Source organism: Triticum aestivum, chromosome 7D (assembly GCF_018294505.1).
Source record: "Triticum aestivum cultivar Chinese Spring chromosome 7D, IWGSC CS RefSeq v2.1, whole genome shotgun sequence".
Taxonomy (NCBI): Eukaryota; Viridiplantae; Streptophyta; class Magnoliopsida; order Poales; family Poaceae; genus Triticum; species Triticum aestivum.
In genome coordinates, this window is record NC_057814.1 from 578,745,893 (window position 1) to 578,817,981 (window position 72,089).

The 72,089-nt window shown below is 45.1% G+C and overlaps 2 protein-coding genes and 2 pseudogenes across 2 annotated transcripts; 1 reads left to right on the top strand and 3 right to left on the bottom strand.

The window, feature by feature from the left end:
* Positions 1–27,444: 27,444 nt before the first annotated feature.
* On the bottom strand, positions 27,445–28,704 carry LOC123170077 (BTB/POZ and MATH domain-containing protein 2-like; annotated as a pseudogene).
* Positions 28,705–40,254: 11,550 nt separating this feature from the next.
* Positions 40,255–42,374, bottom strand: LOC123164522 (BTB/POZ and MATH domain-containing protein 1-like; annotated as a pseudogene).
* Positions 42,375–45,010: 2,636 nt separating this feature from the next.
* On the top strand, positions 45,011–49,364 carry LOC123164523 (BTB/POZ and MATH domain-containing protein 3). Its single transcript, XM_044582032.1, has 3 exons — positions 45,011–45,496; positions 45,665–48,035; positions 48,124–49,364. The coding sequence occupies exon 3, from the start codon at positions 48,167–48,169 to the stop codon at positions 49,217–49,219; it is 1,053 nt and encodes a 350-aa protein (XP_044437967.1). The 5' UTR covers positions 45,011–45,496; positions 45,665–48,035; positions 48,124–48,166; the 3' UTR covers positions 49,220–49,364.
* A 6,951-nt stretch (positions 49,365–56,315) lies between these two features.
* Positions 56,316–58,547, bottom strand: LOC123164525 (BTB/POZ and MATH domain-containing protein 1). The gene is made up of 3 exons (XM_044582033.1): positions 58,462–58,547; positions 58,209–58,357; positions 56,316–57,921 (listed from the first exon to the last, which is right to left on the bottom strand). Exons 2-3 carry the CDS (start codon positions 58,216–58,218, stop codon positions 57,293–57,295), a joined length of 639 nt encoding a protein of 212 aa, XP_044437968.1. The 5' UTR covers positions 58,219–58,357; positions 58,462–58,547; the 3' UTR covers positions 56,316–57,292.
* Positions 58,548–72,089: the final 13,542 nt, after the last annotated feature.

A 72,089-nucleotide genomic window follows, 5' to 3' on the forward strand; every position in this document is an offset into this window, starting at 1 on the left:
ATATAGTATCCGCCCGATACCTTAAACCATAGATCCTTACTCTCATTTCAATTATATGTGTTGGCAAAAATTCTAAAATGAACACACACACACACACTTGTCAATAATTAATTCAGAGAGATTTTTTTACAACACTTTAAATTTAGCACAAGAAAACTTTTCATTGATATGCAATACATCTATACAACAAAACAACATTATAATTAATATTTAACAATATTCTTATGTGGGTAGCTATTATATATAAGTAACAGAAAATGTACTCAGTAGGCCAGTAGTATGAAAAAAATAAGTTTGAAGTATAAGGGTTTAGCATAAAAAGTATATATTTATTTTTATTCGCCCTAGTTCAACAATATTATTGGACTCGTAGACTTCCTCAGATATGGGTTAGCGCTTCTCATGCATAGGGCCAAGGCCGCACATCGGCGGCCCGATCACCACGCGAAGTAGATACAATCGGTTAAGCAGAGATGATCAAAGGGGGGAAGAGGGGTTGCGAAAGGGGTGACGAGAGGGAGATGATGGGATACCTGCGGGTGTGGCGGCAGTGGCGCCATGGTGACGTGCAGGTTGGCGACGATGCGTGAGCTGGCGGTCCATCGCCTCGGGCTCTGGTCTTCGTGATGTTCTCCTCAAGGTCTGTGCTAGGGTTTTGGTGTTGTGCCAAGTCAGGGGACTGGTCGAGTGGGGAGGATTTAGGCATTGGTGGCTGGATGCCTGGTTTCCTAGCTCCTGCCACACTTGACTCCTGTTTGTTTTTTTGCACTGTCCAGTCTTGCAAAATCCAAAGCTAGCAATGGCCTGGACAACCCAGAATGTTTCCATAGGGACTACAACAAGCTACTTGGGCAAGGAATGCAGAGAAGAATGAGATGTACACAGTTAAATCAGCTTACCATTTATTAGCAACACAGACTAGGCTTGCTGAACTTGGCAAAAATAATATTGCCAATGGTTCCTTCTATGATAATAACACCACCAGGCGTAAGTTGTGTAAGCTCAAAATTCCTACCAAAATAAAATCCTTTTGGTGGTGTGTTATTAATGATTATATGCCAGTCCGAGCCAATTTGACAAAACGACACTTAGAAGCCGAATGCACGTGCTCGGATTGTGGAGTTGAAGAGGAAACTACTTATCATGTGTTGGTTAAGTGCACATTTTCCCACTATTTTTGGCAATATTTTAAAGAATTATGTGGTTATAAATTGCCTAGTTTACATCCTGCTACTTGGCCACATGACTTGCTTGATAATGTTTTTGTCCACATGAGCTTTCTAGTGTTATCTTTTGCGGCATGTGGGCGATCTGGACCCTCGTATATAAAAGAAACCATGGAGAGACTATCATGAACATCTCACAAGCATGCATATGAGCCTGGGAGATGGCATCGATATGATGCAAACATCAAATTATGATGCAAAGGAGAAAGATACTAGAATTATTAAATGGAAACGACCCCCTCTAGGTTTTGTAAAGGTGAATATTGATGCATCTTTCAATTTGGATACTCATGAAGGAGCCACAAGGGTGATCATTTGGGATGTCCAGGGTCAGGTTAATGCAACAAGGAATTAAAAAATAGTATAACACAGTTAGCTAAGAGCCTCCTAAGTGATTTGACAGTCGCAACCGTCGGGTCCTCGAACGTACGATGCTGATCAAAGTCAGGCATCCCACGGCCTCGGTATTGGTCCACTGTCGGACACATTATGGCAAGCCGCCGAATCGTGTAATGATTATGATTACTACCTCTATCTGGGTTTATAAATTGAATAGAGATTTTTTTCTCTTTCATTTTATCGGTGAAATATGTATGATATACCATAAAAAATATATTTTTAGTTTCATCGTCAAATAAAATCTCAAAAGATTTATTTTTGCACATATTACACATATTCTGTTACTCAAATTAAAGACTAAATATGCATGGTCAATTTACAAAACCGGGTAGAGGGAGTACTTATCTTTCGATTCCTACTTTCTTCTAGCAAATAACCTACTGGTTACAAAACCGAGTACATGGACGAAATTGGACGGAACATTTGAACAGGCTGAGCTAGTAGTAGTCACAAATGCTAGGTGTCACTCATTGCGAGCGATATCATCATAGCACTCACTAACTGGAAATGCAAATTGGGCCAGCCCATTTACCGGCTGTGAGTGGTAGCTCTGAAAGCTCCAATCAAGTTTTAGAAGGCTTGTGGAACCTTTTACCAAATTTTGGAAGGTTCCAGAAGGTATATTAATTTATATTTCTTATTTTTCATCATTTTTCAGTTTTCTTTCTATTTACCTTGTTCTTTTTCCCTTTTTAATACTACTAGAGCAATGCCCGTGTGTTGCAACGGAATATAAATCTTCTAGTACGTTGGCTTGTCATTTATCTGTCTATATTAATGTGATTGTGTAAATAAATGATCATCAAATTCTGCCCATGAATTACCATATATTTTGATCAAAAGTTTGGTAAGTAAATTAAAGTGAAACTGGTTCAGAAGGTTAGTAAATTAAGGTGATTTATTATTATACAAGGAAGGTTGGACGAAGGGATGGTGGAAAGAAAGGTGAAATGAGAACCTTACATTCTTTTTAAGTAGTATAAGATAAGATGTTTTTTTGAATTCATGAATGTTTTTCAAATTCACAAAAAAAATTGAATCACGAATTTATTTCAAATAATATGAACTTTTTTGAATTGACAAACATTATCGAATCATGAATATTTTTCTCAAATTTGTAAATATTTTTTGAATTCACGATGATCTTTCCAATTGATGAACATTTAAATTTTTGAATGTTTTTTTGGATTCGTGAATTTTCTTTTCAAATTCAATTTTTTGAATTTGAGAATATTTCAAAATCATGAATGATTTTACAAAATAGCACATTTTTTAATTCAAAAATAAACTTATGTAAATAAAATAGACCGAAATAAGAAAACAAAGTGAAAAGAAAATGGAAAAAAAAGGAACGCAAGTGGCCAACGCGCTCTCTGCGCCTAGCATGTAGGCAGATGCGGTCCACGAAAGCCTTTAGCCGATGGGCCAACCACCTTCAGGCGTTAGCCCATTTTGGTTATAGCACATTGTCCACGAAAGGTTTATCCTGAAATTCTTCTAAAAAAAAGGTTTATCCTGAAATGGTTAACATTGATTTTTTTAACTATTTGAAATGAATCTTAAAATTTTAGAGCTCCATTTTCTGGTTTAAGAATATGTCCAACCAATTATCTTCCGGCAAACAAAATTTCTGATGTTGGGACAGTTAGGTTATTTACTTGCTCCAATATATCCTTTTTTTCTATCCCCTTTTGATCATTAATATATTCCCCCAACCACCCTCCAATTATACAAGGGATTAATGGACCTCCCCCAACAATCCGCCTGAATCCCAACCACTGATGTTCCTTCTCACAAGCATGTGTGGGCCTCGCGCATTAAGCTGGTTGTTCACCGCTCGTGTGCGCTCCAACCGTCAGAGCAACGTCGTCGCCCGCTCGCCTACTCCCCGCTATGTCGAGCATCAGCGCGCTGCACGCGCCGTTCCGCACGAGCCGTGTTAGACTGAGCTAGCCACCGCGTGCCCTCCTACCTTCCCCGACCTTGCGCTCCTCGCATCTGCCTACCCCACGCTTTCGACCCAAAGTTCACCGAGCGGCGCCATGCTAACCTTCCCTGAGCTCACAACCATGACATCCTACTTCAAGCTTGTTGCCATACTTGACTGCGCTGATCTCATGGTCGTGTTGAGGAGAGAAAACAAACAAAATAGTTACCCACTAACAATGCCCCCATACATGCCAGGCTCTATTGTAGATCCGCTACATGACCTTCCCCAATAATTCAAAAACATTGTTGGAGTAGCCCTAGTAACACCCTCTTAGGGATGGATTATCAGGGATATGCTCAAGAGGCTCTATGCCCTTAATATTTCAATGGCCACCTATGGAACTTCTAGAAGTTCTTCAAAAGATAATTGGAGGTTTCCACTATTGTGTTCATTTTTATCTGGCAATGGGATCTTGGTAGGGCCATGGTGTGGCCTGTTTCCTAATAGCTTTAGGTGCTTTCTTGTTTAACCACATGAAAATATTATTTTTAACACCTCCTTTATTCAAAGTTTCATCATTATTTGGTGACTATATACAGTATTCACCTGACACCTTAAACCGTAGATCCTTACTCTCATATCAATTGTGTTTGTTGCTAGGAATGCTAAAATGAACGAACACACACACACACACACACACACACACACACACACACACACACACACACACACACACACACACACACTTGTCAAGAATTAATTCAAAGAGATTAAAAAGACACTTCAAATTTAGCATAAGAAAACTTTTCATTGATATACATACATCTATATAACAAAAGTACAATATAATTAATATTTAACAACATTCTTATGTGGTTAGATATCATATATAAGTAATAGAAAATATACTCGCTAGACTAGAGTATGAAAAAATATGTATGAAGTATAAGAGTTAAGCATAAAATTCTAGTAAACCCACTAAAGCACGATTTAACATCTCAAAACCTGGCCACTAGTGAAACCAACAAACAAAAATCGTTAACCAAGAAATAATTCAAATCACATGAATTGACTTTTTGAAAATTGTGGAAAAAAGAGGGGATTGATTCAATATAGAAAAAACAAGGAGTGAAATTCTTCGAAAGGGAGACAACTACGACGCACCCCGTGATTACAAGGCAATGATCTGCACAAGTAAATCTTGGAATTGATTTCTCAAAACGAAGACCTAGGTGTAGGGACAAATACGTTAAGTAATAGTTGAACAACTCCATGAATCCGGAGCATCGCCTCGTAATCACAGGGAGCCATTGTAGGCCCTTCTGTGACAGTGGACAAGCAACTGTAGATCTGGATATTGCTTGGGGTTAAAAGTGCTGGCTAGGGAGGGGTGTATCGCCAAGCATTGAAGGGCTATCCTTAAATAGGCTCAGGGCATGTCTAGCGTTCAATGAACCACGACTAGGTTCTTATTATATAATGTGGATGCATATATGTCCTCAATTAGTGATTGGGGAACTGTCTCGTGGAACAACGGAGATTCATGGTTCAGGGTTCCTAGGTGTCTCGGTGGGGGGTACGTTGACACGAAGGATGGCCACCCTCGGTGCATCAGCTGGGCAGGCATGCCCTGTGGTACGTTCTGTGGAGAAAAAGGCACATAGTGCCTATGTACCCTAGCATCCTCGTGCTTCTCGCTGGGTCAGTTAAGGGCAATTTTCTATGGATTGAATCCGACAGACAAAGTTGTCATCAATTGGTTGGACTAACATATGTTTCTTCTTTTTATTTTGTTGAGGATGGACTAACATATATTTGAAATGTTGTCACTTCGAACAATTTAGCAAAGTGTCGAAGCAAACATGTGACGGTTACATGATGTTAAGTCCTGATGATATGTTGCAACTTGCAAGTTGATAGGTCAATGCAGCCTTTGGATTTCTCTAAACACGTACAAGTAAACATTGGATAGTCGTGTATGTCCTCAACTAAGTGGTTGGCAAATACAATTTCTGATAACTCCGAAGCAACTATCTGGTTCACAAATGCAACTTCTGGTAATAGCAAAGCAACTAAACTTGTTAACAAATATACAACTTCTGAAAACTGCAAAGCAACTAATTGATGTAGCTTGAGGTAGTCGTCCATTAGGCGCTCCCACTCGAGATACTCCTCGGGTTCTTGAGTCCCATGGAAAGAAATCTCGTGGTCGGTGTCGAGGTCGTAGTAGCTCGTGGAAGTCGCGAACTTGAGTTTGGGGAGCTTCTCTTGAGCGTAGTCTTGGGGTGCTTGTTGGCGAAGATGTCGTATGTCCGTAGGCGAAGATGCCTTGAAGTCGCTTGGCGAAGATGCCAAGGGAGATGGTGAAGTCGTTGAGCGGTTGTATTTAACAAGAGACCCTAATCTCACGCTTTCGCAGCTCAGCCTTGTTCCAAAAACAATCCAAAAATCATATAGATGACTAAATTAGATTACAGTCCATTGTCCAAACCCTTAAGATCAAGACTAATTTGAACTGACGACAAGCAGATTTCCATGAGATCTTGTAGACTAAATCATAGTCAACTCAAAGCGGCCATCAGAAGATCTCCAGTAAAGGCGATGCATCACACCCTTTTGTTGGGGAAGGATCTCCAGGCTTGGATGTCGATGGCGTCGATGTGACCAGATTCGACTCCATTCTCATGTAAACGTCGTGTAGTTGCAGGCACGTCAGCGGTTTTGCAGGCAGCCGCATGTTGCACTCGCTGACGGCGCAATGGGATTCCTCGTTGGCTACTACCAATGGGGCAGCGATTCCGACAGTATTGTGGGGATTGCAGTGTGACTCGTGCCGATGTGGAGTGGCAACGACTAGTTTCGTGCAAGACATGGACGTCCACCTAACAGTGGTGGAGGCGTCGTAGGTGGGAAGGCATCCCATCAGTCTGCTAGTGCTTTTGGCCCGGGTGTGGAACAGTGATGGGGGCAACTATTGAACGATCCCTCATCAATATAACGATTTGAACACCGTTTCATGTCCGGGGCAAAAACTCTTATCCTAACCTTGGCCGGGCACAACAGTTGTCTGATTTTGGCAAGCATGATGAAATCCTTGTCCATACCATCTTCGGTCAGACGTGGCGACGATGGCGCAAGGTGCACGATGCATATTCCTTCTTGAATAGGTGCTACTGAAAAAAAAAAAAAAATCGATTTAGTCATAGGTCTCAATTTCATATCTTATAATGGATCGGGCGTAGTTGCTTTTGTTTTGTACTCTATTTAATAAAAAAATGGTCGTATGAATCAGATTGGTGCATATCCCATCTCGCCCTCGTGTCGCCCTCCCGCTAGGCCCTCCACCGCAACTCTCTCTGTCCCCTCCGTCGTCGCCGGAGGAGGCCGCCAGGCTAAGCCCAGACGCCTGATAGTTGTGGCGGAGGAGCTCCTTCGTCTTGCGGCGCAAGTATGTGCGGGGCATCTTGACAAGCGGGAGCATGCCCCGGATCTGGGTCTCCACGGCATGTCGGCCGGGCTTCCTGGCAGCAGGCCATCTGATCTCAGGTCGGCGGCGGCGGCGGCATGGAGGGTCGGGTGGACAGGTCAGTGGCATGTGCGGTCTGGCCTCCGGTCAAATCAGATTTGGCCGGTGCGACCTGCTCACTGCGCAGCGCCAGAGACCCGTGCACACGATGCTAGTTGGCGGTTCCTCGAGCGGATCCGATTGAAAACCTTGTTCTTGGCTAGTTGCAAAGGCCTGCGATGGCGGCGCTCTTCTGTGTTGTCCCCTTCTTGAAGGCATCACCGTGGAGTTGCTCCAGACCTGTGTCCGCTATCTCTAGGGGAAACCCTAGATCATTCGATCGGATGACGGCGACGCTCTTGTGTCGTTCCCTCCTTGAGGGCGTCATTTTTTGAGGTGTGCATTAGCTCGAGGGACCATCGCCGACCTCCTCTTCTCCCTGCTCCGCCCGAGAGCCACGACGACCTTGCCTCGGTTGCTAGCCACCGTAGATGCCGCTCGACCGGCCACCTCCAGACCAACCCCTGGCTGCCTGAAGACCGCCTCGCTGCCACCTCATCCCGCTTGCCTGATCCGATTCTAGCGATCTTTGCTGTCCTAGCCAACACGACCGCCATGACAAGTATCTCGAGCCCTTCGAGCTTCACCGTCCGTTGGAATCGTCGTTCCCTCTCATTGCCGCCACCAAAACCACCTCCGTTTTTGCAACAAGGGTCTTGTTGCTATGGCGACAGACACAACCGCGAGACGGAGATGCTTTTGCAATAAGGCTACGTTGACGGCTGTGAGTCGAAGATGCTTGTGTAACAAGGGTCCTGTTTCAATTGTATCAAGAGTCTTGTTGCAATGAGAGAAACAGAGAAACCCTTGAAATCACACGATGAGCATAATAGATCTGACGGCCCGCGACCCGGCCTATCTTTTCGGAGGATTAGTCAATCTAAGCGTAGCACGCCCCTTACTTATTTGTTAAGTAGTTTCAGGGTGTGTCTAGGGCACATCTAGATGTGCTCTAGTTATTGCACATCTAAGTGAGTGAATCAAGTATAAAGAGAAAAAAAAAATCCACACGAATCTCGATGCAAGATTAATGACATAGGACTTAGATGTGCAACACTTATGGCACATCTAGATGTGCTTTAGCAAAACTTAAGCATCATAGATCAGATGATAGTAGTTTTAGATTGTTAAATGTCTCTTTTTTTAACCTTTGTTAAATGTCCCTTGCTTTCCGTACTTTCACTTGATTTTTTTTACAATATCTGTATTTTTCACTTTGAAGGAGACCGGCTTTAGTGCAACCTTTTCTTTTCGACTCCTTTGATGCTCTCACCTAAGAGCATCTCCAGCTGTTGGCCCCCCGGGGGCGCCTAAAATCGCCGCCTGGGGTGACCCGGCGAAAAAAATGGGCATGGGGGCGAGTTGGCCCCCAGGGCCGGCCCCAGGCGCGGGAAAAAAAATTTGTGTAGCAAATTTACGCAAAGTTCGGCTAAAACACGCCAAATTTCGGCAAACTTGGGCTTATATTCGCGGATTTAAGTCGAGTAGTCGCCATTACATATAAAAACTAATCAAAAAAAACTTGCTGAAGGCCGAGAAGTCGCCGTCGTCGCCGCCATCGTCGGCCTTCTCCTCCTTGACTCGGGCGCCCCTGCTGGACCCCTCCCCGGCTGGTGGCGGCGGCGGCGCGTCGTCGTCGTCGTCGATGATGACGACTCCTCCTTCGTCGCGGCCTCGGCGGCGCTGCTCGAAGCGCCGCAGGGCGGCGCGCTGGTGCTCCGTCGCCATCTTGATGGAGTCCTGGCGTGCCCATTCAAGGGCCGCGTCGTCGTCGAGCTCGACCTCGCCGTGCTCCGTCTTCACCGGCGCCAGCCCCGGCTCCGTCTTCACCGGCGCGAGCCCCGGCTCCGTCTTTGGCTTGACGAAGCGCGGAGGAGGAGCCGACCAGGAGGCGCGCCGGCCACCCTCGTTGATGACGATGCCGGCGCTGCGAGTGCGCCGACCGAGCGGCGTCTCCGCCGCGGGCTCGGCCTTGATGCCGAGCAGCGTCAGAGTGCCGGAGGAGTGGGAGGAGGAGCGGGAGGAGGAAGAGGAGGAGTACGCGCCGAACCTCCTTGGCGCCCATTGCCCGTCGCGTCGGCGGTGCGCCGGGGCGGCCGCCCTCGCCGGGGGGCACACCAACGGCGGGTTGTTGCCGCCCTCGAGGTGCGTCAGCACGCCCTCAAGTGTGCGGCCGGGGGCGCCCCACCACAGGCGAGCGAGGCCATATATAGCCGCGCCGCGTCCGTGTGTACGCGTCCGAGGAAGGGGAGGCGTCGGCGCGCCGCCCCGTGAACGCGCCATCCGTGAGGAATCAATGGCAAAGCTGACCGGCGGCAGCCTTGCCATTGATTCCCCGCGGGAAACCGAGGCGTCGGGAGAAGACGAGGCGGGCGGTGTCGCTGACGCGGCTGGCCAAAAACGATTCGCCCGGCGTCCCCGAGCGCCCCCTAGCGCGCCGGGTTTGGGTTGGGTCCGCCGGCGCCAATTTCGGCCCGAGCCGGCGAAAAAAGGGCCCCTGAGGCGTGACTGGGCCAATTTTTTGGCGCCGGCGGCCGAAAAATTGCCTGGGGACCTTGTTAGGGGCGCGGCTGGAGATGCTCTAGTCACACCCAACCTGCACGGTCGGTGAGTCGTCCTTTGCCTCCTCGATTAGCCGGCCTTTTTCCGCGCCGATGCTCTCAGGCTAACCCTGTAAGGCTGTAATCATCAGCTCTACCTTCAACTGTACTAGTCTGGGCCCAAATCCGACCGCCGGAGCACGGATCTGTCCAGATTGATCCTTTTAGCTGACGCCGGGAGACCAACCAATTGACCTCAGCCTAGCCGTGGCCCTCGTCGTCTCCTGTGCCGGCGAAGCTCGCAAGCAAAGCCGCGACCAGCAGCACGTCCACGGCGGGGCACGGTGAGTCTGACTGTCTGAGTCGTCAGGTAGTACATCGCTTCCGTCAGCCTAGCCCCTGTATCAGCCGTACTAATTCAGTGCATCCGACTTCAGAAACTTTTCATCTCAAGGCTCAAGCAAAGAACAAGCTTCAGCTGCGGCCACTCTCCATGGAAAATGCCTGCACGAACCTCAACCAAGTTGTGCACTCGGTGCGGCTGCTCAAGATCGACGGGTTCAGCTTGACCGTGAACCTGAGCTCTGAATATCGCTTCACATCGAGATGGAATGTCGATGGGTATGATTTGGAACTTCGTATCTACCTTGCAGCCAACACCTCGTATCCAGTTGGCAACAAGTTTGTGTCTCTGAGATTTATGTTTCTCAGTAAAGCCCGCACAGAGTGTGGTGTGCCAGTGAGCCTAGCCTGTCAGCTGGTAGATCCGAGTGGGGAGCTTGAACCATTTAAAGAGGACAGTGTGTCGGAAACCTTCTTTGCACCCCACTACTTCAAAGAACTTTTCTTGGTGAATAGGAAGTCCATACCATCTGCTTATCTCCGGGATGATTCTTTGACTCTGCGATGCGCCATCACAATGCTCAAGGAATTACCAGCACAAACCATCCCAGCTGAAGAGGTGATCACTGTACCATCCACCAATTTGCACCGGCACCTCGGCGAGCTCCTGGGGAGCGAGACGGGAGCCGATGTCACCTTTCTCGTGTGCGACGAGTCGTTTGCTGAACACAAGGACATACTTGCCGCAAGGTCTCCGGTTTTCAAGGCCCAGTTCTTTTTGGAGACATGAAGGAGAAGTGCTCGCAACGTGTGGCGGTGAAGGACATGGAGATGGCAGCATTCAGGGCCATGCTGCACTTCATCTACACCGACACGGTGCCCGAGCTTGATCAGCCGCTCGAGGTGGTGGTGACGCTCGCTCAGCATCTGCTTGCGGCTGCTGACTGGTACGGTCTCGATAGGCTCAAGCTGATTTGTGAAGTAAAGCTCTCTGGTGGCATCACTGTCGACACCGCAGCGACAACTCTTGCTTTGGCGGACCAGCACAATTGCTGGAAACTCAAGGCCAAATGTGTCAAGTCCATCGTCAGCACTCCTGCAGTTCTTGATGATGTGTTGGCGACGGAGGGGTATAGGCACCTGGAGGCAAGCTGCCCTTCGGTCTTTGACTGAGCTTCTCAAGCTAGTCTGTCCATGGGAGGAAGTGTTGACGTGTAGCCATATATATTGCTAGACTTCCAGGATCTGACAATGCGTGTAGTCTCTGTTTGTGCTTGTGAGAAATGAGTAATGCATACTAGAAATTTGTGTCTGTATATACCTAAAATGGAAAACTTATACCCCACACCTGCCGTCCGGCTCCGGCCACCACGACTCTCCTCCGCCACCATCCCCTGCGACAGCCCCCTACCCAATACCTGCCGTTCGCCGCCGGCCACCACACCATCCCTTGCGACAGCCCCCCACTGCACCCCCTGCCATCCGCCGCCGACCACCACCTCAGCTGCCTGTCTGCATTTCGGGCAAAATAATCTCGCGGGAGACGGAGTTGATTTGCTTCTGTTCGTGCGGCAGGCGCCGTCCAAAAGGAGTAATTATTTTTTTCCGGAGGAGTCTGTCTGTTGAGAAGTTGTAATCAGGATCCGCTTCCTCTCCTCTAATAATCTCCTTGAACTGTGCAATCGGGGAAGAGAAGAGATAAATTTCTGTTTGTGCAGCAAGGGCGGTCCAAAAGGAGTAATTTTTCCCCGGAAGGGTCTGTCTATTGAGAAGTTGTAATCAGTATCCTCCCACCTCTCCTCTAACATCTCCTCCCTTCTGGACGAGAGCCGGCCTCATTAAATATAGGAGTCGGAGGAGTAGGAAATTTTATTTTCGCCGGCGATTAGTCCGATTTCTTGCACTGGCCTAAATAAACAGAGGAGTAGGGGGGGATTCGAGTATGGGCAGATCAGGCATCCGCCGCTTGTCGCAGGTCAAATAAGGTGGATCCAAATAGTGCATGCATCCAATCATCAAAAAGACAAGTTGTTGACCTAATCAGCCATGACCAAGAAAAGACGTCACCGCAGACACAATGTAAGTGTTGTTTTTTCTTGTGCCTGATTGATATTTTGTACTACGTACTAATGAAAGGTTCTTCCTAAAAAAACAGTTGATCATTTGTTGTTCCAGGTAAATGCAACACAGAAAACAACTCCCAGCAAAGAAACTGCCGGCAGCGAAGAAGTCGGAGACAGGCTTAGCAAGCTGCCTAATGACCTTCTGCTCAACATTCTGGAGAGGGTGGACACGCTTGATGCAATAAGGGCCTGCCTCCTCTCGAAACGAATGATGAACCTCTGCACCAAGCTCTCGCGCTTCTTCCTAAGCTGTAGTTCCATTCCAGGTCACCATGTTAGAGCTCGTGTTTTCAACCCCAGTGAATTTGTCAGAACCAACAGTGTTGTAGCTCATGTAACGGATAACATCTTGAGCACAAGGAGCCCGGAGATCACCATTAGCAAACTCAACATCAGATTCATCTTGATGCAACCTGATTGTTACACAATTGGCAAATCCGTCGCCCGCGCCATGGCAACACACAAGGTTGGTGCAGCTGAGTTCGAGATCATAACAGAGAAAATTCACAAGTGTTCTCCTGCCGAGCTCCTCGACCATGCGAAGCAGTTCAATGATTTTTTCAGTGCTTGTCCGGATGCATTTGCTGGCCTCAAGCGCCTGTGGCTGTGCAATATGAGGTTTGGTGAATCGGACATACCCAACATCCTCAGCACCTGCAAGCTCTTGGAGTCTTTGCATTTAACCAATTGCGACTCGGGGATGAATTCTATGCTGCAACTAGAACATGCTAAACTTACTGAGCTCGAGGTCGACTTTGGGAAATTTGAGATAGTTGAGCTGGCATGTCTACCAAAACTCCAACGGGTGAGCTATAAGGGCTGGTTCAACTCTCATAAAGGTCTCCTGTATTTTGGTTTTGTACCACAGCTTTCAAAGCCGAGGCTTAGTAAAATTGGCACCCGACCAACTAGGACTCTTGAGTTAAGTCAGCTCCTTGGTAATGTTCCTTACATAGGCAACCTGCATCTGGATTTTCAAAGTGAAAAGGTACTAATTATTAGTCATTGGAATGATACCTGTCCATTCTCACTCTATATATGTAACCATCTGGATGGTTATATGTAAGAGCATCTCCAGCCGTTGGCCCCCGAGGGGGCGCCTAAAAACGCCGCTTGGGGAGAGCCGGCGCAAAAAATCGGCCTGGGGACGAGTTGGTCCCCAGCCGCCCGCCCCAGGGCCGACCCAGGCGCGTTCAAAAAAGGCAACTATATAGCAAATTTTGGCAAAGTTCGGCGAAGTTTGGCATATATTACATAATAGTCACGGATTTTTATTACATAATATATCCAATTAAAAAAGAAACTGGCTAAACACGGAGTAGTCGCCGTCGTCGCCGCCATCCTCGCCGCCGTCGTCGTCGGGCTTCTCCTCCTTGACGCGGCCGTCCCTGGTGGACCCCTGACCGGCGTCGCCAACGCGGACTGGTGGCGGCGGCGCGTCGTCGTCATCGCTGTCCTTGATGACGACGACTCCTCCTTCGTCGCGGCCCCGGCGGCGCTGCGCGAAGCGCCGCAGGGCGGCGCACTGGCGCTCCCTCGCCATCTTCAGGGAGTCCGTGCGCGCCCATTCCAGGTCCGCGTCGTCGTCGAGCTCGTCGTCGCCGCCGTGCTCCGTCTTCACCGCGGGGAGGCCCGGCTCCGTCTTCACCGGCGCGAGCCCCGGCTCCGTCTTGGGCTTGACGAAGCGCGGAGGAGCCAACGAGGAGGCCCGTCGGCCGTCCTCGTTGATGACGATGCCGGCGCTGCGAGTGCGCCGGCCGAGCGGCGTCTCCGCCGCGGGCTCGGCCTTGACGCCGAGCAGCGCCGAAGAGTCGGAGGAGTGCGAAGAAGAGCGGGATGAGGAGGAAGAAGAGGAGGCGCCGAACCTCCTGGGCAACCATTGCCCGTCGCGTCGGCGGTGAGCCGTGGCCGTGGCGGCCGCCCTCGCCGGGGGGTATGCCAACGGCGGGTTGTTGCCGCCCTCGAGGTACGTCAAAACGCCCTCGAGGGTGCGGCCGGGGACACCCCACCACAGGTGGCGTCCCTCGCTGTTCTTCAAGCCAGCCACCACCGGGGCGCCGTTGGTGGACACCATCCTCTGCTGCTGCCGGCGCTGGAAGTACGCCGTCCACGCCGCTTGGTTGTCGGCGGCGTACTGGGGGAGGGCGAGCTGGGCGTCTGTGAGGGAGGCGCGCACGACCTCGACCTCGTCGTCGAAGTAGGAGGGTTTCGCCACGGCGTCGGGCAACGGGGGAATGGGCACTCCCCCGTTGCTGAGCCTCCACCCCGTCGGCCCGGCGCGCATGTCCGGCGGCGCCGGGATGTTCGCCTGGAACAGGAGCTAAGATTCCTGTTCGTGGAGCGAGCAGCGGTCGAAGCCGTTGGCCGCCGCCTCATCTCCGGGGAAACGCTCGGCCATAGGGAGAGGGAGGTTTCGACGACGGCGCACGGGAGAGGGAGGGCTCGGGAGAGGGAGGTCTCGGCGGCGGCTCTCGGGAGAGGTAGAGCTCGGCGGCTAGGGCTGGTGTGGCCAGAGGCGAGGGAGGCCACCGGCTTATATAGCCGCGCCGCGCCCATGTGTACGCGTGCGAGGGAGGGGAGGCGTCGGCGCGCCGCCCGTGAGGAATCAATGGTAAGGCTGACCGGCAGCAGCCTTGCCATTGATTCCCCGCAGGAAACCGAGGCGTTGGGGGGAAGACGACGCGCGGTGTCGCTGACGCGCCGGGCTCGCGGCTCTTTCGCGCCAAAACCGCTTGCCCCGGCGCCCCCGAGTGCCCCCAGCGAGCCGGGTTCGGCCTGGGTCCGCCGGTGCTAATTTCGGCCCAGGCCCGCGAAAATCGGGCTCCTTGGGGCGCGACTGGGCCGATTTTTCAGCGCCGGCGCGAAAAAATCGCCTGGGAGGCCTTTCTGGGGACGCGGCTGGAGATGCTCTAATACTCCGACACTCAATATGGAACGGAGGGAGTAACAATAGTAGCTTAAGTTGGTCTTCTCCGCCAGTTGAGAATGTGATTTACATGCAACTTGCACTCAGTTTGTAAATTGTTTTTTCTTTCCCAGATTTGGGTTCTGCCAGAAAGCCCGAAGCTGCTCAGACATGTGCTCAGCCAACTACAGCAGATGAATCTGGACAATCTTTCTGAAGGATGTGATTTAGCTTGGACAATGTTTATTTTTTAAGCTGCACCGTCCCTAAAAGAGCTCTCTATCAAAGTCTTGGATCATTGATGCAATATGGTGACGAGAGACAAAGAGTTCCGGAAGAACAATTGTTTCTATCAAAAGGAAGACGTGGAGTGGAAGGCATCCCTCCCTGACTTCAAGCACAAGAATCTGGTTAAGCTCATCATCTATGGCTTCCAACATGACGACATCTTTGTGCGATTCATCAGGTGTGTCATGGAACATGCGGTTAATATGGCAGAGATATCTCTGCATGACAGGACGAAGGTATGTCTGCGCTGTGGTGTCTTGGATCCCGAGATGAAGTACCCATCGAGGTATCCACGGAATGCTGATGAACGCACACATATCACTGAAGAATTGAGGATGTCTTTGCCTGCTATGGTTCGCTTCTGGACGTAATTGGCAAAAAGAGATGTACTACCTAGTAGTAGTACTAGTTTACAAATCCTCTGAACTATAATTCAGTAGTACTCTTACTTTCCCTTAAATTAAAGCTATGTGAAGTGTTGTCCAATGGAGAAAATATTTAGTAATTTTTCTAAGTATTTTGACATTTTTTTTTGATTGGCCAGTACTGGGCGCCGGTCGACCATCCCAATTTGGGTCGGTCACCGTGCAGCCGTTATATGTGGCACACCACAACCGTTCAAAATCAGTCATCCCGATCTGGCCTCCACCTTAACTCGTCTTCTTCCTCCTAGCACATCTCAGAAAAGAAATCCCCCCTCTGCTGCCCCACCCAACCCCGTCACCGTGTGCAGCTCCGCGAGGGCAACGACCGTCAGCCGCCGGGCGCTCGCACCCCAACACCTCGCAGCCCGTCCGCTGCTCGCTGGAGAAACCTTCCCCGCTAGTCCATTTCAGTTGCAGCTCCACCTCAACCGGTTGCAACTCGCGCCGCCGAAGCTCAATGGTTGCAGCAGCCCGATGCGCCATCTCCACTAGCCATGGACACTCGTTGCACAGGAAACGACGGCCACCAGTAAACGACATTGAATGAATGTGGCAAAAAACATCGCCCGTAGTAGCTGAAAACAACAACAAAAAAAGAGCCGCCGCCGTCGGGGTCGTAGCCCCGCCATACTGGATGTACTCCCTCTCTCTCAGTTTACAGGGCGTGCGCGTACCGCTAGATTGTTAATTTGACCAACCTAATACAAGTCATATATTACAAAAAATATACCAATATAAACTTCAGATGTTCTATTTTCAAACGGTATAATTTTTGTGTTATATAGTTTATATTATGGTGATATAATTGGCAACCTAGGTATACACGTGGGACTTGTAAACTGAAACGGAGGGAGTATCAAAATCCCTCGCCCGTAATAGCAAAAATTAATGCCGGTTGCAGCGAAAAATCTCAGCAAACGAAAGCTCAATTGTCTGTTGAAACAAAACAATTAGCCGGTTCCAACAAATAAAAATGTCGCTTCCAGCAAACAAAAAATCAGTAAAAACTCCGATGGTTGGTTCCAGCAAAAACATTTGCCGGTTATAGCATCCCCGCCATCGGATGTAGCATTTGCGAGTAGTTGTAGCATCTTGTTGCTACTGTCACGAAGAGATCAACCCTGCACCCGATCACGAAGAGATCAACCCTGCACCTGATCACGAAGAGATCAAACCTGCAGAAAGCATCGAAACAACACACTAAGCTTGCATGCACAGAAGTACTAGAAGAGAAGTTCACCATCAATTATTGCTAGGTCCCTTCAATATCCACATGAAGCAATATTTAACTCCGTTACAAATTTCTATATCCAGTCCATGAATCAGGATGCTGCACAATACATACAATGCGAGATATGCATGCAGACCCCAGTACCATTCAGATATCCAGCCCTGCCCAGCACACCCTGGTCATGTATCACCTTGTGCCACTGACAGGCATACATGAGTAGACAAAATCTTGAACCATTTAGCACTAAACTACGTCACACAGTTTGGGCACCAAGGGCGGTAAAAATTGCACATAACATAGGTGAGGTAAACACACGTTATTACTGTAAATGGATGCATAGTAAGCAGAAACAGAGGAACCTAGCTGAGGTTCATTGGAAAGACGGGATACAAAACACAAGTGAACTAGACATGCAAACACTGGTAGAAAAAGGGGCTTTCGTTCGGGCCTAGCCGGCTCATTAGTCCCGGTTCTGCCACGAACCGGGACTAATGAAGGCATTTGTCCCGGTTCGTGAGCTCAGGGGGCCGGCCGGGGCCTCGTGGGCATTGGCCCCGGTTCGTCTGGGTCCATTTGTCCCGGCTCTTGGCACGAACCGGGACCAATGGGCCTCGCTCCTGGCCCACAACCATTGGTCCCGGTTCGTGGCAGGAACCGGGACAGAAGGATGGCCTTTAGTCCCGGTTCCAGCCATGAACCGGGACAAATGAGTTGCCTATATATACCCCATCGCCGGCGAGCAGAGCACTCCACAGTGCTCTGTTTTTTGCTGGCCGGCGAGGAAGGGCATTTTGGTGCTCTAGCTCACCTCTTATGCATGTGAGGTGTTCGATGAAATGCCCGAGCCACACTAGTTAAGCTTTCTCCTCTCGAAGCTCGACCTCCGAGTTTCATTTTTTCCGAGATTTGTCTAGGTTTAGCGGTCCGTCACGCCCCGTCCTCGTCTTCACCGCCGTCGATCGCCCGCGCCGATCTCGTCGCCGGCACCACCGTGGTGAGCCTCTTATTCTTATCTTCTTTCTGAAAGAAAAAAATCTTACTTTAGATAGATACTTGTCTAATTTTCTTACTTTTGACACACATAATTATATATAATGCATGCAGATGAACCGGCAATGGATGTACAGTGACAGACACACCTCTGAGTACATTAAGGGCGCGCATAATTTTCTCGAAGTGGCTGAGGCAAACAAGCAGAATGGTTTTATGTGTTGTCCATGCCCTAATTGTGGGAATACGAGGTCTTACTCTGACAAGAAAATCCTTCACACCCACCTGCTTTATAAGGGTTTCATGCCACACTATAATGTTTGGACGAAGCACGGAGAAATAGGGGTTATGATGGAAGACAGCGAAGAAGAAGAGGACGATGACAACTATGTGCCCCCTGAATACGGTGATGCTGCAATGGGGGAAGCTGAAGATCAAGAGGAAGCTGAAGATCCAGAGGAACCAGACGATGTGCCAGATGATGATCTCCGCCGGGTCATTGTTGATGCAAGGGAAAAGTGCGAAAGTGAAAAGGAGAAGCTGAAGTTCGATCGCATGTTAGAGGATCACAAAAAAGGGTTGTACCCCAATTGCGAAGATGGCAACACAAAGCTCGGTACCGTACTGGAATTGCTGCAGTGGAAGGCAGAGAATGTTGTGCCTGACAAAGGATTTGAGAAGCTACTGAAAATATTGAAGAAGAAGCTTCCAAAGGATAACGAATTGCCCGACAGTACGTACGCAGCAAAGAAGGTCGTATGCCCTCTAGGTGGAGGTGGAGAAGATACATGCATGCCCTAATGACTGCATCCTCTACCGCGGTGCGTACAAGGATTTGAACGCATGCCCGGTATGCAGTGCATTGCGGTATAAGATCAGACGAGATGACCCTGGTGATGTTGAGGGCGAGCCCCGCAGGAAGAGGGTTCCTGCGAAGGTGATGTGGTATGCTCCTATAATACCACGGTTGAAACGACTGTTCAGAAACAAAGAGCATGCCAAGTTGATGCGATGGCACAGTGAGGACCGTAAAAAAGACGGGAAGTTGGGAGCACCCGCTGACGGGTCGTAGTGGAGAAAAATCGAGAGAAAGTTCTGGGCTGAGTTTGCAAGTGACCCAAGGAACGTATGGTTTGCTTTAAGCGCGGATGGCATTAATCCTTTCGGGGAGCAGAGCAGCAATCACAACACCTGGCCCGTGACTTTATGTATGTATAACCTTCCTCCTTGGATGTGCATGAAGCGGAACTTCATTATGATGCCAATTCTCATCCAAGGCCCTAAGCAACCCGGCAACGACATTGATGTGTACCTAAGGCCATTAGTTGAAGAACTCTTACAACTGTGGAATGGAACAGGTGTACGTGCGTGGGATGAGCACATGGGGGAAGAATTTGACCTAAAGGCGTTGCTGTTCGTGACCATCAATGATTGGCCCGCACTCAGTAACCTTTCAGGACAGACAAACAAGGGATACCACACATGCACGCACTGTTTAGCTGACACCGAAAGTATATACCTGGGCAGATGCAGGAAGAATGTGTACCTGGGCCATCGTCGATTTCTCCCGACCAACCATCAATGTCGAAAAAAGGCAAGCATTTCAAAGGCGAGGCAGATCACCGAAAGAAGCCCGCCATGCGTACCGGTGATCACGTACTTGCTATGGTCTCTAATTTACACGTAATATTTGGAAAGGGTCCCGGCGGACTAGCTGTTCCGAATGACGCTGAGGGACACACACCCATGTGGAAGAAGAAATCTATATTTTGGGACCTACCCTACTGGAAAGAGCTAGAGGTACGCTCTTCAATAGACGTGATGCACGTGACGAAGAACCTTTGCGTGAACCTGTTAGGCTTCTTGGGCGTGTATGGGAAGACAAAAGATACACCTGAGGCAAGGGAGGACCTGCAACGTTTGCACGAAAAAGACGGCATGCCTCCAAAGCAGTACGAAGGTCCTACCAGCTACGCTCTAACCATAAGAAGAGAAGGAAATCTTTTTTGAATGCCTACTCAGTATGAAGGTCCCGACTGGCTTCTCATCGAATATAAAGGGAATAATAAATATTCCAGAGAAAAAGTTCCAGAACCTAAAGTCTCATGACTGTTACGTGATTATGACGCAACTGCTTCCGATTGCATTGAGGGGGCTTCTACCGGAAAATGTCCGATTAGGCATTGTGAAGCTATGTGCATTCCTCAATGCAATCTCTCAGAAGGTGATCGATCCAGAAATCATACCAAGGCTAAGGAGTGATGTGGCGCAATGTCTTGTCAGTTTCGAGCTGGTGTTCGCACCATCCTTCTTCAATATCATGACGCACGTCCTAGTTCATCTAGTCGACGAGATTGTCATTCTGGGCCCCGTATTTCTACACAATATGTTCCTCTTTGAGAGGTTCATGGGAGTCCTAAAGAAATATGTCCGTAACCGTGCTAGGCCAGAAGGAAGCATCTCCATGGGCCATCAAACAGAGGATGTCATTGGGTTTTGTGTTGACTTCATTCCTGGCCTTAAGAAGATAGGTCTCCCTAAATCGCGGTATGATGGGAGACTGACTGGAAAAGGCACGCTAGGAGCAGACTCAATAATATGCAGGGACGGGCATTCTCGGTCTCAAGCACACTACACAGTTCTACAGAACTCTACCTTGGTGACCCCGTATGTCGATGAACACAAGAACAGTCTGCGCTCCAAACACCCGGAGCAGTGTGACGACTGGATTACATGTGAACACATCAGGACTTTCAGCAGTTGGTTGGAAACACGTCTCAGAGGTGACACCACTGTTTGTGATGAGCTGTACTCGTTGTCCAGGGGACCATCTTCGACTGTATTGACTTACAAAGGATACGAGATAAATGGGAATACATTTTACACGATCGCCCAAGATCAAAAAAGCACCAACCAAAACAGAGGTGTCCGCTTTGATGCAACAGCCGAGAGGGGAAAGGACACATATTATGGTTACATAATGGACATATGGGAACTTGACTACGGACATGATTTTAAGGTCCCTTTGTTTAAGTGCAAATGGGTCAATCTGTCAGGAGGCGGGGTACAGGTAGACCTACAGTACGGAATGACAACATTGGATCTGAACAATCTTGGGTACACTGACGAACTGTTCGTCCTAGCCAATGATGTGGCACAGGTTATCTATGTGAAGGACATGTCTACCAAACCGAGAAAAAGAAAAGATAAGGAAGCGAATACATCATATGATGAGCCAAAGCGCCACATAGTTCTTTCAGGAAAAAGGGACATAGTGGGAGTGGAGGGCAAGACAGACATGTCCGAAGATTATGAAAAGTTTCATGAAATTCCTCCCTTCAAAGTCAAGGCTGACCGAAGCATCCTGATAAACGATGAAGATTATCCATAGTTACGGCGCAATAAGCAAACCACACAAGCGAAAAAAAGTGAAGACTTTCTCTCCACAACTATTATGATGATACAATGCCAACTTTCAACCTTTTCGTAGTTCATTTGAAATGCCTGTTGTAACAGACGAGTTTCCGTATGAAATCCTGATACTTCGAAACAGATTGTCCGTTTTGTCCACGAAGTGCATCCAGTTTTTGCCGTAACCCTCTCTACTTTCTTGCACATGCTACGTGGGTGAAATGATGATACCATGCCAACTTTCAACATTTTCGGAGTTCATTTGTAGTGCTTTTCAATTTCATGGTCTTATAGCTCAAAATAATCAGTAAATGCATGGAAAATAACAAATGAAGTCAGAAAGGGTTGAAAATTGATGATGTGGCTTTGAATGGTGCATTTTTAACATAGAAAAACTATGGAGTTCAAATAAGTTCAAAAAAATGAAATCCCTTTGTAACAGATGAGCTTTTGTCCGAAACCCTGATACTTCGAAAAAGATTGTCCGTTTTGTACACGAAGTGCATCTAGTTTTTGCCGTAACCCACTCAACTTTCTTGCACATTCTATGTGGGTGAAATGATGATACCATGCCAATTTTCAACCTTTTCGGAGTTCATTTGAAATGCTTTTCAATTTCCGGGTCTTATAGCTCAAAAAAGCAGTAAATGCATGAAAAATAATAAAATGCATAAAACTATAATATTTGTTATGATCAACTAAACAACTTATATAAACCTCTAGTATTTTTGAAACTAAAATTAAATAAAATTTATGCAACTTATATTAACAAAGTATTTTTTGTTCAAAACATTAATAGCAAAAAAGAATTTAATAGCAAAAAATATTAACAAAATCTGGTTTTGATTAAAACAGATAAATTTTAATAAAATATATAAGTAGAAACCAAATAAAAAAATAAAAAAATTTAATAACATAAAGCAAAAAGAATTATCATAAAGTGAAATAAATAAGTAATTAGAAACAAAATAAAATAAAATAAATAAATTTTTTGTTGTAAGTAGAAACAAAAAAAAATAAAGCAAAAAAGAAAACAAAAAACAGGGAAAAAAAAATATGCCACCTACTGGGCCACCACTGCCTGAATACGACTAGAAACCAACCAATGGGCCAGGATTCAGGCCAGCAGAAGGCCTAGTAGGCCCATCAGGCATAGCAGTGTCAATTAGGCCCGTAAGCCTGCAATGGAGAGGAGCTCGAGAGGGGTGCGACAATGGGGCTTATAAACCACGGCGCGCCCCTCGCAACTAGCGAGGTGGGACTAAACTTTCGACGCGGGCGCAGCAGCACAAGGCCTTTGGTCCCGGTTGGTGGCACTAACCGGGACTAAAGGGGAGCATTGGTACCGGTTCGTGGCACCAACCGGGACCAATGCCACCCCTTTAGTCCCGGTTGGTGCCACCAACCGGGACCATGGCCGCCGCTTCCCGCCCTTTGGGCTGCTGAAAAGAGGCCTCTGGTCCCGGTTGGTGGCACCAACCGGGACTAAAGGGTGGCATTGGTACCGGTTGCTGTCATGAACCGGAACCAATGCTTCGTCTATATAACTAGCACTTGTGAAAATTTTCATTTAGTTCGTCTTCCCCGCCCGACGCCGCCGCCAGGCTGCCCCTCTTCGCGTCGCCGTCGCAGTCGTCGCCCCTGCCTCCGACGCCGTCCCGCGCCACCCAGACGCCGTCGCCGCCCCGCGCCCCCTGCCTCCTCGCCGCCCGTCGCCGCCCCTGCCTCCTCATTGCCCGTCGCCGCGCCCCTCACCGTCGCCGTCGCCGCGCCCCTCAACATCGTCGTCGCCGTGCCCCTCACTGTCGCCCCCGTGCCCTGCCTCCTCGTCGATCGCCGCCCCGTTTTGCAGTGAGAGCTCCATATATGAATTTCCTAATTTAGATGTGTAGTTAATTTAGATGCGTAGTTTAGATGTGTAGTTAATTGAGTTGTTGTAATTTGTTCATAAATGAATAATATGCAAAAGTTAGAATTTTTTTCTGTTCATAGATTTTTTGGTGATATTATTGTTGAATATGCAAATGTTTGTGTGTTCATATATATGTAAAGAATATGTCAATTTTTTCATAGAATTTTTATGATTTTTTTCTGTTGTAATTTTGTTTATAGAATTTTTATGATTTTTTTCTGTTGTAATTTTGTTCATAGAATAAGAAGAGAATGTGTTTAATATAATTAGTTAGAAAAATAATAGAACTAGTTAAACTAGTTTATTTCTAATTAGGAAGTACTACTTTATTCTATTTATAGTAAGTGCTTAGTAGTTGAACTAGTTGATTTAACAAAACTAGTTTATTTTACTATAGAAGTAGTTTATTTTTAGCAAGGAAATTAATAGAACTAGTTTATTTTTTTAGTTAAAGCAATTATTCCCGCATCGACGTCGACGATGCCTATCCCGCATCCTCGTCGTCGACTCGGCGGAGGAGGCCGGCTTGATCAGAGGGGCCATGTCTATGACTGGGCTCCGCCGGGCTGGTTTTGGGAGGTGCTACCTTCCGGGGGGCGTAGGTTGGTGAGGAGCCAGCCCGTCATTGACCCGATCCTTGTTTGGTGGCGGTCGCGTGGGCCAGTGACAGTGCCGAGGCTTCCGGACACCGCGGAGGTGGTACGTCACCGTGTCAGCGAGGAGGACGAGCACGTCCGTCGCTACATGGTTGCGTTGGAGGGCAGGTTCGACAATACCTGGCAGGTTCTTTAGGGATCTCACTGGAGCGATCCTGTGATGGTTCCTTCTCTTTGGGTGTCCACCGCCCGCGCCGATACCCGTCGGGCGCTACGGTTCTAGCTGTACTAGTGATGCTATATGTATGATAGTATTCGAGGTGTATTAGTGATAATATTTGACGATGTACGGACGCATGGAGATGATGTAGTTTTGCTTATAATTGAATGCATCCTAATTTGAATACTACTTTATTTTGCGATTTGATTTTGCTTATTGAATGCTTAAATTGGAAAACTACTCCAACTTTGAATGCTAAAATTGGAGAGCACTATGCAAGGCGTATGCATATGATTAGTTGATAGCTTATAGGGTTTTTGTTTTCGCAGAAATCTAGGAGCCCCCGGCCCCTCCATCATCCCCGCCGTCGTCCCCGTCACCGACCCCCTCCGACCTCGAGGTGAGACCAACCAAATCCTCTTTTAGAAAGATAATTAAACGATATTTCGGGTTGACTTTAAGTCTGTCGAGTCTCCATCATATATGAGAGGATGAAGAATCCTGACTGTTGTCGTGGGGGTAGCTTTTCCTTCGTTCCCGTGTGCTAGACAATTTGGTGTAATGCACTCAGGAACGAAAGGAGGAGCTACCATCACCGACGGTCACAAATGTTAGAGAGGAATCAGTGAGGGAGAGTTCCACCATATATATATATATGAGAGGAAGAAGAATCCCGATTGTTGTCGTGGGAGTCGCTTCTCCTTCGTTCCTGTGTGCTAGACATTTTGGTGTAATGCACTCGGAGACAAATGGAGGAGCGACCATCATCAACGGTCGAATGTACACACCACATGAGCTGAGAGTTTTCAAGAAAAGACTCGACAAACCGATAGTCAACCCGTGATGAATAATAATGATCTAATTTAGTTTTTGTAGTACATATATTTAATTGTACAAGTTTAATCTTTGAATTATGAACGTAGGAAATGTCGTCATCGGACGACGAAAGTCTCCCGGGGGAGTGCGGCTGGTGCCACGACGATCGAGGTTTGTGCGACAGGCCTCACCTGGACGATGATCGGCGCTTCAGCATTAAGCTCGAGGAGACCTTCGATGTTGAAACGGTACGCAACGGCGACAAGTGTTTTTTTCGTAATTAAGCATGACTTCAACTATTTCAACGTGTAATTTTCATCTTTTACAATTCGAGTATAGCTTATCCCATGCCATGCAAGACGCTATGTCTTGGAGAGGATGGATTTTGAAGACCATGAAAAATTTGAAACGAAGAAAATTCACCTAAGGACCCATCATGATGTGAATTTTGAAGTAAATCTGTATAATGCTGAGAGCGTAACCCATTTTGGTTGCAAAAATTGGGAAGCATTTTGCAAGATGTATGGTTTTGATGAAGGTATGCTTGTCACCATGGATCTTGGTGATCCTGACATCGACCAAGACAATAGGAACATTTGGGTACTTGTTGATACGCCTCCAGTTCTACCACTATGTGAGTTTCTCAAACATAGTTAATTATTAACTAATTTATATTGTTTATTTCAAAATAGTTGACAGCTTATTCCATTGATAGCTTATTTTGATTGTTCAAACAATGTGCGGAACATGGTAGACAAAACCCACTACACCAATGGCTCCGAGTTAACTTATCAGGAGAAAAATCATCTGGTCGGATTTTGTACTGATCTTGAGAATTACAATATCTACAATCAAACTCCTCAACATTATGGTCAATACGTGCCACTAGTGCACGTGTTGAACTACGGTAACTACCATGGGGATACCCTGGTAAGATTTTTTACTATTACGACATCCGTGTATCTTTTGCATACTTCTAAAACTAGTACATCATTGCTAACTATGAAGTTATTACTATGTTTTTCAACAGAGAATCCCAGAGGATTGTGTGCCTCATTTGATGTATCAGAATGACAACCTTCGTGTTTTGAACATATATCCAGGTCATCCTACGAATCTCAACAGTCCATACCGGATTTCTAAAAGAAGTGGAGACATGCTAATCAGAGAATGGAAAAAATGTATGGACAGTCGTAAGGAGGTTCTTGGAAGCAAAAGGAAGCGCCGCGCAAGAATTGCAGACAGGATGATCTCCATTCTCCATAATGGAGAGTCGGGGTCTATATTGTTTTGTGCTATTTTCCCTTAAATAGGGTATTTAGGTCCTGCATAATACTGATGATCATGTGCTAAGAACAATTAAGTAGGGTTGGTTCGATGACTATCAGGATGATGATCGTATGACTTGTTATTAATAACGAGTAGAAGTTGTATGATGATGATTAGTAGGACTTGTTATTATGATGATGCATGATGCGAGCATGAAGAGTTATTATATATCTGTGGGTGAAATGAACATGGATTGGATTGAAGTGAAGCCAACATGCATGTGGTGCATGTCGAAAGTAGTACAATCCAAACTTGATCAAGTTAGGATTAGTATTACTTTCGACATGCACCCCATATTGCCTCACTTCAATCTAAGTCATGTTTAGAAATAGCAGTATAGCAGTAGCACGGAAATAACAAAGGACACATCTCTCTATTAGCTACCTATAACAACCTAAATTAACCCCCAAAACCCCTAAACCACCTCTTTTCAAAAAAAAAACCAACCCCTGAAATGCTGACGCGTGGAAGCTTATTGGTCCCGGTTGGTGCTACCAACCGGGACCAAAGGCCCTCCTGCCTGGCTCGCCGGAGCGGCCACGTAGAGGCCCATCTGTCCCGGTTGGTATAAGAACCGGGACTAAAGGCCTAGGGCATTAGTAACGACCCTTCCCGGTTCTACAACCGGGACAGATGGGCCTTATAAACCGGGACAAATGGCCCTTTTTCTACTAGTGAAACATGACAAACAAAAACAGAGACTATGCAACATCACATTTTGGACCTCGGGTAGCACCTAGATATGCATCAATTCTTTCTCCCACACGCAGACTTGAGAAGGTCACCCAGCATCGAAGGACAGCTTGTCGCCAAGACAGCATCAAGAACACTAGGCTGGTTCAGGTGTTGGCTCTTCACCTCCAACACAGAAAGCCCCTTACGTTGTACTAAGACAATGAGATGGTACTTAGTTTCCTGACTGTGTTCCGAAAGTTAATGTGACAATGTGTTTAAAAGATACTACAAGGTAAAACAAACACAAGGATTGTGTGGCTGCAGGCTGCAACTGAGAAAATCATGTCTACACACTCTGAATCATCCTGCCCTTAACAACACTGAAATAGCATATTTTTACCAAGCTGGGCACACATATGTATCAGCTTGTGCAAATATTGACAAGCACAGAAGAAGAGAGATACCAAATTCTGGACCATTTAGCATTAAATTAGATGAAATTGGAGAGGAAATGCAAGCAATAAGTTGGTCATAACATAAGTAGATGAGCATACGTTTTTCAATTTGAGGTGAATACAGACACAGGGTTCTTACTAGTCCACACATGCATGGCAACCATAAACAGAGACTACAGGCATGATAAAATCTTGGACCATTAGCACTATTATGGCTACCCTTCAACTCTTTCTGCCCCGCGCAGACTTAAGAAGCTCAGGCAACACCATAGGACAGCTTGCCTCCAGATGCTTATATCCATCCGTCGCCAACACAGCATCAAGAATCTCAGGAGTACTAACTATGAATTCAACGCACTTCACCTTGAGTTTGGGGCAGTTATGCTGCTCAGCTAAAGCCAGAGTTGTCGCTGCCGTGTCGACACTGATGCCATCAGATAGCTTGCCTTCACAGATCTCCTTGAGCCTGTCCAGTCCATATTTGTCAGCAGCTGCAAGTAAATGCTGAGCCAACATCGTGACCGCCTCATGCTGCAGATCAAATTCCAGCACAGAGTCAGTGTAGATGAAGTAAAGCAACGACTTGAATACCACCGCATCAATGTCCTTGATCTCGACGCGCTGAGAGCTCGTCTCCTTCATGTGGCCAAAGAACTCGGCCATCAGTACAGGTGACCTTGCAGCGAGGATCACCTTGTGCGCAGCAAAAGACTTGCCGGACACGAGAAATGTGACATCTGCTTCCAACCCACTATGCAGGAGCTCAGCAAGGTGTTTCTGCAGGCTAGGTGATGATCCAGGTACTTCTTTACCCGGCACTGTTGCTGTTCGAGCTGTCAAATCCTCCTTCAGCACCGTAATAACACATAACACGGTAAAAGAATCATTCCTGAGATAACCGGATGCTGCCAGGCTCCCCGTCGACATGAGACGAACGGGAAGCGAACAATCTTCACTGACGAAAGGCGAGCACATCTGCAGACAGCGGGATACCCATGAACGGTTGAAGATACATGACACACTATTTCTTCAGACGGTCGAAGCACGCTTCTCGGATCAACCAGACGACAGCTCAGGTTCGCCCTCACGATGGACGGGCAGGTCTCGCTGAGGAACACGAGCTTCACCGGCACCCACGGGGGTTTACTCGCAGACAGGATTCGGGTCCAGGCAGATCCAGGCAGATCCAGGCAGATCGGTGCTGCGGCGGCAGGATTCGGGTCCCAACGATCCGGGCCCGCCATGTCTAGCGGAGAGCGGTGGCGGTGGATGACGGCGCCGCCGCAAGGAGAGGGGGCGCGGGTTGGTTCCGATGGGGGAGGGAGAAGAGTGCCTGTCCGCTCCGGCGGCGACTGGCGTTGACGGCGGGAGACTCGAGTGGAAAAATGACTAAGATGGTGGGCCCCGTTGGAAAGAGAATTTCATCAACAACAAAGAAAATTCTGCAGCGCCCGAGTAACCTTATTCTAGTCGGAAAAGGAGACGCGCCCTCTACAAAAGCCACACCAGGCCACCGCCGGCAATTCGATCGTGTTGCTGTTCGTCTTGCTCAGATCCGATCGCCCAGTGACGAAATCAAGGGAAGAAGAACAAGGAAGATCAGATGCCTCGCGTGCTGTACCACAGAAGGATCCGTCCTTCGCCTCCGGAGCCGGTTCCCCCTCCACGCTCGCTTCTGGTGGACAAACACCGGCAAATGCTCATGGTGACTCCACGCCATTAATGCCTACCACTACTACCACCACCACCACCAGCGGTCCTGCGACTCAACAGGAGTTGTTGCTGGATGACCCGAATTCTCCTTCATCGCCACTTTTTGATCCCAGCCACGAGCTGTGGTCTGACTCTGACTCTGGCAGCGATCGGTACAGTCCCGATACCCCCGACCAAGACTGGGTGGACTCTTCCTTCGGTTACACCGACGACGCTAGTTTTGAAGCTTTTGTTTTTCTGCGGGACTGCGACGAGTTCGCAATCAGCGCGCTGGAGCACTACGACAAGGAGCAGATCAAGGACGGGGTCAAGTACGAGCTCGTCAAATCCATCATCAGCTGGAGAGTCATGGACGACGGTTCCTATTACCATGTGAATTTCACGGCCAAGAGCACTCTGGAAGAGAATTCAGAGGTGGAGTTCTTCTTTGCGGAGGTACTTTATGACTGCGAGATAGGCGGTTGGGTGCCGACATGCATAGTCTCCATGGACGAAGACGAAGGAGTTGGTGGGATTCAGTACAGCGTGCATGAAAGTGCTGATCCTCGGCGTTGCTATTATTGTGGAGAAGAGGTGAAGCACCCCGTGGATGGATCGCTGTTTGAGGCTGGTCATATTGAATCAATTACTAGGTCATATGCGAGCAGAAACTAATTACAATGCATGGAATGACTTCTAGAGATATTGTGAGAAGGGTATTTGTTACTACCTCTCTACCGAAATACTTGTAGTTGGGGTTTCCCTAACTACAAGTATTTCAGAGGGAGTATTTTTTTATGAAGAAGTCTACTTTTACAGATTGAACTATTGCATCATGTCTAAATTTCCCTCTAATACGTTCAATAATCGCAAATAAGCATTAGTCATAATGTCTGATTTCACAGATAATATCAAAACCCATGAATCAGGGTGCCATGGAAATCATACAAAGCACACACAACAGCCGCATTCAGGTGTTGGCAATTGGCCTATATAACATACTAGAAGATAACTCAATTACATTGGCACCTAACTCCTTTTGATGGAATTTTCTGAATGTTATTCCTACTTTTGATGGAATTTTCTGAATGTTATTCCTTCTTTTGATGACAATGTACTCATAAGACATCCAAGCAGTATACAACACTATTGTGTGGCGACATCACCTTCTCAGTGCTTGCACTCAACAGGCACAAATTCGAAATAATCATTTAGCACAAAATTACAACATAGTGAAGGGGAAATGCAAGCAGATAGTTGCCCACAAATTATAGGCTAAATTTTTTTAAATAATACATTTTTTTTAAATTACAGAAATAATACGCAGAAAAAAGAATTTACAAGAATAATACACCGTCGGCCCACTGCAGGCCGACTGAGCCCAGTCGGTCCACAGCAGGCCGATCGGCTATCAGGAGGCCGACTGCAGGCCGGGCTGGCACGCGGCCGCCTGTGGTTGGTCGGGCCACATCGCGAGGGGGGAGGCAGCGGCCTGTCGGCGTGGTGCGCCCCTGTCGGCCTGCCGCCCGCCGATCGGCCACCTGGTGGCCGACAGGGTGCTGCCGACCTGACGCGCGCTGGCCAGCCCGCCCTTATCCTCTCCTTCCTCTCCTCCTGCATTATTTCTTCTCCCGTGCCCGCCCTTATCCTCTCCTTCCTCCATTATTCTTCTCCCGTGGCTCATTTCTGCTGTGTTCTTCCTCCTCCTCTCTCTACAGAAAAATGGCACACATTTGTACACCTAAATGAGCAACATTTTCGCGATTTTGGCACCGTGAATAGGTTCAACTCATTTAGGGCAGCCAAAAGAGGTGTCGATCTACTGACGGGGTAGCTCCTGGTGGTCGTGGTGAGCATTTTGGTGGAGGTGGTGGTGGTGAAGTTGGGGCAGTGTTCGTCGTTGGGGCAGTTGGGGTGGTGAGGTGGTGGTGGTGGTGGAGGTGGTGGAGGTGGTGGTGGTGGAGGTCGTTCGTCGTTCTTCGTTCTTCGTTCGCACGCACGCTTCAAGGGTATATTTCAGCCCACATTTTATTTTTCGTAGGTGCTCCGGGAGTATACGTAAATACTGTTATTTGCCGCGGTAGTATACGTAAATATTTGTGTGTGATTATTGTTATTTGGCCCGGTAGTATACAGAAATATTGTTATTTGCCCCGGTAGTATACGTAAATATTATTCGTTCGCACGCATGCTACGTTCGATGTGAAAATAAATTTGTGTGCGATTATTGTTATTTGCCCCGGTAGTATACGTAAATATTTGTAGTTGCTACGGCAAATATTCGTAATATAGTTGTAGGTGTGTGAATTGTATTAGTTGTTAGTGGGATAATAAGTTGTTGCTTAATACTTGACACGTACACAGGTGCGGGATAAGAAGTTGGAAACATGAATAAAAAGTTGGAAAGAAGAGACAAGTTTTTTTTTGAAGAGTTGGGGTCGGCATGTGCATAGCATGTCAATGTGATGAAAATTTAACAAGCAAACAAAAAATAGGAAAAGTAGAACTACATGTAAAAAAACGTTTCAGTCCGTACCCGATGCCAATATGAAGCGGATTACCCGCTAACCTTTATTATGCGTATTTTCTAAAGTTTAACCCATAACAAGCAATGCCACACTGTTTTTTTTAAACGGCCACGCTGTAGTTTAACAAAAAAACTTCTTTGCAAGGAAGAATTTTACATGATCGTAGAAATAAGACGCATGCCTTTTTCTAAATTATTTTAACATAGATTAAAATAAAAAATACATCAACATGGCCATATAATTCAAATAAACTGAATTATCATATTTGTCGGTTATATTATTATTATTTGAGGCCTATTTATTATTAGTAAATATGGGCCTATTTATTATATTATTTACTATGGTCCTGGTAATATATATATATAGACATGTCTAATACTTGTATTTCTATGTTGAAAAAAAATAGGTGAGTCGAGATGTCCGATGTAGTGAAGTTGAGATTTTACTATGGTCCTGGTACTGTCCAAACAAATGAGTTGGGAGCAGATCTTAGTGAATTTACTCACATAGAGGTTGCAATCAGCGCACCACAAACATGGTCTGTTAGTCAGTTGAAAGAATGGATCGCGGCAAGTTTAGGTCTTGATACTGAAACACACACCGTCGGTGTTCATGCATTGTGGACACGGTCAAGTTCAAAAATTTACTTTTATTTGAGGCCAATAGAGGGAGACTCCGATTGGGTGCGGTGGTTACAAGGTTGTGAACGAAGGGGATGCAATCCTGTTGCTTTAGTGCTTCCCGTCGTGAAGGAGGTCACTGCACATGAAGGGGAGGGTGGCTACGAAGGACAGAGCAGTCATGTAGAAGGAGGAAATGCTTATGGTTACGAACAAGGACAGAGCAGTCAGGTAGAAGGAGGAAATGCTTATGGTTATGAACCAGGGCAGAGTAGTCAGGTAGAAGGAGGAAATGCCGATGGTGATTACAATGGCGAGGTGGACGCTGACGAGGTAGATGGGCACATGCAGAACCAGATGGAAGAAGAAGACACCGATGTTGAAAGGGGTCATGCCGATGATTCTGACGAGTCAGATGAAGAAGAAAATGCAGAGGAGGTCCCGAATCCTGCATGGTGGAATCATGACTTATCATCTGCAATGACCGTGAATGATGGACATGATTCAGCCTGGCAATATCACCAGAACAATATTGCGACGGGTGCTATGTATCCGAACAAGCAAGCCCTGAAGGATGCAATAATTAATTGGGCAATGTCCACGCAAAGGGTTTTCAAAGCTGAGGTGTCCAGTCAGAAATTCCTCACAATGGTATGCAAGAATGCAGATTGTCCCGCAAGGGTGCACGGCTTTCTCCCTAAGTATGGCACAAGTTGGGTGATAAGTGACTTAGTTAATCACACTTGTCTTATTCCCTGCATCCCTCAAGATCATGCCAACCTTTCATCCACGCTTATTGCTCGACTGTTTTACGATGAGATAGTGCAAGGCAAAGCTATGGAAGTGAAGGCAGTGCAGACAAAAGTGTTCGCCAGGTTGAAGTACAAAATTTCTTATGGCAAGGCTTGGAGGGCTAAGCATGCAGCGCTTGAGAGGAGATTTGGTTCTTATTTTGATGCATATGACTCTGTTGTCCACCTCCTCCACACCCTGCAGCAGCGGAATCCAGGCACCTATATCGATATCCAAGACATGTTCATGCCAGAGTTCCCAACTGTGAGGGTTTTGCATCGTCTCTTCTTCTCTTTCGGTGTATGCATCGAAGCTTTCAGGCATTGCCGACCGGTGATATGTGTTGACGGTACTTTTCTCACAGGCAAGTACAAGGGTCAGATCCTGACAGCCATAGGTCAAGACGGCCAAAATCAAGTCGTCCCACTGGCATTTGCTTTTGTGGAGAGTGAGAACATTGAAAGTTGGACATGGTTCTTCAGGCAGTTGAAAATATCAGTTGTGAAGGAGAAGCCGAATGTGTGCATCCTTCATGACAGGCATGCAGGTATACTCAGTGCGATAAGGACACTGACAAATCCAGGCCCTGAGGAACAAGTTCCATGGCAGGACTTGCAGAGCCGTTGGTGCATGCGCCATCTCGGGGCTAATTTCTTCTCGCAGTTTAGAAATAAGAACCTGATGAATCTGTTCAAAAAACTCTGCAAGCAGAACCAGTTATGGAAGTACAATTTGATACGCGACAGACTTAATGTGTGCACGCAGAGACACGTGAGGGACAGGAAAGCTGCAAGAGATGCAGCGGTGAGGACACATGTTGAAGCAGTAGCTGCACAGTTGGCAACAGGAACAGCGGCCGTGGAGGAGGAGGCTGTTGGGCTATGTGACCTGCCAGGCTTTGACCCACCTGGTACTAGGAGAAGGCTCGGGAGGTCGATTAAAACCTTCGAGCAGTGGATAGAGCATGAGCCTCTGGAGAGGTGGTCTTTGCTACATGACACACATGGAGCAAGGTACGGTGTCATGACAACGAACCTCGCGGAAACATACAACTTTGTCCTCAGAGGAAACCGGGCATTGCCACTTACAGCCATCGTTGAGGGTATTTTCTATGGCACCGTCAAGTATTTCAGAGACAGACGTCAAATAGCAGAGCAGCATATCTTGAACAACCCAAATACACGGTACTGTGAAAGAGTCACGAAGTACATGGACAACAAGATGCAAAAAGCTAGGTCACACACTGTAGTCGCCATCGGTAATCAAGAAAGAAGGTTTGAGGTCCGCTTAGCCAACAACAAATTCGGATGTGCAAATGAGTTGAGGACGCATGAGGTGAAAATTGGCAATGAAGCCTGGCCAACGTGTGAGTGCACATGCAATAAACCGAAATTGCTTCACCTACCTTGCTCACATGTACTTGCTGCTTGCGGGCAGCTTGGAATGGACGCAATATCGTTTGTGTCTCCATATTTTCTGAAAGAGGCTGTCCTCAATACCTGGACAGGTGAGCTGATGGGTTTTCGATCAATGGGTAATTTCAACAGCGTCAACCCCGCCGATAGGCGTTACATTCCAAACCCAGAGCATATGCGTACAAGTAGAGGCAGACGGCAGTGTCAGCGCATCCGAAATGATATGGATGAATCTGAAGCAGGAGGTCCGACTAGGCAATGCATTCTATGCAATGAATTTGGCCATAGGGACACTAATTGTCCCACATTCGTCACTGGGCGTGGACGAGGCAACCGGGGAAGAAGAGGAGGTAGAGGTAGTAGAGGAGTAAGGGCGAGAGGAAGAAGCTAAGCTAGCACTAGTTTGTTCTGAATTTATATTAAGTGTGCTGTGGCACTATGTTCTGAAATTTGTATTAAGTGTGGCACTATGTTCTGAATTTTTATTAAGTGTGGCACTATGTTCTGAAATTTGTATTAAGTGTGGCACTATGTTATGAATTTTTATTAAGTGTGGCACTATGTTCTGAATTTGTATTAAGTGTGGCACTATGTTCTGAATTTTTATTAAGTGTGGCACTTTGTTGTGAATTTTTATTAAGTGTGGCACTTTGTTCTGAATTTTTATTAAGTGTGGCACTTTGTTCTGAATTTTTATTAAGTGTGACACTATGTTATGAATTTTTATTAAGTGTGGCACTATGTTATGAATTTTTATTAAGTGTGGCACTTTGTTATGAATTTTTATTAAGTGTGACACTATGTTCTGAATTTTGTATGTGCAGGAATGTCGGGATTGTGGTTGCTGAATGGGGACATTGATAAGGGTCATCGTGGTGCCATATGGTATGAGCGCAAGCTTGAGCCTCTCGTCACTCGCACTCCTAAGGAAAACTGAAAGATACACTCAGGATGGCTTCAGCGGTACGTGCTTTATTAATTTGCACACTGACATGCATATTAATGGTTGAAATGGGAGACACTAACTGAAAAGTTCTCTGATGAAGGTTGAAATGGGCCGGCCTTTTACCTTTCGCGCGTCTGGTTGAGTCTATCCCGGGTGAGAAACGCGTCGCCATCGATGGGTATTTGCTGAGCTGCTTAGTGGACCGTTGGAGGCCAGAGACCCACACGTTTCACTTCAGATGGGGAGAGATGGCTCCTACTCTGGAGGATGTGTCACTTTTGCTCGGACTACCGTTGGCAGGTCATGCCGTAGGACCGTTGGACGCACCGGCTGGTTGGGAGCGAGCTCTTACAGAACGTTTTCACGGTGTTTTTCCGGATGCTCCCGATCCGGTATGGGAGCATCACAGACCTAAGTATGAGTGGTTGCTAAATTTCCGGGTAATTTCCCCTACCTATTCTCTTCAAGTTATCGCGCATAAAGTTTTACAGAAAATAATTGCGGCTTACTAAAACTTTCTCTTCGCTTAATGCAGATCCAGAACTTCCGGGCGCCGTTGACTGCGGAACAGATCACTCGGAGCCTCGAGGCCTACTTACTGTGGCTTTTCGGCAAGGTGATGTTCACGGAGAACCATGTCACCACTATTAGCGCCCTCTACATCCCTATGGCACTTGAGATAGCGAGCGCTCAGACGGCGGATCAGATCAGACAGAGGAGTTGGGGTTCGGCGGTGTTAGCGGCTACATACCGAGGTATGTGCAACGGTTGCCAGCTTACATCGAGAAAGCCAGCCCTTCTTGGATGCCCTCTATTCCTACAACTGTGGTCGTGGGAGAGGTTCTCTATAGGGCGACCAGATGTACGTGTTCATGAGACTATAGACGCCATGTTTGATGTTGACGGCATCGACATGCCTACTTTCGGTCTGTGTTGGACTCGTCGCAAGGTATGCACCGTGTTGTAGTTTAATGCAACTTTTTCTGCACAAGAGATCGATCGATGCTAGCGGCTACTAACTTTTATTCTCAGCAGAGACGCTTTGCTAGTGATCAGACCAGGAAGGCGTACACAGCATTGAACGAGCAGTTCGATGCGTACACCGGGGTCATCTGGCAGCCCTACACGGAAGAAGCCGCGTCACTCCATGCAACGACATCAACCACGTCCACGCCTAGCACAGCAGCCGGCAACCAGGCCACCCCGTCCTGACCAACCTGGCAGTTCTATGTGGCACCCGCAGCACTATGGTCCCACGTCGAGCTTCGTGTTTTCTCCACAGCCACAGCAACACGGTCCCTCGTCGAGCTTCGTGTTTTCTCCACAGCCACAGCAGCACGGTCCCTCGTCCAGTTTCGTGTTTCAGCCAGAGCAGACGTCACACCCAGCAGGTATGTGTCTTCATATTTATTGTTTTCAATATTAATTGACGCGACCTCATTCTTCATGATGAAACGTTCCATCGCGCAGGGGCCTATGGATATCAGGCGTCTATGTCGGCATCACATGATACGTGGGGGAGTGATCAACATCCCGAGGACAACATACAGGCTCAGATGTCGCAGCACACCCAGTGGATGAACATGTTTTCGACTCCTCCACCAGGCCCCACACAGGATACACAGCATGACCAGGGAGAGTCTGAGATTCCTCCTCGTCACGTTAGGGCACCCGACAGGTTGGGATGGTCCCCGATTCCAGATCCGCCTCCCCGCCAGGCCAGACGTCGTCACTGACGCTTCTATGTATCTGTATCAGTAGAGACATTACCATCTATTTTTGTGTAAGACTTATGTCTATTCTATGTATCAGACAAATGACTATGTACTTATGTACGAGACATATGCCTACTCTATTTTAGTACTCTGTTATCGGAACTACAAGATCATATGTAGATAGAACATAATATTCATACAACGAGACATTGCAAACAATTAGATAGAACTACATCTAAATTAAATGGTACGTAACTGAACTCACAACATACAGCATAAAAACTACATGAAGTCATCATCGTCATATGTTCGCGCCAACTTTTTCCCGCCATATGTTCCCGCCATATGTTCCCGCCACCCGTTTCCCTCCTCCCATTTCCCGCCAACCCTTTCCCGCCATACCGCAGTCGTTCTTTCCCGCCATTTTCTCCTCTCTACCTATAAAACCCCTTCAGACGGAGCTGCATAAGCATTGCAGTGTGCTGGTGGTGAAATTGGAGCACTGTGGTGGAGGTGAAGCTGTTGTTCGTCGTTCTTCGTTGGAGCCGGAGCACCGGCAGTTTGGTGGCCGCCGTTCGTCGTTCATCCTTCGCACGCACGCTTCAAGGGTATATTTAAGCCCACATTTTATTTTTCGTAGGTGCTCCGGTAGTATTTGTTAATATATTTAGATGTCAACTAATTAGTTGTGTACAAATGTGTAGTTGCTCCGGTAATAATCCGTCCTATATGTGGATGTCAAGTATTTAGGAGTGTCAGTATATGTAGGAGTCCAGAAAAAAGGTCCGTAATATAGGCAGTCCAGTCAAATATATTAATCTGTAAATATTTGTAGTTGCTACGGCAAATACTCGTAATATAATTGTAGGTGGGTGAATTGTATTAGTTGCTCCGTTAATATTATGTAATATATAGCTTCGTAATATATAGACATGTCTAATATTTGTTAGTGGGGATATTAAGGGGTAGGGTAGGTACTCAATGCGATTTGTGTGTTGCAGATGGCTGAGGGCACTCAGTGGGTGCTTAGCCCTATTGTTCATGTCCAAGGCTTGTCTCCAAGTGTTGTGCAAGTTAGTGAAGTGGACCTCACTTTTGATTGGTTGAAGACTAAATTCATGTTGAAGCAAGGGTTGAAGGAAGACGATTTTGTGTACTACGTCAGCAGCAAGCATTCAGATGGCCCTGGGGAAAGAAAATTGATTGACATAACTGATGATGGCAAGATTCAAGAAATGCTGAGCGAATGGGAATGGAAAAGGGTTGTTTAGTTGCATTGCTACAGGAAACCGAGTTATATGTGATGCATTTGTCATTCCAGATCCGCCTCCCCGGCAGGCCAGACGTCGTCATTGCCGTTCCTATGTGTGAGACTTATGTCTATTCTATGTATGAGACAAATGACTATGTACTTATGTACGAGACATATGCCTACTCTACAAGATCATATTTACATAGAACATAATATTCATACAACGAGACATTACAAACAACTAGATAGAACTACATCTAAATTAAATGGCACGTAACTGAACTCACAACATACAGCATAAAAACTATATGAAGTCTTCATCGTCATCCTCGATCGATGCAGAACTCTTGCCCTTCGACGATGAAGAACTCTTGCCCTTCGACGATGCAGAAACCTTGCCCTTCGATGATGAAGAACTCTTGCCCTTCGACGATGCAGAAACCTTGCCCTTCGATGATGAAGAACTCTTCCCCTTCGACGATGCAGAACACGGAAGCGGCGGCATGAAGATATCATCTTCGTCCTCGCTCTCCTCAGTCCATAAACATGGATTATTTGCTGCAATCCTTCTGAAAGTTTCACTCTTCGGCACCACTACTTCTTCCAGCTGTCATGCAACCTAAAAAGTTCTTTACGTACCTCCTCATAGGTCCTTTCAGGCCACCCAGAACTACGTAATTGGTGAGCCAACTCATTCATTATGGTGTCACTACCGGTGAGTTCGTCCCATGGAACTATCCTATTATCCATCCTGAAATCGGTAGCTAGCCTCAGAAGAGTCCTGCTCATCCCAGGGTGAAAACTACGATCGAAAGGATAATGGGACATCTCAACTACACTACACTGCAATGCTTATCCAGCTCCGTCTGAAGGGGGTTTTATAGATAGAGACGAGAAAATGGCGGGAAAGAACGACTACGGTATGGCGGGAAAGGTTGGCGGGAAATGGGAGGAGGGAAACGGGTGGCGGGAAATTGGTTGGCGGGAAACGGGTGGAGGGAAACGGGTGGCGGGAAATTGGGTGGCGGGAAATGGGTGGCGGGAAATGGATGGCGGAAAAAGCGCAGTTTGGAAATGTCGATAACTTTCAAAACAAATGTTCATCACAATGGAAAAAGGTTCCCGCCTTTCAAAAAATGCATGCAATTTTTTTTGAAAAATATTAAAAGAAATGGTTCGTGCCACTAAATGAATGTACGTCACCTTTGCTGGAAATATTCTCGTGTTTCCAAAAAATATCCATGACATTGTAAAAAATGGTACTCCCTTCATCCCATAATATAAGATGATATTACAATTAATATACTCACATATCACGTGGGTTAACAAATGTTTAGATGGATCATGACATTTTAAGAAAATATTCGCGTGTTTCTAAAAAAAGTTTGTGAAAATTTCAGAAAAGCATTTTAAAAAATGTTGTGTGGTTTAAAAAAATGGTATTTCCATTAAAAATGTATTTGAAGAAATGTTACCATGTATTCATAACGTGTTAAAATATATACTTTAAAAAAATATCATCATGTATTATTAGAAATAGGCATGCACCAGTCGGCCCACAGCAGGCCAACTGAGCATAGTCGGCCCACTGCAGGCCTATCGGTGTACTGCAGGCCGACTGGACCCTGTCGGCCAACTGCAGGCCGACTGGGCTTGATTCTGGTGGCCGACAGCCCAATCGGCCAGCAGCAAACTGATGGGCCGCCAGTCGGCCTGCTGTGGGCCGACTGGGCTCAGTCGGCCTGCAGTAGGCCGATGGTGTATTATTTTTGAAAAATCTTTTTTTTGCATATTATTTCTGTAATTTAAAAAAAATGTATTATTTAAAAAAAATTAGCAAATTATAGAGTACAACATAAGTTCTTAATTTGTTGAAAGACGGTCATAGAAGTAGAACTAGAGAAGCATGCCTGAAAAGCGCAAGCAAATACAATACCATGAACCATCAAACCTTGGCCCCATACGGCCAAAGATACATTTCAATTTTTACTCCCACGCGCAGACCTGAGAAGGTCAATCACCACAAGAGGGCAGCTTGCCTCCAGGTGCTTGTACCCCTCTGTCGCCAACACAGCATCAAGAGTGGCAGAAGTTTTGATAATGAACTGAACACACCTTGCCTTGAGCTCTGGGCAGTTGTGTTGCTCGGCTAAAGTTAAAGTTGTCGCCGCAGTGTCCACGTTGATGCCACCGGAGAGCTTTAAGGCGCATATGAGCTTGAGCCTGTCCAGTCCATACCTGTCAGCAGCGGCAAGCAGATGTTGGGTCATGACTGTCCCCGCCTTTGTATCAGCCTCCTCCTGCTGTTCTAATTTTGGCGCAGAGTCAGTGTATATGGCCTCCCCGTCCCACTCCTGTTGTCTGAATTCTGGCACAGTGTCGGTGTAGATGAACTGAACAAGGGCCTTGAACACCGCAGACTCCATGTCCTCGATCTCCACACTTTGCGAGTCCTTCCTTATCCTTCATGTCTCCGAAAAACTCGGCCATGAAGACAGGGGACCTTGCGGCGAGGATGGCCTTGTGCGCAGCAAAAGACTCGCCCGACACGAGAAATCTGACGTCCGCTCCGGTCTCCCTGTGAAGGAGTTGAGCAAGTTGCAGGTGCAAGTCGGACGATGGCAGATATAGTTTTTTAAGCGGGTCTGTTTCCTCTGCTAGTTCCCTGAGAACATCAAGGGTGCATTGCACACTAAAAGAACCATCCTTGATATAACCAAATCCTTCTAGCTTAATTCTTTCCGAGCTATCTTGGGGCTTCCTGAATGTTATAGTCTGATAATTTTCATGGCGTGGCTTATGCACTCCTTCCTGATCAACCAAGCAACTGCGTAGAGTGAGTATTTAACAAAAAACTACCACATTTCATGGAAACGTGACAGAAAACTACCACTTTACGATTTTGTGTGAAAAATTACCACTTTTGTCCTAATCCATGGTAAAAAACTACCAAGTCTCGAAACCGGTCGCTTCGCCCGCGCTAAGCACCAAACTGACCAGCCGGTCCCAAGTTTCAGGTGCCACGGTGGCCAACCGACGCCCGCCGTGCGTTAACGGCGCGTCCGCGGTCGGAAACGGCGTCGTCAGAGGATCAGCATCAAATGGCCGGTCCCACGTTTTGGTGCATTGAACGCAAACCGACAGCCGCCGTTTCCGACCGCGTACGCGCCGTTAACGCGCGACGGGCGTCGGTTGGCCACCGTGGCACCTGAAACATGGGACCGACTGGTTAGTTTGGTGCTTAGCACGGGCGAAGCGACCGGTTTCGAGACTTGGTAGTTGTTTGCCACGGATTAGGACAAAAGCGGTAGTTTTCCGCACAAAATCGTAAAGTGGTAGTTTTCTGTCACGTTTCCGTGAAATGTGGTAGTTTTTGGTTAAATACTCGTGTAGAGTTGTCCTCACAGCCCCCGCTCTGGGTTCACTGAGAAAGATGAGACGCAGTGCCACGAACGTGCTCAAACCCCTGGAGTCCAGGACGTTCGGATATAGAAGGATCTCCCACTCATACCCGTCCACAATCCATCTGTATTTGAAGCAATAGTCGCTGCCCGTATCTGACATCATGCTAACGCCGTCGATCTTGAGCAGACGCACCGAGCGCAGTACTTGTGTGAGGTTGAAGTTTGTGGCCAAGGGTGAAGCTTCTTCTGCGGCGAAAATCATATTTTTCTGCGTGGGAACGGTTGTGGATCAGCAGAGTTTACTTGGACAAAAAAAACTTCCGCGGTCGTCTGACCATCATCAGTCATCATGTCGTTGAGAGCAAGCGACGAGCAAGGCCTGCAAACCGAGGAGGCTAAGGACGACTCACCGCGCCACCGGAGAAGAACGTCAAACCGCCCGGTCGCGACATGCTTGTCAGGAAGCCCCCAGCTTTGCTATGTGGGCGAGGCCTTGCTCACGCGTCGCGCCGACGGAGGAGACGGCGAGGGTCCGGAGGGACGGCTGTTGTCCCGGCGTCCTGACGAGCTGGACTCGTGGTGTGTAGGAGAGATCAGCGGGAAGGGAGTAAAGCAAGAGGAAGGACTTCCGCAGTTGCGCTGGAGAGTGGAAGGTGACTAGGTGAGAGGACTGTGAAAAGGAAAGATTCGCTCAGATGGGACCTTTTTGAGAAAAAAAGAAAAGAAAAGGACATTTACAAAGTAAAATTGCCACCACACCCGACCTAACATTTTATTCTTCGTACCCAATGTTTTTTAAAGCTTTTATCTTCTTCTTTTTTTGACTTCTCTGCCAAGAGTGTCTATTCTATCTGATAACCATCGGGGAAGCAGTACAAACGTCATCTAATATCATAGATCATGCATAAATTTGCTAAATCTATGAGATATGCTCTCCCTTTTTAAAAAAATCCACTAAAAAAGAAATCACATTCAAATGGCTCAGTTCGTTTCTAGATTTAATGTTTTGTGAAAATGGCAATCCATTTTTTGGTAGTGAAAAGAAACCTAGTAACTTTTAAACGTGAGATAATGCTATTCTACCTCTCCACTTTGTTTTTGTTTTCACTTACCGCAAATTAATGGAATTTTCCACAAAATTTTCTGGCACATAACTCATTCTGACATTTATACACTAGATTCCTAACTATGAAAAAAAAATACAAAATTGTAACTCGGTTTTTGAATTTTCTAAAATAAAGGGAGCGAAAATCCCGGTCATCAAATTTTGTTCTAATTACTCCAAGCTTCTTGAAATAAGATGTTCATGAGAGCTCCCAGTTCCGCGCAAAAAACATAGGAGCTTCAACGGTAATACACACCATGATTTAGTGACTGAAGGTGAGAAAACAATACCAGCAGACTCAACATCATACTTATCCTCGACTGAAACACACAACAGGATGATTCAGAGAAGAATATCTGAAGCATATTGTCATCAAAGGTTAGCCATTAGCAGAGAAATCCTACACGATAGCTTTGAGGAAAATGTAAATAATAACAAGAACAATAATTCTGCTTGAGTGCTTCCATAGATAGCATGGATATAACACTTGAAGATTTTAGTCTTTGAAGTATAGTCTAGAAAAGTAAAGGCTTGTATAGATGGACCTAATCACAAAGAGAGACCAAAACATGGACAAAGACACTTAAAGAGACACAAAACTCATGTGATAATTTCTTAACATTTAGAAATAACAAAGTTTTTTTTGCGGGGTTAGAAATAACAAAGTTGCATTTCAATGGACATCAGTACAACATGGGCTACCATCTGGTTATTAATAGTATCAATCCTCCCTGGGCTATCTATGGCAAGACCATCCCTGAGCCAATTGGTCAGAAAAGATCTTACTTTTGCCCAAAGACAAGGAGGAGTTCGAAAGTATGTGGAGAGAGCATTTGAAGTGCTTCAGGCCCGTTTGCAGTTGTTCATGTACCCGCTAAACAATGGGATCATGACACCTTCTGCAAGGTGATGGCATGTTGTGTGACCATGCAGAACATAATCGTGGAGGATGAGGCTGAACATGTTGCTACAGGTCTTGAATTTGAGAACATGGGTGATCCTATGTATCCAACTTCCAGATCAGAATCCAATCACGTTTCATGAGTTTGTTCAAATGTATCAACAAAATCGGCATCAAGCTACTCGTGAGCAACTCAATGAAGATTCATTGAGCATCGGTGGGTGGTTAAAGGGGACAAGTAGAACATATGTGCTAGTTGAACTCAAATTTGAACTATTTTAATTTGAAACTTAGTTGGGTTGTAATATTTAAATTAGAACCAATGTTGCATTTGAATATTTTCAATCATCTATGATTTGTTGTGTTGTTATTTTGAGCTTTTCGGACTACAAAAAAAAGGGTCAGAAGATTTAAGGGACATGTTTGGATGCCTGGCTCCTATATAACTATCTGCAGAGTGGTCCAGACCGGTCCACAGATGGATACCTGGTCCGATTTGGGGGTATGCGTTGGAGATGCCCTATGTTATAAATGTCCTCTTCTTTCCTATTATCTGTTGGAGAGATGGAAATTTTTCTCAAGTCCGTTCTTCAAGCTATCCCCACCTATGCAATGACGGTCTTTAAAATTCCAAAAAACATTTGTAGAGGAATTATTGACGCGATGTTGCATTTTTTATGAGGGGACGAGAAAAACAAGAGGAGGGTGCATTGGATGGCTAGGTGGAAAATGTGTGTCCTAAATAATAAAGGAGGGATGAGCTTTCGTGATATTTATTGTTTCAACCTGGCGATGCTAGCAAAACCATTGTCGTGGTTCTAATTCTGGCAGTAAGGGGTAGGAGTAATGAGCTTGATCTATCAAGGCACAAATGGGTACACACGAGAAAATATGCAGGGTTCAGGCCCTCGCATCTTCTCGGGAATCCAGACTCCTTATTTACCACTATTTTGAGAGTAAAATCTTTTTCTATTGACGATTTACTGAATGCAATATTGAAAAAGGGATCCTCGTTTACCTGGCAAAGTATAACTATCTAAAACATTGGTATATTATGCCTGGGTCTCAAATTATCCTAATAAAAAGGTCATCACTCCTAAAGGGAACGGAAACAATAACGCCTGAACGACCAGCTTTTATCATCTCGTCCCGAACGAGCTCAGCACCGTTGGATTTTTGCACAAATCGTAAAGCATCTTGGGGCGCCACGTCACGTTTTGTCCCCGTTTGAAAAAACAGGCGTCGTCCCCGAACGCCCGCACTGTGACACCTCTCTCTATCCTTCCCCATTCCTCTTCCTCCCACTCCTCTTCCTCTTCCACCCACGCCTGACCAGTCCCATCCGCCGCCGCGCGCTCCCGATCCGGAGAAGCAGCTCCGCCCACGCCCGAGCCCGCTGAACCCAGCCTAGCACCCGCGCCCACCGCCCCTGTGCAGGTCCGCCTCGCCGGAGATCCACATCGCGTCGCTGCCCGTTCAGGATCAGCTCAGTGCCGCCTGGCTAGGCTTGAGGAACGCATGCCGGGAGAGCCTCCGCCGTGCCGGTGGTAGCGGCGGCGAGGCCGACGCGCCGACGACCCGTGTTCAAGGGGGCATGCAGGATGTGCTTCCGCATCACCCTCTCCTCCACTTCAAGACGGCGGCCTCGGACGGGGCAGGAATTGGATAACACGTCCACCACCTGATCGAGCACAGTCGCAACAGAGGAGGGCCACCTCTGCCTCGTCGTGCAGGAGATGCTTCACTAGGTCCGAAGTCAATGTCTGGTCCTTCTTCCTTCTATGATTCCATTTCGATTTTTTGCCGTTAGTTCATGATGTGGTTTCTCCACAATCCTTACCGTGCTTGTGCAGAAGAACATATCCAGTTTTTTGAGAGAACCATGCTTTGTTGATCTGTTACTGCTACTCACGCAGGTGTCGGAGCAGGTGCTTCGTGACGGCTGGGTTTATCTACAGGTTTGTCCTTTTTGTGTTGAATTGGAGCACAACTAGTCTCGTTTGTTTTAGCCTCATTTGTCTTGAGATGAACAAATTCACATATATATATTTGCAGTGTGATGCGAGGCACATGTTAATTCAGTTACACGTAGTCTTTGATTTATTTGTACTCTGTTTTGCATTCGGGTATGTTTGTTTGTTTGAAATATTTGAAAATCTGTGCCAAGGTGCCCATATAAGTGTTGATTATTCAGTAAGTCAATAGACAAGAAATTGTATACCTCGTTTTCTGATGATGATGGAAGTGATAATTTTGATGTTCTCCCTCCTGCTGTTTTTACATATACTTGTATGTCCAAATCGTAATTCATGTCATGTCAAACATAGTTGCCATGGCAAATTCATGTCATGTTTTAGCATTGTCGACATACTTAGTTGCCATGGCAAATTCATGTTATGTTTTAGCATTGGAGAGATACTTAGTTGCCATGTCGTTCACGTCATGTTTTAGCATTGGAGACATACTTAGTTGCCATGTCAAGTGCATGTCATCTTTTAGCATTGGAGACATACTTAGTTGGCATGACAAATTCATGTCATGTTTGTTTTCCAAACATGGCAAGTTTACATTTTTTTTCCATAATGTTCACATGCGCATCCAGTTTATCTTTTTGGTTTTCAGGGGCGTATTGTGTTTTGAATTTGGACCATAGCAGAAACTTTCTGTAGTCGCCATGATCTTTCTATTGTAGATTTCATGGAAAATTTACTATTTACATACATGGCAAAAGAATTCCCTTTAAATACTTGGCAAATTTACTATTTACATACATGGCAAATTTTACTCTATTTTTGCCATGTCAAAATTTTACTTTTATTTGCCATGGCAATTTTTTACCTTCATTTTCCATGGCAACTTTACTTTTAGATACATGGCAAATTTACTAGAACGCACATGGCAATTTTTACTCTACTTTGCCATGCTAAAATTTTTACTTTATTTGTTGCCATGGCAACTTTTTACCTTTCATTGCCATGGGAAATTTTACTTTATTTTTTGCCATACCAAATTTCACTTTATTTTGGCATGGCAAAATTTTACCTTCATTGCCATGTCAACTTTACTATTAAATACACGACAATTTTTACTTGAACGCACATGGTACACTGTTTTTTGTGTTTGTACACGTTGGTAATTGTTAATCCACATTTCTTGCCACCATGCACACAATGCAAATTTGTCATGATTTTTCTCTTGGTCCATTTGCAAAACCAACAACAAAAATGACCCTGGCAAATTTTGCTTTTTTCTTTTAAATTATTCTTTTCTACCATATTCTGTTTTACATGAAACAATGGCAACTTTTCAGATCAAACTTAATTTCCTTTTTTTTGTCCTGTGTGTTTTTAAGTTCTGGCATTTTTCTTAGTTTCATAATTATTATGGTCTACTCGTATCGTCATGGCTAAAAGCACAATTTGTTAATTTTTTTGCATCCTGATTTTTGATAATGATGGCAGTTTAGAACACACACTATGGCAATTTTCTTTCTTTTTTGCCATTCAAAATCATGTTCATGGTTCAGTTTTTCAATTCTTGATAGCAGTCAGTTTTTTTTCTGTCATAAACAATAGCGTTGTTAAGATGGGAGGCCCGTTCAGGAAAGACATGTGTGCTTCGTGGTTGCGCGCTAGGGGGTTCTTCTGTTTGTTACTTGGCTTGTTTTCGTTTTCACGGGAACATGGCCCATAGGAGCGTTTTTGGGGGTTCGGGCTGTGGCTGTTTTGTATCGAACGGAATCGTTCGGCCTAAGAGAGCGCTTGTACCGAACCTTTCGTTCGGTGTGGGAGGTCCCCAGACCGAACGGTCGGTACATATCGGGGTCCAAAGGGAATCATCTAATATCTCGTGTTGCAGATTGTATTGCCATATCTTCTGAATAAAGTGAGTGTGATTTTTTTGTTTGAGAATTGAAAACGTCCTCGTCTTTGCATACTTTCTCTTTCCAACGGCCCGCCACGTTGAATCTTTTCTCCTTGCACTCATCTCACCTAACTCCTAGTCACCTTCCACCTCCTGGTCTCCTTCCGTCAACGAGAGTCGCCGGCGCAATCGTCTTCTTTTTGCCGACTGGGCACTCTTCTGTCCGTGACCCCCTCATTACTCCCTCGTCTCGTCGTCTCTCCTTGCCGCGGCGCCGTCTCCCTCGTCGCCGCTCTCCGCTAGACACGGCATGTCCAGCTCGCCGGCTCCCCAATTCAGTTGCGCGCGCGGGCCAGTCGATCCAGGTCGCCGACGCTAGGAGGCCAGCGCGTGGTCCTCCTCTCCTCCTCCTCGCCTCCGTCGGTACAGCTTCTGCTCCCGGTTCGCATCGCAGCCCTTGCTCTCATCCCTGCTAACTTAGTGATATACACGTGCGTGCATCCCCTCGCAGAAGCAGAAGAACTCCTCCCCTGTCCGGCACTCCGGCCTCGGCCATGGAACACGCCCGCACCACAAGCATCACCCGTTCTGAGCGCTCGGTGCAGCTGCTCGAGATCCAAGGCTTCAGCACGACGGCGAGCATGGACAGCGACGATTTCATCACATCAAGATGGAAGGTCGGCGGGTTCGAGTGGCAGCTCCGCGTCTACCCTTCAGGCCAGCCGTGCCGAAACCATGCCAGCCCGTGGGTAGCACTGGGGCTTGTCCTCCTCCACGAAACCGTCGGTATCAGGGCGAGCCTAGGTTGTCAGTTGGTAGATCAGCGTGGAAAGATCAACCCATCTGAAGAAAAGAGGATGTCAAGAATATTCTATGATGCCCACGACGACTCTGATCTAGTGCCGCTCATGGCTCGACACGATGTAGTAAAATCAGGGTATCTCAAGGATGATACTTTGACCCTGCGATGCACCATCACTGTGCTCAAAGATATACAGATACCCAGGATCCCAGCCGAAGGAATCATCGCACTGCCATCCACCAACTTGCACCAACACCTCGGCGCGCTCCTCCAGAGCGAGACCGGAGCCGATGTCACCTTCATCGTCTGCGGCGAGTCGTTCGCCGCGCACAAGGACATACTCGCCGCGCGCTCGCCGGTTTTCAAGGCCCAGTTCTTCGGGGACATGAAGGAGAAGTGCTCGGTGCGCTTGGAGGTCGAGGACATGGAGGCGGCAGCTTTCAGGGCCATGCTGCGCTTCATCTACACGGACACGGCGCCTGAGCTTGATCAACCGCTCGAGGAGGGGACGGCCATGGCTCAGCATCTTCTTGCGGCCTCCGACAGGTACGAACTAGACAGGCTCAAGCTAATTTGCGAAATAAAGCTCTCTGGTAGCATTAACGTCGAGACAGCAGCGACAACTCTTGCTCTGGCAGAGCAGCACAACTGCTCGAAGCTCAAGGACAAATGTATTGAGTTCATCGTGAGCACTCCTGCGGTTCTTGGCGCTGTGTTGGCGACAGAGGGCTATAAGCACCTCGAGGCAAGCTGCCCTTTGGTCCTGACCGAGCTTCTCAAGTCTGTCCACCTGAGGAAGAGTTGAAGGGTAGCTATAGTGCTACTGTGCTAGTCTGCTAGACTTTCAAGATTTGATAATGCAGAGTCAATAAACTTTTGTGAACTTACCTAAAATGCAGTACTTATATATGTATGTTATGTGCTACTTAATGATTTTAATTTTCCCTCCAGTTTGGTTGTATTTTAGTGCTTGTCAATGTTGACACAACATGACACACAGTTCTGGTGCTGTGTATTCTTGGAGTTCTTTTGAACACCATCCCGCATAAATTTTGGGAACAAACACAATTAGGAAAATGCTACTTAGTTACAAAAATAAAGAAGATCTCTGCTTCGATGGCGACTGGCGTTTATGGTGGGCGACCGAGAGATTGGAAGATGACTAGGTGAGATGAGTGCAAAATTGAAAAGATTCACTCAGGCAGGGCCACTTGAAATGAGAAAGTATGGAAAGAAAGGGACATTTAACAAAGAAAAATCCCCCACCATATGCATACTTCGTGTTGCCCGTTGGCATCCTCGGCTACGGACTATAGCATAGAGTTCCAAAAGGTAAAGAACATAAACATAAGAAATTTTGTTCTTAGAAAAATTTCTAGCTTCTTGTAATAAGAGTCGACGCATCACATATGCCATTCTGAAGAAGAATATTGTAAACTTTTAAATGAGCTGCTTATACATGACAAATAGTATTTCGCAAAAATATATATATATACATGACAAATAGCATTCATGTGATGATTTCTTAGCATTTACAAATAACAAAGCTCCATGTGCTGCCATACCATCAATTATGTTCCTGAAGATCATCGACTTTGGAGCAGTCAAGGCTTGTCCAAGTGGACATGATCAGGAGGAGACCATACTTGAAAAGGCATCAAAACAAACACTAGATTTGCCCTTTATCAAAAAGGAACTATTAACAACACTATACAGAAGGTTCTTGCAAAGCCCAGCTCACGCTGGTTATGCATCACCGTGTGACACTGATAAGCTTATAAGTTGACAGATAACCCAACAATTTGTAAAGATAAAATATCAGATGCAGATATTAGAGGGAACTATGAACCAGTCACATTTTGTCAGAAGATACATTGGTTTCTAGTTTGCACAGAATTAAAAAGAATGAGGAGCTAAAAAGATTAAAAGAATACAAAACTTTGCACCGGACAAAGGCAAAACTTTGGTGTCAAATTTCATATAATACTCTGTCATCTACATGTGTGATATTTTGATTTGGAAGAAAGAAAAATATTCGTCTGAGCTGGGAGTATGTGCTCTTGAGCTCATATACCTTACTTATAGCTTATAGTACTGGTACAACTTGATGCATGACAGAGAAGAATATTTGAAGAAAATTGTCATCAAACATGAACTATTAGAGGCGAAATCCTAAAATAACCGAGAGGAACATGTAAAATAACAAGAACAGCCGTTATGCTTCCATAACATGGATCACACTTGGAAGATTTTAGGATTTGAAGCAGTGCAGAGCAGTCAAGGGTTGTCACGAATGAGACCAAAATATGGACAAGACAACAAAAGAGACACATACATTGAATGCTTAAAAATAACAGAAAAGTGCATCATTGAATATTCAAATCACTTAACTCCGTTATAGCTCCACAAATATTCTGAGATCATAAGGACATTGGAGGATGCTGTGGAAAGGATAAAATTATACATATCAGACACGACTAGGTTGGTTCAGGTATGATTCCCACAAAAAAACAGGAATCACCTTTTTTTTATAGCTAACACAATCAGATGGCATTTTCCTAACGTTGTTGGCAAATTTGATGTGAGAATTAAGGTGTTCAAAATAAGTACCAGCATACAGAACACAAGGATTGTGTGGCTGCAGCAGAGCAAATCATGTATGAAACTATGAACACTCTAAAACTCCATTGATCCCCTTGTACTAATATTGACAAGTACACGAGGATAATACCGTATTTTGGATGATTTAGTACTAAATTTCATCTAAATTAGAGAAGAAATGAATGCGTAAAGTAGCTGATAACACAAAACACGATATAAATGGACATAAGTTTTCCACTTTAGGTAACTACAGACATAAGTTCCTACTCCCTCCATCACAAAATAAGTGCCGTTGATTTAGTACAACTTTGTACTAATATCTATCTATCTATCTATACCTCTATATATATATAGTAATACTATTCATCACCCAGGTTGCAGTAATACTATATATATATATATATATATATATATATATATATATATATATATATATATACACTAATTAGGCACTTCCTAAAAATTCTCACGTTAATTAGATTTTACGAGCCGTTAATCTGGTGGGTCCGAATTATTACGGTGTAGATTGCTCAATAGAACTAAAAAAAAACTCACGTATCTCTCTCCTCTCTCCCAGAACCCAACTCTCTTAATCCCTCACGTCTATCTGAATGAAATAAAGAGTCCACAACAATCATGGGATGAGATTCAATCTAGATGCAAAACCTATCCACGCATGTTGAAAAAAAAAAACTATCCATGCACTTTTGTAAAAAAAAAGATTCAGCTATGAAAAAAAAACTCCTTGCGTCATCCAGCCATGCTCTCCCTCCGCCGCCTCTCGCCTCTTCTCTCTCGCTCCCCCTCCACCGCCGCCTCGCCTCTCCATCTCTCCATCTCTCTCTCTCTCTCTCTCTCTCTCTCTCTCTCTCTCTCTCTCTCTCTCTCTCTCTCTCTCTCTCTCTCTCTTTCTCTCTCTCCACGATCTATTCTTCTTCATTATCTCGAGAACAAAATCGTACGATGGATTCCATGTCCTCAAGGAGTTTTTCCTAATGTATTGGATCCATATTTTTCTGGATTTGTTTTCTTGCAGGTTTAGAGGGGAATCAATTTTTGCCGTCTCCACGGATTGGATCCTGAATCTTCTCACGTATAAATTTTGGATGCTTCATTGAGATCAGGTTGGAGCACACGAACTATGCCCATCATCGCTGCTCAAGATTCTCCCACTCTACGCCAAGGTTGTCTCTGGTCGGTTGCTGTCATTGCGCAGGTTAGCGAATCGTCCTCCCATTAGCAATTATTTGCTCCGCTGGTCAGATGAAACAAGTTGCTTACTTATTGCACGAAGAACTGACTTGATCATAGTGTTACTCTCTTTTTTTGAATTAAATCCTTGAATTTGGTAGCTTCTTCCCTAAATTAGTTTTAGAACAATAAATCAATTGACAATAGAGTAGCGCATGTACGTGCAAAGCTAGCTTCAGAAGCTAGCAGACAGGCAGGTGGATAGATTCCGTCAAAGTCACACGTACGAAGCTAGCTCACACACGTAGAGCCGCCGCCTTGATGCGTGTATGACAGTACGTATAGACGAACAGGAAAATTTTGACTAGAAACATGCACGCACACGACACAGGAGCACACAGCGAATTGATGGCCACAGGAGAGTCTCGCCACAGGACCATGTCGGTCCTATTTGATTTCTTTCTATTGATCCCACTATCGATTACATATGGGGTGTTATGTACATACATGTATATATATTACTAGGCTTGACTTAATACAAACCTGGCAGCACATGCATACATGGCGGACACGGGATTAACTCTAATACCCTAGAGAGTAAACAAGTACTAATCTTCAGAATTTAGTGTTCGTAGCGATTAATCTTTTTGTATTCCTTTAATTTGTTATATTCAAGTTCTACATTATTACTTTTTTGCAGTCTCAGGTTGAAAACAATGGTCTGCAATATACTCGACGCGAATAATCATGCGAAGGATTCCTGGAAAGGTAATTAGGCTTTAGCATGCCATTAACCCTGAAAGAAATGAAATATTTTTTCTAGGGATTTGTTATACTGTTTTTTAGATTACATTAGTAGAGTACGCAGTTCACATTGTTTACATACTACACGGCAACCAAGAGTTAATCAAAGTTTTGTACTCGGCTTGCGCCTCTAATAATCTCCACAATTTTGCATTCCTTTCATATGTATTGAAGTTATGTTTTATTTGTTTCTTTGGTTCGAAAGTAATGGCACCTGATATGTTTGATTCAATTAGCAAGGGAATGGATTAAATAAGAAATTATGACTTATAGAAGTTATTATGATTTTATAGGCTTCTTTGTCTATCATAATGCATTGTATTTGCTACATGGCAAGGTAATGAAACATTGGTTAGCAAGATATGGCCATTGATCTACCAAGCTTCCGTTTACATGGTATCAAATTTTAGGTTACATCTTTGTGGAATTTCCATCCATTTGAAGGCGACAAGATACTGATTTTTTTCACATGATGAAATTTCACGATATAAAATGTCTAAAAAAATTGGGATAGCCAAACAAAGATGCACATTTTCTAGCATTGAAGTTCTTTCGAGCAAAGATGCCAGACGATTTACTTATCTGGTACAACTATATTTGTTGAAATTATGAATTCATATGGTCTCTCCATATTAACACCGCTCCAATTGTAGAAAGAAATTTTTTTCTAGCACGTCCACCAATACTTATGTACATGCAAAAACATGTTTAGCTCCCAAAACGATGCTCTATAAAAGAAGAACATTAGAAGAAATAACTGAAATTACTTATGAATCATAAAAACTTACTTATCATTTTGATTTACATTCCTTTTGTTACATTTTCTTCTATGCTAATTTAACCTATAATGGACAGGGAAAGTTCTGTAATATAGAAGCAACAATGAAGTTCATTAATACACCAGAAGAGTTGTACTACTTAGGACGCTGCAAATGCAACAAAAAAGTATAAAAATAAGACAACAACTTATTATATCACTTGCGTGAAGAAGAAACCAGAGCCGAAATGTTTATAGCGCATTTGATAATATCTCATTATTTGGGTAGTAATTCATCATGTACTGGCCTATATATGCCATACTATTTGTATGCACAAACATAAGCTAGAGAAATGAGATTTGGGTGCAACAACAATCTGCACCATGTTTTAGGCAGAGTAAAAAATATTTTAGAAATCTGCAAAATTCTGGATAGATATGGATGATTGTGACATCAGTAGACGACAAACAAATATAGAAAATATGTGCACAACAATTGGTAGATGCCTATACGAGTATAGTTACCAAGATTATTGTGTATATGATGCTCTATATTGTTCACTATCTACCACATGCCACTTTATATAATTATTATTTTGTGTTAATTAACAAAAAAAAATATGTTTTCGTATAAGCATATTGCTGACAATAAGATAATTGTGCAGGACACCAAAAAGACTAGGACGGGAACACATGTTTCATTTTATTCTGATGAACAATTGGGAATAAGGGCATTCAGGATAGAGATGTGGACGCATTGATATAATTCCAGAAAACAATGCTGATGTTGAGCATTTAGATATCAGAGGAACTGACACTACTAGGAAAAGGGCTATAGATAATATAGACACTAATGACGCACCACACATGTGGAGCGCCACTACTATATACTAATGGCGCACTATGTGTTGGTACGCCATTAGTGTCCAAATACTAATGGCGCACCACATCCACGGTGCGCCACTACTAACAAAATAATTTTTTATTTTTTTTTCAAAACTATTAATGGCGCACCAGGGGATAGTGCGCCATTACTAGTTTAACTAGTAATGACGGACCACACCCTCGGTGCGCCAGTACTAACAATTTTTTTTATTTTTTTTTTCAAAACTACTAATGGCGCACCAGGGGACAGTGCGCCATTACTAGTTTTAACTAGTAATGGCGCACCACACCCACGGTGCGCCATTACTAACTTTGCCCAAAAATTCCACCAAATGCACACCCCCTCCCGTGGACCGCCTTTTCAGTTTTAAAAAAATAAAAGAAAATGATGAAAATGTCAAAAAAATAAAAAAAATAAGTTTTCCATGTGATATGTGGTCTAGTTGTTGGGAAAATTTATAAATATGAATTTCGACTTTATTTGCAAAATCTCTCTTGAATTTGTAAAATGGGCATAACTTTTGCATACGAACTCGGATTAAAAAGTTTTATATATGAAAAATCATCTACTCGAAAAGTTACATACGAATTGAACTGGGGGAACCCCGTTCAACATCTTCAAAATCCTCAAAAACCTAACGGAACGAAAGATACGGGGCTTTTAAGATCTAGAGGGGGGGAAATGAAAAAAAATTCAAACTTACTAGTGGCGCACCATTTGCTAGAGCAGAGGAGTTAGGCTGCTGAGAGCAGAGCAGGCGACGGACGACTCACCGCTCCGCCCTCGATGTGCTTTTGGGCGCGAGGTCGATAGGTTGGTCTCCCGGCGTCGGCTAAGAGGATCGATCCGGGCAGATCCGTGCTCCAGCGGCCGGATTTGGGCCCCGACGAGCCGATCCAGTGGAAGCGGCGGCGAGGAAAAGGGACTGGACCGGGGGCGCCGCCGCCGCAAAGAGTCAAAGAGGGAGAGGAGGTAGTGGGCTGCCGACGGTGAGAGATTGCAGAAGACTGGCGCCGGGGAATGGCGTTGACGGCGGGAGACCGGGAAATTGATTTACTCAAGCGGGAATCTTCTCGGTACGACACACAATGAATGGTTTTTTTTTCCAGAACTACACACAATGAATGGTAAGAGCATCTGCAGCGGGCACCGCAAACCCTCTCAAACGCCCCAACGGCCCATCACCGGTCACGAAATTTCGAATCAGACGGACACCTCAAATGGGCTTCAAACGACCGGGCTGACCCGCACCCCTCATATCCAGCCTAAATATATGGGGCAGATATGGGCGCACGGGCACGCCCGCCACGTCGGACCCGGCCTAGTGGAAGCGCGGCGCACTTCTATGTGGTGCGCCATTACTAAGTCAGATAGTAATGGCGCACCGTGTGATGTATGGCGTGATGCTAGTGGCGCACCTGTAGTGCGCCATTAGTAGGCACAACAGGTGCGCCACTAGCAGGCCTTTTTCTAATACTGTGAGATTATTCAACGATCAACATAAGTACTAGCACGAGTAAATTAAGGAATTGAATAGGATAAGTATGTAACCTTTCTTGGTGTATTTTCCTGTTCTTTCATAATATAAGTATCAGACCTCAATAATTGCTATAGAAATTTAAGTTAGTGACTAATACATTCTTTTTATTGTTTTCCAGGAGTAAGCGAAAAAGGTCACCTACTTTGAAAACTTCGAAGCAAGTGCTGATTGGTGATGAAGATATTGTAAACCAACATAAAAAAATTGGGACAAGGAGCACAAGTCGTGTTATGCATCTTGATGAAGAATCAAAAATTGAGGGATGACAGGAAACGAATGAATCAAAATTCATGGAATGGCGAACAATGATGAAGCAGACCGCAAATCAAAGACTGGAAGGTTCTCAAAGTCATAAAGATTCCAAACTGAGGACATTGGGTAATGGGGCTGATAAGCAATCGACGACCTGAGACATTCCAAAACATGGTGCATCAAGGACTAAAAAACAAGTAACGCATTGATAAATATTTAGCGACATTTAGGATTTCAAAAAAATGTACATGCACATCAGATTTGTACTTCATATATACTTTGTTTTTTATTACAAAAATGCCAATTAATCTGTAGTAGATGTTTGGGTTATATCTAAATGTCTAAAACAATTAAATATTGAGCGCCCCTATTGAGCAACATGCGTCAAACTTAGTGGAACAAATCAAAACAAGAAGAGCTAACTGTTACAACAATACCAGGAATTAAGAATATACCCGTTATTCTACCTATTATATAATGACATTGAAATATAATATAGTAATATATTAGGTGACAAAACATTCGAAATGTGAAAATAAAACAAATACACAGGAAATGGTTGCTACCTAAGTAAACCAAGCTCCCAACTTGCGATACTAGAATCTAATGGTAGTCATCTAACATCATTAGAGCAGAAACAAAGGAAGCTATATCGCAAAAGAAAGAGATATTTCATCTGACATTCTCAATATACTAGCCCGTGCGAATGCACGGGTTGGCGACTAGTTGTACTAAATCAACGACACTTATATTAGGACGGAGGGAGTACTAGACTACACAAGGATGCAAGCTCAAACAGAGACTACAGGTCGTGAAATATTTGACCATTAGCAGTTTAGCACTATGGCTACCTCGTCACATGGACAGACTTGAGAAGCTCGGTCAACACCAAAGGGCAGCTTGCCTCGAGGTGCTTATACCCCTCGGTCGCCAACACATCACCAAGAACCACGGGAGTGCTGACAATGAACTTGATACATTTGGCCTTGAGCTTCAGGCAATTGTGCTGCTCTGCCAAGGCAAGAGTTGTCGCTGCGGTGTCGACGGTGATGCCGCCTGAGAGCTTTATTTCGCAAATCAGCTTGAGCCTATCGAGTTGGTACCTGTCTGAGGCTGCAAGCAAATGCTGAGCCATTGTTGTCGCCTCCTGGAGCGGGTGATCAAGCTCGGGCACCGTGTCGGTGTAGATGAAGTGCAGCATGGCCCTGAATGCGGCCACCTCCATGTCCTCGATCTCCACGCGTGCCGAACACCTCTCCTTCATGTCTCCGAAGAACTGGGCGTTGAAAACCGGAGACCTCGCGGCAAGTATGTTCTTATGAGCAGCAAAAGACTCGTCGCCCACAAGAAAGGTGACATCGGCTCCCGTCTCACTCTGCAGGAGCTCACCGAGATGCTGGTGCAAGTTGGAGGACGGTGGCGCGATCGCTTCTTCAGCTGGGATGGTTGGTACTGGTAGTGATTCCTCCTTGTACACTGTGATGGAACAACAGAGAGTCAAAGTATCGTTCTTGAGATAACCAGATGGTATGAAATCTCTATCTATGAGATCCACGGGGCAGAGCAGTTGGAACTCTTGGGGATGATAGAAGGTTGCTGACACACTGCCCTCTCGAGCTGGTTCAAGCTCCCCGCTGGGATCTACCAGGCGACAGGCCAGTGTCGCCCTCACGCCGCGCTGTGTGCGGGCTTCGCTTAGAAAACAAAGAGCCGGAACCACATACGGTCTCCTTGCAAAAATGAAATTTACTTGCCACTCATACCCATCGACATCCCATTTGGCTTGGAAGCCAGACTCGCCGCCCCTGGTCGAGCTAAACTCCTGAATCCTGAGCAGCCTCACCGAGCGGACGACTTGGTTGAGGTCTGCAAAGGTGCTTGCAATGGCGTAAGCCACAGATCTTGGTCGCGGCTGGAGTTTATGCGTGGAAAAGACTGGATTAGTACATCCGATATACATATACATAAACAGAGGAGTTAGGCTGCTGAGAGCAGAGCAGGCGACGGGCGACTCACCGCTCCGCCCTCGATGTGCTTTTGGGCGCGAGGTCGATAGGTTGGTCTCCCGGCGTCGGCTAAGAGGATCGATCCGGGCAGATCCGTGCTCCAGCGGCCGGATTTGGGCCCCGACGAGCCGATCCAGTGGAAGCGGCGGCGAGGGAGAGGGACTGGACCGGGGGCGCCGCCGCCGCAAAGAGTCAAAGAGGGAGAGGAGGTAGTGGGCTGCCGACGGTGAGAGATTGCAGAAGACTGGCGCCGGGGAATGGCGTTGACGGCGGGAGACCGGGAAATTGATTTACTCAAGCGGGAATCTTCTCCGTACGATATACAATGAATGGTTTTTTTTTCAGAACTACACACAATGAATGGTAAGAGCATCTGCAGCGGGCACCGCAAACCCTCTCAAACGCCCCAACGGCCCATCACCGGTCACGAAATTTCGAATCAGACGGACACCTCAAATGGGCTTCAAACGACCGGGCTGACCCGCACCCCTCATATCCAGCCTAAATATATGGGGCAGATATGGGCGCACGGGCACGCCCGCCACGTCGGACCTGGCCTAGTGGAAGCGCGGCGAGGGAGAGGGATTGGACCGGGGGCGGCGCCGCCGCAAAGAGTCAAAGAGGGAGAGGAGGTGGAGGTCGACTCGGCGAAAGAGAGGGGGGGCGACGATGAGAGATTGCAGAAGACTGGCACCAGGGAATGGCGTTGACTGCGGGAGACCGGGGAATTGATTTACTCAAGCGGGCACCGTTGTTTCCCAAACAAAATCACCTCACGTACAACTAAATCTTGTCTGACTTCCGTACGACAGACAATGAATGGTAATCTACGCCGGTACCTGTATCCACCCCAAACGTCCGGGCGGCCTGCCGGGTCAAGTGCCCAGACAAAAAGCTGCCACCCAACCGAAGCTGACAAATCTAACACAAACGTCTGGGCTGACCGGCATTCCCCATACCTGGGGCGGATATGGGGACGCCTTGAGGCGACGGGCGCTTCCATCTTGTCGGTTCCGACAAGCCGAACCTATCCTAAATCCTTTTAAAATTGACTAATCCACCACTTCGACCGCACTCCTCTCGCATCTATCGTCCATTTCCCACCTCCGTGTAGCCGCCCACCTCCTTCATTGCTTGCCGTCGATGTCTTCGCCAACAACCATGTCCGCCACTATCGGCATGGATGATGCGGCGGCGGAATCGGTCGGGCACCCGACCGTGGCGGTTAGTGGAAGGTGTGCCGCCGGAAGCAACGCGAGCGTGAGGCGACGAGGAAGGTTGCTACGGAGAGAACCAATGCGGAGATGGACGTGTACCATTCGATGAAACTTGTAGGATGATAGTTTGATTGTGATGCATATTGTAGGATCAAAGAATGTGTGACATTATAAATGATGGTCAGCAGACTTTAATTTGACATGGGGTATACCAAATTCCCGTTGTTTGAAGTTGGGCAAACATCACAAACTCAAAAAAAGAAGGTATTGAAGCCAAGTGGTCCGGAATTCACACGGTTTGGAGATGGTTTGTTGCTTGAATGTTGGTTGAACACTATCGTGGGATCCTGTATGAGCAAAAAGACGTCAAATATTGGGGGGAAATCACAAAATTTATCATCGAGGTGAAGCTGCCAACTCCTCCCGCGGTATCTCCAGGGGAAACCCAAGATCAGTCGATCAGATGACGGCGACGCCCTTGTGTTCTTACCTCCTCGGGGGCGTCATTCTTGGAGGTGTGCATTGGCTTGAGGTATCAGTGGACAGTTCAAGTGGTGGAGTGATGTCTACTACGCAACCTTCTTCTTGTAGACGTTGTTGGGCCTCCAAGTGCAGAGGTTTGTAGGACAGTAGCAAATTTTCCTCAAGTGGATGACCTAAGGTTTATCAATCCGTGGGAGGTGTAGGATGAAGATGGTCTCTCTCAAACAACCCTGCAACCAAATAACAAAGAGTCTCTTGTGTCCCCAACGCACCCAATACAATGGCAAATTGTATAGGGTGCACTAGTTCGGCGAAGAGATGGTGATACAAGTGCAATATGGATGATAGATATAGGTTTTTGTAATCTGGAAATATAAAAACAGCAAGGTAACTAATGATAAAAGTGAGCGAAAACGGTATTGCAATGCTAGGAAACAAGGCCTAGGGTTCATACTTTCACTAGTGCAAGTTCTCTCAACAATAATAACATAACTGGATCATATAACTATCCCTCAACATGCAACAAAGAGTCACTCCAAAGTCACTAATAGCGGAGAACAAACGAAGAGATTATTGTAGGGTACGAAACCACCTCAAAGTTATCCTTTCTGATCAATCTATTCAAGAGTCCGTAGTAAAATAACACGAAGCTATTTTTTCCGTTCAATCTATCCTAGAGTTCGTACTAGAATAACACCTTAAGACACAAATGAACCAAAACCCTAATGTCACCTAGATACTCCAATGTCACCTCAAGTATCCGTGGGTATGATTATACGATATGCATCACACAATCTCAGATTCATCTATTCAACCAACACAAAGAACTTCAAAGAGTGCCCCAAAGTTTCTACCGGAGAGTCAAGACGAAAACGTGTGCCAACCCCTCTGCATAAGTTCACAAGGTAACTGAACCCGCAAGTTGATCACCAAAACGTACATCAAGTAGATCGCATGAATATCCCATTGTCACCACAGATATGCACATGCAAGACATACATCAAGTGTTCTCAAATCCTTAAAGACTCAATCCGATAAGATAACTTCAAAGGGAAAACTCAGTCCATTACAAGAGAGTAGAGGGGGAGAAACATCATATGATCCAACTATAATAGCAAAGCTCGTGATACATCAAGATCGTGCCAAATCAAGAACACGAGAGAGAGAGAGAGAGAGAGAGAGAGAGAGAGAGAGAGAGAGATCAAACACATAGCTACTGGTACATACCCTCAGCCTCGAGGATGAACTACTCCCTCCTTGTCGTGGAGAGCACCGGGATGATGAAGATGGCCACCGGAGAGGGATTCCACCCTCCGGCAGGGTGCCGGAATAGGGTCCCGATTGGTTTTTGGTGGCTACAGAGGCTTGCAGCGGTGGAACTCCCGATCTAGGTTATGTTCTGGAAGTTTGGGTATATATAAGAGGTGTTGGCGTCGGGAATAAGTCAGGGGGGGTCTCCGAGGCGGCCACGAGGTAGGGGGCGTACCCAGGGGGTAGGGCGCGCCCCCCACCCTCGTGGTGGCCTCGGGACTCTTCTGGTCCATCTCCGATGCTCCGTGGGCTTTTTCCGGTCCAAAAATGATCTCCGTGAAATTTCAGGTCAATTGGACTCCGTTTGGCATTCCTTTTCTGCGATACTTAAAAACGAGGAAAAACAGAAACTGGCACTAGGCTCTAGGTTAATAGGTTAGTCCCAAAAATCATATAAAATAGCATATAAATGCATATAAAACATCCTAGATGGATAATATAATAGCATGAAACAATCAAAAATTATAGATACGTTGGAGACGTATCAAGCATCCCAAGCTTAATTCCTGCTCGTCCTCAAGTAGGTAAATGATAAAAACTGAATTTTTGATGTGGAATGCTACCTAACATATTTATCAATGTAATTTTCTTTATTGTGGCATGAATTTTCAGATCCATAAGATTCAAGACAAAAGTTTAATATTGACATAAAAATAATAATACTTCGAGCATACTAACAAAGTAATCACGTCTTCTCAAAATAACATGGCCAAAGAAAGTTCATCCCTACAAAATCATATAGTTTGGCTATGCTCCATCTTCGTCACACAAAATATTCAAATCATGCACAACCTCGGTTTCAGCCAAGTAATTGTTTCATGCTTTAGCCTTTTCAAACTTTTTCAACTTTCATGCAATACATGAGCGTGGGCCATGGATATAGCACTATAGGTGGAATAGAGTATGATGATGGGGGTTGTGTGGAGAAGACAAAAAAGGAGAAAGTCTCACATTGACGCGGCTAATCAACGGGCTAAGGAGATGCCCATCAATTGATGTCAATGCAAGGAGTAGGGATTGCCATGCAACGGATGCACTAGAGCTATAAATGTATGAAAGCTCAACAAAAGAAACTAAGTGAGGGTGCATCCAACTTGCTTGCTCACGAAGACCTAGGGCATTTGAGGAAGCCCATCGTTGGAATATACAAGGCAAGTTCTATAATGAAAAATTCCCACTAGTATATGAAAGTGACAAAATAAGATACTCTCTATCATAAAGATCATGGTGCTTCTTTGAAGCACAAGTGTGGAAAAAAAGATAGTAGCATTGTCCCCTTTTTCTTTATTTTTCTTTTTTTTATTTGGCCTTTTTTTATTTGGCCTTTTTTTCAAGGGACAATGCTCTAATAATGATGATCATCACACTTCTATTTATTTACAACTCAAAGATTACAACTCGATACTAGAACAAAATATGACTCTATATATGGATGCCTCCGGCGGTGTACCGGGATGGGCAATGAATCAAGAGTGACATGTATGAAATATTATGCATGGTGGCTTTGCCACAAATACGATGTCAACTACATGATCATGCAAGGCAATATGACAATGATGAAACATGTCATAATAAACGGAACGGTGGAAAGTTGCATGGCAATATATTTCGGAATGGCTATGGAAATGCCATAATAGTTAGGTATGGTGGCTGTTTTGAGGAAGATATAAGGAGGTTTATGTGTGATAGAGCGTATCGTATCACGGGGTTTGGATGCACTGGCGAAGTTTGCACCAACTTCTCGAGGTGAGAAAGGGCAATGCACGGTACCGAAGAGGCTAGCAATGATGGAAGGGTGAGAGTGCGTATAATCCATGGACTCAACATTAGTCATAAAGAACTCACATACTTATTGCAAAAATCTACAAGTCATCAAAACCGAGCACTACACGCATGCTCCTAAAGGAAGGGTTGGTAGGAGTTAACCATCGCACGATCCTGACCTCCACACAAAGGATGACAATCAAAGAAATACCTCATGCTTCAAATTTGTTACACAACGGTTACCATACGTGCATGCTACGGGACTTGCAAACCTCAACACAAGTATTTCTCAATTTCACAATTACTCTACTAGCATGACTCTAATATCACCATCCTCATATCTCAAAACAATCATCAAGTATCAAACTTCTCATAGTATTCAATGCACTCTATATGAAAGTTTTTATTATATCCCTCTTGGATGCCTATCATATTAGGACTAAATTCATAACCAAAGCAAATTACCATGCTTTTCTAAAAGACTCTCAAAATAATATAAGTGAAGCATGAGAGTTCATCAATTTCTTCAAAATAAAACCACCGTTGTGCTCTAAAAGATATAAGTGAAGCACTAGAGCCAACGACAAACTACTCCAAAAGATATAAGTGAAGATCAATGAGTAGTCGAATAATTATGTAACTGTGTGAAGACTCTCTCTCATTTAAGAATTTCAGATCTTGAGATATTATTCAAACAGCAAGCAAAACAAAACAAAATGACATTTCAAGGATAGCACAACTCATGTGAAGAAGCAAAAACATGGGCTCAACCGATACTAACCGATAATTGTTGAAGAAGAAAGGTGGGATGCCAACCGGGGCATCCCCAAGCTTAGATGCTAGAGACTTCTTGAAATATTAACTAGGGACGCCTTGGGCATCCCCAAGCTTGAGCTTTCGTGTCTCCTTAATTCCTTGATACGTCTCCGTCGTATCTACTTTTCCAAACACTTTTGCCCTTGTTTTGGACTCTAACTTGCATGATTTGAATGGAACTAACCCGGACTGACGTTGTTTTCAGCAGAATTGCCATGGTGTTATCTTTGTGCTGAAACAAAAGTTCTCGAAATGACCTGAAACTTCACGGAGAATATTTTTGGAAAATATAAAAAATACTGGCGAAAGAATCAAGACCAGGGGGCCCACACCCTGTCCACGAGGGTGGGAGGCGCGCCTGCCCCCCTGGGCGCGCCCCCTGCCTCGTGGGCCCCCTGGTGCTCCACCGACCTCAACTCTAACTCCATATATTCACGTTCGGGGAGAAAAAAATCAGAGAGAAGGATTCATCGCGTTTTACGATACGGAGCCGCCGCCAAGCCCTAAACTCTCTCGGGGGGGTGATCTGGAGTTCGTTCAGGGCTCCGGAGAGGGGAATCCGTCGCCGTCGTCATCATCAACCATCCTCCATCACCAATTTCATGATGTTCACCGCCGTGCGTGAGTAATTCCATCATAGGCTTGCTGGACGGTGATGGGTTGGATGAGATTTACCGTGTAGTTTTGTTAGGGTTTGATCCCTAGTATCCACTATGTTCTGAGATTGATGTTGCTATGACTTTGCTATGCTTAATGCTTGTCACTAGGGCCCGAGTGCCATGATTTCAGATCTGAACCTATTATTTTTTCATGAATATATGTGAGTTCTTGATCCTATCTTTCAAGTCTATAGTCACCTACTATGTGTTATGATCCGGCAACCCCGAAGTGACAATAATCGGGACCACTCCCGGTGATGACCATAGTTTGAGGAGTTCATGTTCACTATGTTTTAATGCTTTGTTTCGGTACTCTATTAAAAGGAGGCATTAATATCCCTTAGTTTCCAATAGGACCCCGCTGCCACGGGAGGATAGGACAAAAGATGTCATGCAAGTTCTTTTGCATAAGCACGTATGACTATATTCAGAATACATGCCTACATTACATTGATGAATTGGAGCTAGTTCTGTGTCACCCTATGTTATAGCTGTTACATGATGAACCGCATCCGACATAATTATCCATCACCGATCCAATGCCTACGAGCTTTTCACATACTGTCCTTTGTTTAGCTACTTTACCGTTGCCACTGTTACAATTACTACAAAGCTGCTACTGTTACCATTGCCACCTTTACCGTTACTTCCATATTACTTTGCTACTAAATACTTTGCTGCAGATATTAAGTTATCCAGGTGTGGTTGAATTGACAACTCAACTGCTAATACTTGAGAATATTCTTTGGCTCCCCTTGTGTCGAATCAATAAATTTGGGTTGAATACTCTACCCTCGAAAACTGTTGCGATCCCATATACTTGTGGGTTATCAAGACCATTTTCTGGCGCCGTTGCCGGGGAGCATAGCTCTATTCTTTGAGTCACTTGGGATTTATATCTGCTGGTCACTATGAGGAACTTGAAAGACGAGAAAACCAAAATTTATGCCTCAACTACGAGGGGAGGTAAGGAACTGCCATCTAGCTCTACACTTGATTCTCCTTCTGTTTTGAGTAAACTTGCGACACCTAAACCTGCTTCTGCTATTAATTCTGATATGTCGCATGTTATTGATGATGCCACTTCTGCTATGCATGATGCTTATGATGAAACTACTTCTATGCTTGATAATACTGTGCCACTAGGTGAATTTCTTGATGAACAACTTGCTAGGGCTAGAAAGAATGAAATTATTGAAAATGATAATATTGATGAAAGTGATGATGAAGATTCTCCCCCTAAATATGAATTGCCTGTTGTGCCTGACGGTTATGTTATGGATGAAGAAACTACTAGAGATTTTCTTGCTTGCAATGATAGATCTGATCTTAAGAAATTATTAGCTAAGCTGAAAGAAAAGTTTTTGAATGCTAGAATGAAATATGACCCCGCTTATGCTACTTCACCTATCTTTGTTACTGATAAGGATTATGATTTCTCCGTCGATCCTGAGATAATTACTTTGGTTGAATCTGATCCCTTTTATGGCTATGAATCTGAAATTGTTGTGGCACATCTCACTAAATTAAATGATATAGCCACCCTATTCACTAATGATGAGAGAACTCGCTACTACTATATACTTAAGTTATTTCTGTTCTCATTAAAGGGTGATGCTAAGACATGGTTTAATTCTCTTGATCCTGGTTGTGTGCGTAGTCCCCAGGATATGATTTATTACTTCTCTGCTAAATATTTCCCCGCTCATAAGAAACAAGCTGCTTTAAGGGAAATATATAATTTTGTGCAAATTGAAGAAGAGAGTCTCCCACAAGCTTGGGGGAGGCTTCTCCAATTACTTAATACTTTGCCTGATCATCCTCTCAAGAAAAATGAAATACTTGATATCTTTTATAATGGACTAACCGATGCTTCCAGAGACCACCTGGATAGTTGTGCTGGTTGTGTTTTCAGGGAAAGAACAGTCGATCAAGCTGAATTGTTATTGAATAATATGTTTACTAATGAAAATAATTGGACACTTCCTGAACCAACTCCGAAGCCAACTCCGAAGAAAATGGGTATTCTATTTCTCAGTCCTGAAGATATGCAAGAGGCAAAGAAATCTATGAAAGAAAAAGGTATTAAAGCTGAAAATGTTAAGAATTTACCTCCTATTGAAGAAATACATGGTCTTAATTTGCCGCCTGTTGAAGAAATACATGGTCTTGATAACCCGACACAGGTAGTAAAGGTAAATTCTCTCTATAGATTTGATGAAGGTAATATTCCTCGTTATAAGTCTGCTAGCCAATGCTTAGATGAGTTTGATAATTTTATTGTCAAACAAGAAAACTTTAATGCTTATGTTGGTAGACAATTGCAACGCAATGCTTATATGATTGATCACTTGAGTGATTATATGTCTAGAGTTAAAGGTGAACTTAAACTCATTAGTGAACATGCTTCTATGGTTACCACTCAAGTAGAACAAGTACTTAAAGCTCAAAATGATTTCCTCAATGAATTAAATAGTAAGAACAATGATTTTGTTGTTAGAGTTGCGACTAGAATGGGTAAAAGGACTCAGGAACCTTTGTATCCTGAGGGCCACCCTAAGAGAATTGAGCAAGATTCTCAGAGAACTAATGTTGATGCACCTAGTCCTTCTAAAAAGAAGAAAAAGAAAAATGATAGGACTTTGCATGATTCTAGTGAACCTGCTGTTGACACACCTGAGAATCCCAATGATGTTTCTATTTCTGATGCTGAAACACAATCTGGTAATGAACATGAACCTAGTGATAATGTTAATGATGATGTTCATGTTGATGCTCAACCTAGCAATAATAATGATGTAGAGATTGAACCTGTTGTTGATCTTGATAACCCACAATCAAAGAATCAACGTTATGATAAGAGAGACTTTGTTGCTAGGAAGCACGGTAAAGAAAGAGAGCCATGGGTTCAGAAACCCATGCCTTTTCCTCCTAAACCATCCAAGAAAAAGGATGATGAGGATTTTGAGCGCTTTGCTGAAATGATTAGACCTATCTTTTTGCGTATGCGTTTGACTGATATGCTTAAAATGAATCCTTATGCTAAGTATATGAAAGAAATTGTTACAAATAAAAGAAAGATAACGGAAGCTGAAATTTCCACCGTGCTTGCTAATTATACTTTTAAAGGTGGAATACCTAAGAAACTAGGAGATCCAGGAGTACCAACTATACCATGCTCCATTAAAAGAAACTATGTTAAAACTGCTTTATGTGATCTTGGAGCCGGTGTTAGTGTTATGCCTCTCTCTTTATATCGTAGACTTGATTTGAATAAGTTGACACCTACTGAAATATCTTTGCAAATGGCCGATAAATCAACTGCTATACCTGTCGGTATTTGTGAGGATGTGCCTGTTGTGGTTGCAAACGTTACTATCTTAACGGACTTTGTTATTCTTGATATTCCTGAGGACGATAGTATGTCGATTATTCTTGGTAGACCCTTTTTGAATACTGCAGGGGCTGTTATTGATTGCAACAAAGGCAATGTCACTTTTCATGTTAATGGTAATGAGCATACGGTACACTTTCCGAGGAAACAACCTCAAGTCCACAATATCAACTCTATTGGAAAAAATTCCAACTATCACTATTGGAGGTTTTGAATTTCCTCTTCCTACTGTCAAGAAGAAATATGATATTCTTATTGTTGGGGATGTGCATATCCCCGTTGAGGTAACCTAGTGTTATTCGAAATTTCTCCGGTTTCATGTGATTCGGAATGAGTTTGTTAACAAGACTTGATCAACCTTGTTAGTGGATTCCTTTTGATGAGCATGAGATGGATGAAGTTAGAAAGCACAACTTTCTGTACCCTCCTTTTACTTTCTGTTATTTAGAATAAATAAAGCAAAATAGTATTTTTTTTGTCTGTTTTTTGTATTATCCTTGCAATAAAAAATACCCCGAAAATAAAAGTTCTCCAAATGCCCCGAAAATGAAATATGATTTTTCTAGAAATCTGAGAATATCTGGCACTGAGACCACATCAGGGGGAGCAAGCACCTGGCCATGAGGGTCCAGGGCGCGCCCACCCCTCTGGGCGCGCCCACCTGCCTCGTGGGCCTATGGTGGCTCCCCTCCACTTATTCCTGCACCCACACACTCCTTCTTCCTCCCAAAAAATTCACCAACCAGCTCAAGCACGAGTTCTAGCTCATTTTGCTGCGATTTTCGGTCTCCTTGCTCAAAGCTCCATTCGCTTTGGGGGATTGTTCTTCGAGGAAGAAATATGTTTAGGAAATTGTACCAAGGTGGTTCTTCAAGGAAGGAAGGACCCATGCCTGCAATACGCGATGCGGACGATGAACCACCAAGGGACGCTCAAGTATGGCCTTGTGAATGGCCGTCAGAAGATTTCATGGTCCAAGCGGGAATTAAGGAGGAGTTTGATGCATATGTGCGTAATGCTGAACTTGAGGGCTTCATGCGAGTTAAGTGTCCTCAGTATTATCACTTAACTGACTCCTTTGTGAGAAGGTTTAAATTTACATCTTCACGCAATTCTCACACTGTCCTGTTTGATCTCTATAATAAATCTTATACCATGGACCTAGAAGATTTTAATACTGTTTGTAAACTCCCGCAATGGGGTAGTGCTAGTGAACCTCGCAAATCTGATTTTAGAGACTTTATTGCTAGTATAACTGTGGGGGAATCTAGAGAAATCACCCAAGCTACCATAGGGAGCATTCATTTTCCTGCTATACATTATTTTGCTCTCTTTGGTAGATGCATTAATGGTAAAGATGAAGCATGTCATATGTGTGTTCCAGATCTTAGTGTTCTCAAGAGCGCTTTATTAGGAGATAAACAATATAACTTGGGAGCCATTGTTGCACGTAGGTTGCATAATAATAGCATTAGTGGAGATTTGTTCGGAGGAATTTATGCAACCCGTGTAGCTAATTTTCTTGAGATACCCATACCTGAAAATGATATGGTGTTGCCTCCCGCTTATTTAGATTATGATGCTATGGTTCGTCATCAGTTTGTTGAGAGGAACGAACAGTCCCTCCAGTACCGACTAATCTTTGACAAACGTCGCGCTTTCCATATTACTCTCCCTGCTCCTACTTTCTTTGATTTTCAGACAAAGGGGAGATATGTCATAACAAGGGAGGAGGCAAACGAGTACAAGAGGAGAGCAGAAGCAGCTCGCCTCCAAGCTGCAACCCACTATGCAATAGTTGCTGCATCTCAATATGACCCCAACTACAACTTTGGATATCCGCCAGGCCAGCCGTGGCCATAGACCAACTTAGGCTAAAAGCCTAAGCTTGGGGGAGTACGTATTTCTCACCGACATTACATTCATGTTCACACACTCATTCCAGTTGTCGGTGCTCATACTTTTTCATTGTACTATCCATGCTAGTTTATTTTTCCTTTTTCTCGCTTTCTTCTTGTGTGTTTGAAAAACCTTAAGAAAAACCAAAAAATTAGTTATAGCTTTTAGCTAGTTTACTTTCCATGCTTGTAGTAGTAATTAAAAGAAAACCCAAAAAGATTTCTCGTTCTTCTTTTTTGCTTGTTGGGATCTTTCCCATTTAAATAGTTTTATTTCCTTTCTTTTCTTTGGGGGTCGAGAGGAGAAGACCATAATGAAATTGTTAAGTGGCTCTTATATGCATTATTGTTGATTTAACCAAGAGCCCATATTACCTTGTCTTCTCCTCTTTATTGAATGCTTGCAGATTCCAGCTTAGTCCAATGCACGTTCACTGTTATTATTATACACACCGTTTGGTCGTGCAAGTGAAAGGCAATAATGATGATATATGATGGACTGACTGAGATGAGAAAAGCTGGTATGAACTCGACCTCTTTTGTTTTTGTAAATATGATTAGTTCATCGTTCCTGATTTAGCTTATTATGAATAAACATGTTTGCAATGACAATTAGAGATTATAGTTGCTTATGCCATGCTTAATTAGCTAGCAGTTTATAATGGTTTACCTTGCGTGCCAACATGCTATTAAAATGGTTGTGATGTGGTATAGTAGGGTGGTATCCTCCTTTGAATGATTCGAGTGGCTTGACTTGGCACATGTTCATGCATGTAGTTGAAACAAAATCAACATAGCCTCCACGATATTTATGTTCATGGTGGATTATATCCTACGCATGCTTGCACTCAATGTTTATTAATTTTAATGCATGCTCATGACTATTGTCGCTCTCTAACTGGTCGCTTCCCAGTCTTTTGCTAGCCTTCACTTGTACTAAGCGGGAATACTGCTTGTGCATCCAATCCTTTAAACCCCAAAGTTATTCCATATGAGTCCACCATACCTTCCTATATGCGGTATTTACCTGTCGTTCCAAGTAAATTTGTATGTGCCAAACTCTAAACCTTCAAATGAAATTTTGTTTTGTATGCTCGAATAGCTCATGTATCAACTAGGGTTGTCTGTATCTTCCATGCTAGGTGGGTTATTCTCAAGATGAGTGGACTCCGCTCATCATTCACGAGAACATGGTTGGTAACCGGGATGCCCAGTCCCATGCTCTAAGCAAATCAAATCGAAATAATTGCAAACAAAACTCCCTCAGGGCTATTGCTAGTTGGAAGCACTCGTTGTTTCGAGCAAGCCATGGATTGATGCTTGTTGGTCGTGGGGGAGTATAAACTTTACCATTCTGTTTGGGAACCGCCTATAATGTGTGTACCATGGAAGATATCGCCATCTCTCGGTTGTTATGTTGACAATGAAAGTATACCGCTCAAAATATTATTTATCTCTATTTCAAAAATCGAGCTCTAGCACCTCTTCAAATCCCTGCTTCCCTCTGCGAACGGCCTATCTATTTACTTTTATGTTGAGTCATCACCCTCTTATTAAAAAGCACCAGTTAGAGAGCACTGATGTCATTTGCATCCGTTACTATTGATTTATATTTAGTATGACTGTGACTGGATCTCTTTTACCATGAATTACAATGTCCAGTCAGTCCTTGATCTTTAAAGGTGCTCTGCATTTATGTTTTGCGGTCTCAGAAAGGGCTAGCGAGATACCATCTTGTTATATCATATTATGATTGTTTTGAGATAGTGTTGTCATCCGAGATTTATTATTATTGCTCGCTAGTTGATTATGCCATTGATATGAGTAAATATGAGACCTAAATGTTATTGTGAATATGATTAGTTCATAATCTTTGCTGAAAACTTGAATTCTGGCTTTACATATTTACAACAACAAGAGCAAACAGAGTTTGTAAAAGTTTTTCTTTACCACTTTCAGTTTGTCAACTGAATTGCTTGAGGACAAGCAAAGGTTTAAGCTTGGGGGAGTTCATACGTCTCCGTCGTATCTACTTTTCCAAATACTTTTTCCCTTGTTTTGGACTCTAACTTGCATGATTTGAATGGAACTAACCC

Excerpts from the sequence above, each read along its gene's own strand:
- LOC123164523 (XM_044582032.1), top strand. The coding sequence starts at position 48,167 with ATGGAACACGCCCGCACCACAAGCATCACCCGTTCTGAGCGCTCGGTG.